At 37.2% G+C, this 72,089-nt stretch overlaps 1 protein-coding gene across 1 annotated transcript; it reads left to right on the top strand.

Annotated features, from left to right (window-relative positions):
• Window positions 1-53,808: 53,808 nt before the first annotated feature.
• LOC149146197 (uncharacterized) lies at window positions 53,809-61,812 on the top strand. Its single transcript, XM_089452970.1, has 2 exons — window positions 53,809-54,586; window positions 61,619-61,812. The coding sequence occupies exon 1, from the start codon at window positions 53,919-53,921 to the stop codon at window positions 54,579-54,581; it is 663 nt and encodes a 220-aa protein (XP_089309096.1). The 5' UTR covers window positions 53,809-53,918; the 3' UTR covers window positions 54,582-54,586; window positions 61,619-61,812.
• The last annotated feature ends 10,277 nt before the right edge of the window (window positions 61,813-72,089 follow it).

The raw sequence follows: 72,089 nt of genomic DNA, 5'->3' as shown, positions 1-72,089 counted from the left end.
CTGCTGCACCAAAAAATTTGTAGGATGGAGAAGAAAGTTGCTAGATGATTTGTTATGGACAGAGAGTAATTTGGATAATTTACCTACATGGGATTTCGATATCTTAACTGTATTCATTCTAAAAGTGGAAATTTGGTGACTAGGGAGGGTGCGCAATGCATGATGATTACAATGTTAGTTCCAACATCTTGTTGATTGATTTGACCTATCCTACCTTCTCGCTCATTTATTTGTTGATATCATTGTTCAGGGTGACAAATCTTTCACTCGTTACAAGTCACAACTCATTGTCACTTCCTTTTGTAGTTGACACATGTGGTCAAGGGCCCAAATTTTCTAATATAAGGTTGTGAAGTTCTTATTACGATATTTTTAATCATTCTTGACCTTGTAATATACATAAAAAATTTCATATGCGAACCTATAAAGAATAAATGCTCAACATACCATACATGTGAGTGGTTAGACATTATTGTACTATTAGAGAAGCGTCTGAGTTGTTTTGATAAAATGCTACTGTATCTTTTTTGTTGTTGTAGGGGATCTTAGAAAAGATCATCAATCTTGAATATGATTGTTGTTGAAGTTCTTTATGAATAAAATGACCATGCTTGTGGTTGAAGAAACTATGGAAGATGAAAAAAAACAATGTTATAGCTTTTTAGGAAACTTGTAGGTTTCCTAGAGTTATTTCAGGATTGCTTGTAGGAAACCTTATATGTGCAAAAGTATTTCTCTTTTTTTGTTTCTCCTTCATGCATTAAACTCCAAGTGTTGTATAGGGGTCGATTGAGGCACGAGGGAGAATGGAGGTGGAAAGTGACGAGGAGGATGGAAATGTAAACATGATGATGGAATATGTTGATTTTTTTTTTTAATATAGGATAAATGAAGTGAGAAATGAATATGGGAATGGTGGTGTTGGTAAGGGAAGGGAGTAGATGATGTAGATGGTCTACAACAAAAAGTTTAATTTTTTAGGGTCAATTAGTATGATTTTTTCTGGAGTTGATCTCTTCTAATATTTTTTTTGTCTATGCCTAGAGTTTAGCTTGATTTTTGGATTGGTATTTAGGTGTGTTACATTCTTCTATTGCAAGTTCTTTCTAGGGTACCTACATTCATCAACAACAACAACAAAAACTTTATAATAATATTTTTTTCTATTTTTTCTCCTTTTTTTCTTTTGTTTTTACAGGGTAATGGTAGCACTTTTAGTTTTTACCATTACCTTGCTCTACCATACCTATGAAGGTTTTTTTGTTAGATAAACTTATTAATGACCTACCTCAAAGGAGGTTTTCAACTAGAAGTTTGTCCCAAGTGCCTCAATGAGTTTTTCACCTAGGTATTTATTATATTTTTCCTTTTTTCCTTTTTTTCTCCTTTTTAATTTATTTTGAAATTTGGGAGGATTAAGAGCATCTTTTCTCTTAGTCACATCCAATTATTGTTTCTTAATTGTCTCTATAAACTCTTGCTTTGACAGAAACCTTTTGTACATTTTAACCCTAAAGCCATTTACCAAGAGAGGAACTTTTTCTTCTTCATATCACTTTCCCACAATGTATGGCTAAAGCCATGTGGTCATGAGTTTTCCTTTGAAATACTAGAACTTAGAATCATACAACAATTCCCAATCTCCTTTCTTAAAAAATCTAAGCTTTATGTGTTTATCATACCGACTTTTTCTTAGCAACTATATGGCTTCCATGTGGAATAGAGCTTGCATCCTGTCTTCATCCAATGCATTGAGTTGTTTCATTTTTTCTTCCTATGCATCTGTAAAATTTGAGTCCTACTAGGAGGTTATTCTTAAAGTAGAAAATTCAAATTCAATGGCCAATATGGCTTTCTTCCCATAGGCCAATTCTTAAGGAGTAAACCTTGTGGTGGTTTTCCAAGTCGTAGTTAATATGTTGGCCTAATCTCTCTTCCTTGAAATGATTATATTTGTGTTTGTTTTCCAACTCCCTATTGGTTACTTCTACATTTCCATTAGCCTTCTCCATTGGCCTATGGATGGTAAAGAGTGGATGTACCTTATTGGATTTTTTGCTAGTTCATGATCTACCATATGAGAGTTATAGTGAAATGTGTTACCTAATCAGTAACTATTTTCCTTGGGAATAAAATTTGTTGATTTTTTCTCTTAAGAAGTTGGAGGCTATCTACTTTGTAGTTGTCTTGACTTCATTGACTTCAACCCATTTGGTTAAATAATATTTCCACATAAAGATATACTTGTTTTTCCTAGAAGGAGGATCTATAGGACCTATGAAGTTCATTCCACATTTATCAAATGGTTGTAGTGTTACTTAGGGATGGAGTGGTATCTCACTTCTTACTATAGGCTTCCCCATCCTCTAACATTCATCACACTAAGAAGTGTATCTAAAGTCATCCTTATGGAGTGTTGGCCAAAAGTAGCTAGTCCTTAAAATCTTATGGGATGTCCTCTTTTTTTGCATAATGTCCACGTCATGGTCCATCATGTCATTCCTATAGAATGCCACAGACTTCATCCTCCCTCACACATCTCCTTAGAATCTGATCTAGTCCAAGCTTAAGTAAACATCCTATACTCCAAGTGTATGGTGCAATTTTCTTAACAAGTTTGCACCTTTCCTTATAAGAGAAATGTGAACGAACTCTTCCCATTGTCAAATAGTTGGGCATGTCAACAAACTAAGGGGTATGCATTAAGGTGCCAAAGAGATGTTCATCTAGAAATTTGTCATCTATCATTCTTTCATATTAAAAAAAAAAAAAAAAAAATATATATTACAAAAACATTTTGTTTTCCTAGTTTATCAAATATGGTTAAATAAAATTTCTTTTTCTTGGATTTTTTTAGCTATCTAGAGTATCACTTTCTAAATATTGTTCACATCGACATGATCCATGGACTATATAGACTCTCTTCAAAATATTTGGACCCTAATATTGAAGAAGAAGAGGGTTGCAACAATGAATTATCTATGTAATTGTGTGAAATATGTGTTTTATCTTGCATGAAAACTCATGGTACTAGACTTGAAGCAATACTCGCAACCATGTGCATAGATGGGGCACAAATTTCAATGAAGACTGGATCAAAGCTTGCCAACATGATGGGATAGTCACATGATGATTCTAGGTGAAATTTAAATGTTTTTGTAAGAAAATGTAAATATTTATATTAGGAAGTGAGTTTTTTTTTCGAATAAGTTGGAGGAAATATTTCCTAACGTAAATATAGTTTTAGTTTCCCTTATTTTTGTTGAAGGGGAAACAATCCGTCTTGTGACTCTTGGTTGTCCCATGTTAGCTTTCCTTTTAATGAGGAAGAGTGGTTGAGAAGAGCAGTGCAACGGACATAGAAGAGAACAAGGAGAAGAGACAAAGATCGAAAGAGGCATGGGCTGCATTGTATATCTGGCCAGTTTAATGTATGTATGAATTTGATTAATGAATAGCATATTGATATCCATCTGTGTATGTTTCTTTGTCTATATATTGTTAATGAAGTCTTGATTTATTAATGTTTGCACTTGTTGAGGTGATTTATATTAATACCCAGAATGTGTCGAGAAGTGTGGTGGTTGTATGCCTTTATGTCAAATTGATGCTTCATTCAAATGAAATTTGGCACTGAAATATTTACCCTTTTGCATATGAAGTTGCAACTTCGTATTGTTGCCATTGTTATTTTTTTATGGATTGTGGGTAATGGTGGGTTGATTCCTATGTATCTTTTATCTTTGAAAGTGTGTTCTTACTCCATTGAGTTATATTAATATTTTGCACTTTGAAGCCTCCATTGTTGTGTTGTGTCCCTTTGTTTCTTAACTCTTGTTGTGTCATCTTAAAGCTTGAGAAAGAAAGTGCCTATGTGTTCTTGAGATTAGTGAGTGTGTGGGTTTTGTGAGTGAAACCCATCAACAAAATAGAGCACCATTGTTCAGATGTAGTCATGCCCTTTTGACTGGAATGTGATATACTTTGGCTCCCATGAGGGTAGAAATAGTGTGCTAAAGAGTTGAGCAACCATGCCTGTAGCTTATACTTGTGCTAGCCTTGTTTGAGTCACTGTGGTCGTAGAATACCTGCATATGGAGAAAACAAAGCACCATGTTTTGTTGAATCTTTTCCAAACCTTTCAGATTTGTTCCTACTTGGTAAGTTTGAGTTAGAGTTGTAAATCCACATTAAGGAGGACATATGAAGTCATGTGTAATGTTAAGAATCAATTCTAGGTCATGTAGAGTCGATTGGTGGCAATGTTGAGTCATTTCACCTTCTAAGAATTCGAAAAGATGGTTTTTTGAAGCGCTGCAAAAATCAACTTGTAGTGCCTACAAGATTTCACAACAGCGCTACGAAATCAACTCATAACGCCGACAACCAATAGTTTTCAGGGTTGCATATAAGGTTTTGAAATCATGTTTTGGCGTGCTTGTTGTACCATTTGATAAGTTGAAGCCTATGGAGGTGAATGAGGTGAGGATTGGAATGTTAAATGGAGAATATCTCATGGTATTTTGAAGCGAAGTGAATTCATACTCCTATATTGATTGCATAGTGTAAATGTTTCATGAATTACCATCAAATTGGATACAAAGTTGTGGGTGTTTGTTGAGTTGTCCTAGGTTTTTGGAAGTTGGGGTAACTTGTCTCGATTTGTCATCAAGTGGTAGTAGAGCCATGGAAATATCTTTAGTTTGACAGCTCTTAGTGGAGGATACAAGATGCTTTGGAAGAAAAGAACAAAGAATGAAGGATGCTTGAAGACTAAAGCTACAACAAGGCTAGTTTTGCAATAAGATTTTTTATCACAGGGAAAGCATTGAAGATTGTGAGTGCAAAATATTGCAAACTAGACTTGTTGGAGAAGCAGAAAAATAGGAAGTGATGAATGCAGGGATAGGCAGATTTATAATTTTGTCATGAAAGAGACAACATTTGAAGAGTGTGCAGGCTATCAAGAAGTTAAAGATGTGCAAGGAGCAAGAAGCTCGCTTGAAGAGGCTTCAGTGGAAGAAGCACAAGGGACCTTGGAAGAAGTAATGCAGAATTACAGGATAGTAATGATAGAACTTGCAGCAGGAGATAATTGGGGAAAAACCCTAGAGGAAGTCTTGTATCAAGGTTTGAATTGTTTAAGATATAAATATTTGAATTTACAGCTTGAGGAAGTGCACTGTTGGATGAAAATTTTCAAGGAAGATGAACAAAGGCATAAAGGACAGGAGAAGGAAAGACACCAAGCAGAGAACTTGGTATTGAGGCAAGAAATAGGCTTGTCACAAAGAGTTAGGGAAGAAGAACCTTACAGCAAGAGGGGGACAAGTTGAATTCTTATCAGGACTGAATTGGTAGCAACTACCATAGCAAGTAATCTATGTCAAAGGAGAAAGAGTGGGAAAATATCTTGTATGAAGAAATGGTGATAGAACCCAACAACAAAGTAAATTTGTTGAAAACTAAGAAGAGTGAGCAGTCAAAAGATTTGAAAGTAGAGGAGCAAGAGTGCTCAAGAAGAGGTTATATTGCAAAGAACCTAGAAAAAAGAAGATATCATGAGGATGACTTGGTGTGGGTGACAAGTAGCAGACTTGTTACAGAGAAAAAAATGACTTGTTGCAATTCACTCGTAGACAAGGAGAGTTCACCAAAGGAAGAGATGAAGATGAATGTTATTAGTCATAGTAGGGGTTTAGAGGAAAGTCGCAAGCAGGAGAAGAAAAGTGCCAAAGCAGTTGGACTCAAAGGAATGAGTGATGAAGAATTTGAGGAGGATATGGTTGAGTTAGAGCATAACCCAATCATGTGAAACAATTGCTACAAGAAATTCAAGATGACCAAAGTTATGGTTGGATAATGAGCAGGAAGAATGGTGTTGATTTAAAGAACATGATGGTATGCAATAGCAAAGGGATGATAGTAGTAAGAATAATTATGCAGCAGTAGGTATGTGTTCAAGTGAATATTGAGCAAGGAGGTAATAGTATCTTTTTTTCAGTTAATTTTTGATTGATTGTTGATTACAAGTAGCAGTGATGAATGTTTGCAGTTGAGGATGATGGAAAGGAACCTTGTAGTAGAAATTGAGGAAGAACAAAAAGGTTCTCAAAGGAAGAAGGTGAGTAAATTGCATGTAGAATCTAGAAGAGTATAGAGTACTCAAATGAATATTCCAGAGAAAGGAGTCAACATAAATACCAGGAGAAGACTAGGCATGGAAGATCTTAGTATGGTATTTACAAACAAGTTGATGGAGTCCACTTGTTGCAATGGCTTGTGTGCAACTCACAGTGAGCAACGAGAAGCTCATGGAAGAAGGATATTTTTTACTACTGAGAGTCATAGAAAAGGTTCACAAAGAAACCATAGTAGATCAAGTCAGGGAAAAATTGATATCAAACTATAACTAGAGATGATGAGAGGAATTCTACAGAAAGATGAGGAAGAGTAGGGATGCAGATGAAGTCTCTAGAAGAAAGTGAAATGGAATTTGTTGCAAGTAAAGTTGAGAAAGAGATCAAATGCTCAGTTGGAGGAAAATCTCAAGGGAGTTGAGTTGCATCCATAGAAGAACAACCTAAGGGGGATGAACGAATGTCTGTGGATGTTAATGAGGATGTTGTTATAGTGGATGTAGCAGATGAAGATTTTATGAACAACCTGAAGATAGAAAATTTCAGCCAAGGACTGAATTAGAAGATGAAATTAACAAAAGGAAAGATGCAAGGTATAGTTGGTTGCATGAAGAGAAAACCTATGATGCTGAGGAAATTTTTTAGCAATGTATTGGCAAGTTTGAATAGTTTAGCACCAAGTAAAGGTCAAAGTTCACAGCGGAAGTAGTAGAAGAAGGTACAACTTGAGTAAAGATTTGGTAATATTTTTAAGTTTCACTGTGCAGATGATAGTAGAGGAAGGTGAGGATATTTGTAGCAACCTAGAACAAGGAGTACTCAAAGGGTTCCAAAGAAAAGAACCAGAAGATGCCAAAATCCCAAACTCAAGAGAAAGTTTGATGAGGTATCATGTAGCAAGGTGGAGATTTGTTACTACAGAGGTGTGTTGTAGCTCACGAGTTGAATTTATTCGAGGATACCAGATGCATATGACCAGGAGGTCATAAATTTTCGTACCTTGGGAGTCTGGTGCGGTTGCATGGCTGGGGCACAAAGTTTGATGAAGACTAGACCGAAGCTTGCCAACATGATGGGATGGTCACATGATGATGTTGGGATAAATTTAAATGTTTTTGTAAGAAATTGTAAATATTTATATTAGGAAATGAGTTTGTTCTTAGAATAAGTTGGAGGAAATATTTCCTAATGTAAATATAGTTTCAGTATCCCTTATTTTGTAGAGAAGGTAAAATGATCCATCTTGTGACTCTTGGTTGTCCCATGTTATCTTTCTTTTTAATGAGTAAGAGTGGTTGAGAAGGGTAGCGCAGTGGAGGAAGAAGAGAGTAAAAGAGAACAAGGAGAAGAGACAGAGATCAAAAGATGCCTGGTTTGCATTGTATATCTGGCCAGTTTAATGTATGTCTAAATTTGATTAAGGAACAACATATTTATATGCCTTTGTGTTTGTTTCTCTTTCTGTATACTTTTAATGAAGTCTCGCATTGATGTATGGAATTGTTGAGGTGATTTATTTTAAGACCTGGAATGTGTCGAGAAGTAAGGTGGTTGTATGCCTTTAAGTCAAATTGATGCTTTGTTTAAATGCAATTTGGAGCTAAGATATTTACCCCTGTGTGTATGAAGTCGTCATTTCATATTGTTGCCATTGATTTCTACTTATGGACTGTGGGTAATGGTGGGTTGATTCCTATGTATTTCTTATCTTTGAAAGTGTGTTCTTCACCCATTGAGTTATATTAAGATTTTGCGCTTTGAAGCCTCCATCGTTGTGTTGTGTCCCTTTGTGTCTTAACTCCTATTGTGTCATCTTAAAGCTTGAGAAAGAAAGTGCCTATGTGTTCTGGGGATTAGTGAGTTTGTGGGTTTCATAATTGAAAACCCATCAGAAAAATAGAGCACCATTGTTCAGATGCAGTCACGCCCTTTTGGCTAGAATGCGATATGATTTGGATCCCCTGAGGGTAAAAATAGTGTGCTCGAGAGTTGAGAAACCATGCATGTAGCTTATACTTGTGTTAGCCTTGTTTGAGTCGATTTGGTCATAGAGTGCCTTTGTATGGAGAAAACAAAGCACCCTGTTTTGTTGAATGTTGTCCAAACCTTTCAAATTTGTTCCTACTTGGTAAGTTTGAGTTAGAGTTGTAAATCCCCATGAAGGAGGGCGTATGAATTCATGTGTAATGTTAAGAAGAAATTCTAAGCCATGTAGAGTCGATTGGTAGCAATGTCGAGTCATTTCACCTTCTAAGAATTCGAAAAGAATTTTTTTTGGAGTGCTACAAAATCAACTCATAACGCCTACATAATTTTATAATAGTGCTACGAAATCAGATCGTATCGCCTAAAACCAACATTTTTCAAGGCTATGTATAGGGTTTTGAAAGCCTATTCTGACCTGTCTATTGTACCATTTGATAAGTTGAAGCCTATGGAGGTGAATGAGGTGAGGATTGGAAGGTTAGATGGAGAATATCTCACGGTATTTTGAAGCGAAGAGAATCCATACTCCTATATTAACTGCATAGTGTAAATGTTTCCTGAATTACTGTCAAATTGAGTACAGAGTTGTGCCAGGGTGTTTGTTGAGCTGTCTTGAGTTATTGGCAGATGGATGTGGTATCAGAGCTCGGATTGGAAAGTACCCGCTGAGGTCGAAAATTGAAATCGCTGGGTTTTTCATTTTTTTCAGTGATATGATTTATAATCGACATGAATAAGAGCAAGAAAGTTGTGGCGGCTTTGGGAATTAGTGGCGCAGGAAGATTTGTGATTGATATCTATTGGACCTGTTTGTGAAGCGATCATGGATATACATCTTCCAATGCTTTCATCTCTAGCTCCCAATTTTCAGAAAACTACAGTGGTACTTTCCCGTTCCTGTGTTTGGCATTTCGTTCACCATTAATATTCCTATTCTTTCTTTTCCTGTCAAAACCCACCAATTGGACCGTTCAAATCCGAGATGGGCACGTTGGATACTCGAAATTCAGATAATGACCAATGGGAGAAGAAGTCAGCACGGTTTTGAACATCAAATTAGAATACCCGTCGATATCAACAACATTCAAACGAAAAATACAGTAGCTACAATACAAAGTCCAGTGGAAATGGGTTGTTCCTTCTCTTTTTATAATAATTGATGCTCACATGGCCCGCTCCGCTTTCTAAACCCACCATTCTTGGCACTCGACCGGCGGCATGGGCTTTCGGTGGTGGTGGCATTGCCATCAGCTATCCTCTGGCGGAGGCGTTGAATAACATGGAGGATGCCTGTTTGCAGCGCTATTCTCAGTTGTTTGGCAGTGATGATAGACTCCATGCCTGTATTTCTGAGCTCGGGATTCCTCTTACTAGAGAAGCTGGATTTCATCAGTGGGATGTTCGAGGCAACGCATTTGGGCTTCTGGCAGCTCACCCAGTTGCTCCTTTTGTCTCTATGCATCATTTGAAAACTTCATCAAATTGAACAACAGTTCTGGAAGCACGCCTAATTCGCTCAAACATACCTGAAGATACTGAAACATCGACTTATGAAGCTGCATCGGTGCGTGAAGATTCAGGTAATTTTAATGCGGAGAATGATTTTACTTATCAAAAGTTGAAACAATTTTCTTTATAAATATTTATGTGCTTCATGAATGATACATGGTGGCCAAAGATTTTGGTTAAAACAAAACAAGATTAAAGGAAAACCTGCATAAGATTGAAGCACTTCCTTCAAGGTCTATGCGTAGTTATTCATAAACATTATACATGAAGCGATGCACAAGTTCTAATGGCATAAGAAAATATATTTTATTACTTTTCATTACAGTAATAAAATATTTTATAGTCCTTGGTGATATGTAAAAGAAACGCTTTGGAGGATTTAAATACATAAGTCACGTTGGGTAAGGAAAAGGTAAAGTTGTTTATTAAATTGTTTTTGGAGAGATAAGGAGTGGAATATGGTTGAGTGAAAGTTAAGCGGAGCTGAAATTGAAAAGTGTATTTTTTAATTATAGTGTTTTGGGGAGAAATAAGGTGAGCTTTATAAAAATATTTTTTAAAGCTTTGTAATGGAGTGATAAGGTGAGTTTTTTAAAAGTATTTTTTAAAGCTTTGTCATGGAGTAATAAGGGTGATGTTTTGAAAGCTTTGGAGTGATACATTTTTTCAGTGGAAGGCTCATTGGTGTAGGAGGTTGAGTCAGGTTTTTGAACGCATTTCCTTCCAAATTTGTGAGTGTCAAATTCTCATTGTTTGAGAAAGCTTTCATGGCAATGTTGTAAAAGATGAAAGGTTGATGATCTCAATACTCAATAAAGACATATTATTTGTGGTGATTGTGTCCTAGATCCGCCCGAAATTGAATAAGGGGATCTAAGGTACACTGTGTGTGTTTGATGGCGCATGTGTTTTATGGCTTCATGTTTTTGCTTTTTGATCTGTGTCTAGTTGTGACACAACAATAATTTCATCGCATACATAAAGCAAGAACAACACATAGCTGCAAGAACAACACTACAACAAATAATCAAAGTTTTCAACATCGCCATTCTACCTCAACAAACAATTTCACTCAATATAATCAAGTTCATGAATCTGCAAACTCCAGCATTTCAAAGCAAAGTCTACATCACTACAATCAAGTTAATGAATCTGTAAACTTCAACGTTTCAGCGCACAGTCTACATCAACATTGTTGAACTTGTAATCAAACTCAAATCACATTGAATTGTAAGGGTGCATTCTCGGTTGAAACCGACACCCACGTCTTGAATTGAGTCATTGTAGTGAATCATTGAAATCATTGTAAGCTTTTTGGGTGCATTTTCGACAGTGTTTGACACCCTTCCTTTAAAGCACAATCAAGTGAGTCCATGAGTTTTAACTCCTTGAAACAACCATCAGAGCAACCACAACAAGTTCAACTCTGACACCAATCAAGCAAGTTGAGATCAACAAATCAAGCGAGCATGCCAGTCAAGTCCCATAGCAAGCGAGCCTGTCATTCAAGTAACAAAATCAAGTGAAACAGTTCAAAGCACGACATCTACGACAAGAGAGCCTGACTTCAAGTGAGCAAGTTCAGATGGCACAACATATTCAGTTGTTAAACATTCTTCACAATTTGATCATCTCCAGTGATGAAGACATGGTGCATATCAGCAAAGAAACTCTTGCTGATCTTTCACGGCATCTACAACAAACACATGAAACCATTGAGTTTCTTCAACTTGAGTCCCAACTTCAAAGGAATGAATTGCAAGAAAAGAGTGATACTTTCAAGTCTTTGCACCATCCAGATGATAAGTCATTCATCCCAACAACTTCAAGTGTCGAAGTTGTTCATGAGAAAATTTCTTCCAAACCCATCATCAAGCCCTGGGAAGAGATTCAAAATAACAAGAATCGACGAGGCTTAGGATATGTCACTGATGACACCAACTTACAAATCCCAGATTATTCCAAGCCAGTTAAGTTTGTGAGTGCAGGATTTCTTGAACCACTCACCTCAGCAGGTTCTGAGAAAGTTGCCGACAATCAGAATTGCACGCAACCTGAAGTTGAAGTTCAACCAAAGTGTTCTCATTGTCAAAGAACTGGTCATATGGAAGATCAATGTTTTGATCTCCATCTGTGTTGCCATTGTGGCAAGCCCAATCATTCCTCAGAAAAATGTCACAACCCACACAAATCAGCCAGATTGAAGATACATTATGAATGGATTGATCCTTGGGAATGGTCATCCACAGTCAAACGGTTATCTCAGTTCTACAACCGACTACAATCACACATAGTGCAGCCAGCAGTGAACCGATGATGGTATTATCATGCAATTGAATGAGGGAGTACAACAGTGAAACTCTCCTACACTTGAAGGGGGGGAGTTCAGATATATTTTGGAGAAGATTGTCTCTCCTTTCAGCTGACAAAGGGGGGGAAATGTCAATGAAATTGACAAGTGGTTGTCAGACTGAAAGTCTCGACAACATCAGCGAAGCAGCCAGTGGGCATCTTCATCAGCCAGTGGGCATCTTCATCAGCCAGTGGGCATTTGTCATCAGCAGTGAGCATCAGCAAATTCGCCAGTGGGCGATTGACAACCAAAGCAGCAGTGAGCAGCTTTCATCATAGCAAAAGCAACATTGAGTTGTTTTTCGACATCTTCAGCGAGTGGGCGTTCATCAAATTGTGTCAGTGGACATCGGATGTTGTTTTCAAACAAAGGACAGTTGGATCCTTTTGCGGCTTGGCACGTGATGGAGTTGTCAAGCAACATTCAGAGATGAATCAGGCATGCAGCTGATTCATGTTCTCTTCAGATTTGAGTTTTTTCCAGCATCCAGTTTTGGCGGTTTTTTCAGGCAATGTTTTTGAGGATCAACATGAGAACTTGGAAGATGGTTCTCGTTCTTATTTTTGGATTTATCATTGAAAGGGGGAATGTTAGACTCTCTCATAAAACAATAATAAATCCAAAAATAAATTAATTAATTAAATATTCCAAGTTAGGAATTTGTGCCTAACTCTTGGGTTGTTCCTCTAAGTTAGGAGTTAGTTTAGGTAACTCCTATATTGGTGTGTGTCTGGTGAGAAATTATCTCAACCAAAGGAGAAATTATCTCAACCAAAGGTGTCTAAGATAGCACGCACTATCTTGAGAACACTGTCTCTCATCTATTTATTTGTAACACTATATTCAATTATTTTTGAAATGTGTAATGAGAGAGAAGCAGGAGGCTTCAACCTTTTTCCGCCAATATTGTGTGTCTGATTTTTATATGTGTTTTTATATATTTGTCTGAGTTAATATCTCTTTTTCATTACTTGCTTTCTCCTCTTAGTGCTCTTCCCCTCTCTGAGACTAATTCCAAAACAAAACTGACAAAAAGGCCCCAAATTAATGCTCTGCTATCTTTTTATTGTTGATTCCTCTCATTTTTTCAATTTTCTTCTACTTTCCTTCAATTTCCTCTTCACATGAAACCTTTGACTTTTCACCTCCCTTTTCTTCTAATTTCCTTTATTTTAATAAATAAATGCCAATAATGTCTTTTTTCCTTTTTGAAGTCTTTGTAAATGCCTTTGCTAATTTCCCCTAGCCATAATAAACAACAAGTGATGCCAACTAGGATACTTTGCCCAACAATCAGCTTGGAATATGTATCCCATGACCTTGGTCTTATTTTTCCTTTATTAACTTTATTACATGATCTTTTAACCTAGAGTTGTTACACCCCCCCCCCTCCAGGGGAACACCATCCTCGATATTCTATGACACCTATAACCAACAAAATTGCTGAAAACCAAAACATATTGCCCATGGAGCTTTATAACTTAGCTCGATGCAGTATTTACAATGAACAATGTGCTCAAAAGAAAAACCATCATGAAACACATGACAACATGACAACCATACCACTTATTGGAGCTTTATAACATAGCTCATTGTGGTATTTACAATAAAAACCATACATAAATATGTACATATACTAAACTCATTTGCCTCCATCGACAAATTATGAAGGATACATAGCCCACATCTAATCAACCATCTCCCATGTAGCTTCAATAGAACCAAAGTGCTTCCACTGCGCTTTAACTTGCTCAATTGCTCGGTTCAACAACATGAGCATCTTTCATTGCAATATGCACTAAGGTCCCGACTGTGATTAGGTGCTCAAAGTTTTGCTCAAAATTCAAAGTTGTCGAATCTGTGTGGAACCTAAACAAACTGTAGTGCTTGTCATCCTAAATTCAATGCAACTCATTTCGTGCAAAACGGACTCTATATGCTCCTAGAAACATGTCCTGTTCGTTTTCCTAAACAAGCGAATTTAAAAAAAATATGCAAGCAACCGACTCAGCAGTTTGTACTATTGACGTGGCGCTAACTAGGCATGCCTACTTGGCAGGGTGACTATGTATTGATTGTTTTCCTTCGACAAATTAGATGGTGCCAAGTGGCACAATTTCATTGGCACTGATTTGGGTGATTTTCATTAGTGGGTTGGTGGCCAACCACAGGCTGCCACGTGGCCCAATAGGAGGCAACCACGTGGAAGCATGGGGGCCACCAAAAACCTTGTTAAGGGTCGAATGGACCAAGTGGGAGTCGAACACCAGACCTCCATCCAACAAACCTTTCCATCTATCAATGTGCCACTATGGTTCTTATTATACATTGGCATATAAATGTTATTTAAACTTTAAATATGCGCCATTCGAAAAAGGGGCTAGCCCCTAGGCATGTGCAACCCAACAGAACTGTGGGCAAAGCGGAGTGGGGGCCCAGCCAGTGGGGGTAGGCCATTGGCCTTAGCCTTGGGCACATGGCCCCCCATGTGGCCCAAATTTTCGAAAATAAGATTGCATTGGGCATTTATTGCTCCAACAAATTCACCGGGAATTTGGCGGAATCAGCGCCCAGTTAGCGGAAATTGGGGAAAATTTGTAGGATGGTGGACAATTTTGGAGAAATTATAGAGCAAATAGTGGAATAGTTAGGGGAAGCCATAACTTCTTCAGTTTTTTACCAATTTGGGTGCAGGAAGAGGCTAGACATGCATTTTTGGGCATTATGGAGCCATTGGAGCAGGTTTCAGAGCTGTTTAAGCATTATAAACTGATGTATTCACACTTTTGAGCATAATAGATAGTGCCAAGCCATTGGAAGCTAGACCAAGGAAACGTAGCCTAAGAGGGGTGAACTCCTTCATCATGTGTTGTTGTGATACTCTTTTGGTGATGTTCTTGTCTATTGTATGTTGTTGTTTAGTCATTTGCTTATGTTAATTTGTACATGAAATTTACATAAAAACACTCAAAAACTCATGATAACACTTGAAATTAACCTCATGAATCTTTAAGCACTTTTACATATTCTGAAGAGGAATTTAGCACATCAAAACTAATTTTCCCATTTAGATAAAGTTTGGTATCAAATCTCTTGGTTTTCTTTGTGCAAGGAAGATTTAACTGTTTGCAAGTGAATGTGATGCTTACAAGGTTGAAGCTCAAGAGAGGAGAAGGAAAGTTGGTTGAAGGTCTTGAAGTTGGGACAAAGATAAGGAGAGCAATATTGCCACAATCTACACCACCAGTTCTACCTCAAATTACAATTGAAGCTTCAAAAATCATGTCACATGAGGAGAGCCTATAAATATGTCAAAGGATGAGAAGGTTTTTAGGAAGTCTTTCTTTGACATGACATAGATGGTGAAAGTCCTCTATGAAGAGAGGAATACAATACTGCAAGGTGAAAGCTCCAAGCCTCCAAAAGGGGAAGGTTCTTCAGGAGGAGGAGGTAATGCAAATGGAGGTAAACCTCCACCATCTCCACCATCATCTTCATCTTCATCCTCACGGACATCTTCATCCTCTTCCACTAATACAACCCTTACTCATACTCATCAACATACCTCAAAAGGAATTGGTAAAACACCCCTGTTAAAACTTGATGTTAAGTTCGAACTGCACATGTATAATGGTGGAGTGAATGCACAGAAGCTTGATATTTGGGTTCGTTAGTTGGAGGTCTATTACAGAATTCAAAACCTTCAAGATGATGACACAAAGATTCAACTAGATTCCTTGAGACTGGAGGGTACAACACTAATATGGTGGGAAGCCAAGACATAAGGAGATATAAAAAAACATGGTAAGATCTCAATTTCTTGGTCTGATTTCATTGTTGCAATTAAAATACATTTTTACCCTCTAGCATATATGCATTAATCCATCATGAATTGGCAGAACTTTAGGCAACTTAAAGGTCAAAATGTGTAAGATTACACCCAAGAATTTAGAAGGTCTTTAATGTTAGGTGTAGATTTGCAATCACAAGACACGTTGTTGAACTATATACAGGGTTTACATAGTTACCTTAGGCATATGATCCTTATGTTTAATCTCGATAGTCTAGATGAGGTTTGTGTGCAAGCCACTCATCTTGAGGCAAGAGGGAAAAATATTCCAAAAGAGGTTAAAAAGAAGTCATTTAAGGGTGGAGAGAAAGGAAAGGGTTTCAAAGGAAAGAAAAATGCATTCATTAAAAGGGAAGGAGAGAAAACAATATGTAAACATTTTTCCAGAATGGGTCACGATGAAGACCATTGTTGGAAGCTTCATCCGGAGATGAGGCCTAAGAAACTCAACAACAAAGGAAAGAAAAAGACAGTTGCAACCGTTCAACGGGATTTGGGACTTGATTTGGGTGATGAAACAAAAATCACAATGATGGGGATAAAAGGTAAGGACTCCATTGCTAGCACTAGTACTTCAAATTTACACAATGAAACTCCAAATGAAAAGAAGAGGATAGAACTTTTCCACATAAGGGTAATCTCAAAACATAGCAAAATTGATACTCTTTTTTATAATGGCTCTCAATCCAATCTCATCTCTGAAAACATTATCAAAAGTTTAAACTTGGAAGCCATTCCACATCATAAGCCATATCCATTAGGATGGGTGTGTGACAATGCACAATTGCAAGTAACTAGAAAGTGTAGACTGAAATTCGTCATTACTGCAAATGTCATAGATGAAGTGGAACTTGATGTTGTTTCATTAGACATATGTGTTATAGTTTTGGGCAGCCCATATCTCTATGAACAAAAAGCTATCTTCCATAGACATGAAAACAAATACCATTTATTCAAAGATGGAGTAGAATACATTGTAAGAGCCCATAACAAGAAACTAAATATTTCACTTGTAAATGCGGGGCAGATGAAAAGACTAGTAAATTCTAACAAGAATTTTGTGCTTCTAATGATCAAACCCAAGAATGATATTGATAATGAAGCTTTTAAAGGTTGTGACTCAAGATTTAAATCTGAATTGTTTGATGTTGTTAACCAATATGATGAGATGTTTCAAGAACCAGAAGGATTCTCTCCCAAGAGAGGAATCTAACATGAAATACAGTTGTAGCAAGATTTTCCTCTTCCTAACATTGGCTTGTACATGATGTCAGTGAAGGAAAGTGCAAAAACTAAAAAGAAAATTCAAGAGTTGTTGGATAAAGGGATCATCATGCCAAGCTATTCTCCATGTGGGTCACCTATTGTTTTGGTGCCCAAGAAGAATGGAAAGCATGTCATTAAGTGGAACTTAAGGAGTGGCTATCATCAAAGTAGAATTGTTGAAGGAGACACATGGAAGACGACATTCAAAACAAAGCAAGGTTTGTTTGAATGGCTAGTTATGCTTTTTGGTCTTAGCCATGCTCCTACTACTTTCGTGCATATGATGAATGATGTATTGGAGCCATTTCTAGATGAGATAGTCTATTTAGATGACATCTTAGTTTTCAGAAAATCTCTTGATGAACATGTCATGCATGTGAGAAAAGTACTTGATGTCTTGAAGAAAGAACAATTGTTTTTGAAGATGTCAAAGTGTGAATTCGGTAAAACTTCTTTGGTGTGCTTGAGGCATATTGTTGGAGGAGGTGAGTTGAAGATAGACCCCTCCAAGGTCGATGTCATGATGAATTGGCCAACGCCCAAGACAGTCACTGGAGTAGGAAGTTTTTTGGGAGCAACCCAATATTGGAGAAAGTTTATTGCTAACTTTTCTTCTATTGTAGCTCATTTGCATGCATTGACTAGTGTGGAAAAGGTCTTCCAATGGGGAGGCAAGCAACAAAAGGCATTTGATGCCTTGAAAGAAAATATCAGTTCAGCTCATGTACTTGCAAGAAACTATGCCATGGGCACAGTCCTCATGCAATATGGTAAGCCCATTTCATGTCATTCATAAATTTTCAATGGTGTAGTGACAAATTTGCAGCAATCAAGGCACTTTCAACGGATGGGATCCTTACAACAATTCCACTTGGTCAGCAGGTATAAGAAAGGTATATACAACAAGGTTGATGATATGCTTTCTAGGCCTATTGTTAGTGCAACTACTTTACTCAAGTATAATTTTGTTTTGCACGAAATTTATGTTCAACGATATGCATACTTTCAAAATGTACACTTAAGCTTGAGTCAAGAGAACCAAGTAGGGGAATTTGATTACGTCATAATTTGTTGTACCATCTTGGTAAGAAGGATGTTGTTATTGATGGTGACATGGACAAAGCCAAGAAGTTCATTGAATGATTCCAAATGGTACCTCAAACAGTTCAAAATTAGCTTGAAAAGAGCCAAGGCAAGTACAAAGGAAGGCACGATAAGCAACGGTTAGATCACAAGTTCCAAGTTGGTGATGAATTTTGGCTTCACATTAGCAAAGAGAGGCTCCAAGGAGAAGGTAAAAAGTTGAAACCAATTCGATATGGTCCATTCAGAATTTTGGAAAAGATTGGTGACAATGCCTTCAGGTTGGATTTGCCTTCATATATGCAAATTTATGTTGTTGTTAATGTGGAAAATTTAAGGTTGTATGAGCCTCCTTTGATTGAAGATCAAGGAGATAATGTTCAAATTCTATCCATTGAAGATTTCTATCCTAAACACCTTGATGAACTACAACAAGACGCCTTTCTTGACAGAAGAACAAGGTCTTCAAAATGAGGGAATGTGGATCACCTTTGTGTGGGGCTCAAAGGAACAAATCCAAGTAATGCCAAATGGATCGAGATTGGCAAGGTGAGGGAACTGTACGCTCATCTACTAAACAACTCAAGATGATATTTCGGGGTCCAAAAGCTTCCAGTGGGGAGGAATGACCAGGTGCTCAAAATTCAAAGTTGTCAGATCGATATGGAATATGAAAGATTGTGTAGTTCTCATCATCCTATATTTGGCGCAACTTGCTTCGCGCGAAACAGACTTCGTATGCTCCCAGAAACATGTTCAGTTCATTTCCCTAAACAACCAAATTTAAAAAAAAAAATGCGAGCAGCCAATTCAGCAGTTCGTACTGCTGACGTGGCACTCACTAGGCATGCCTACTTGGCAGGGTGACTATGCATTAATTGTTTTCCTCAGATGAATTAGGTGGCGCCAAGTGGCATGATTTCATTGGCGCTGATTTGGGCAATTTTCATTAGTGGGTTGGTGGCCAACCACAGGCTGCCACGTGGCCCAATCAGAGGCCGCCATGTGGTAGCATGGGGGCCACCAAAAATATTGTTAAGGGCCGAATGGACCAGGCGGGGATCGAACACCAAACCTTTGTCCAACAAACCTTTCCATCTACTGATACGCCACTATGGCTCTTATTATACATTGGCATATAAATGTTATTTAAACTTTAAATATGCGCCATTCGGAAAAGGGGCCAACCACGGGGCCCATCCCATGGGCACGTACGTGAAACCCAATGGAACTGCGGGAGGAGCGAAGTGGGGGCCTAACCAACAGGGGTGGTCCGTTGGCCTTAGCCCCGGGCACATGACCCCCCATGTGGCCTAAATTTTTCCGACAAATTTGCCCGGAATTTGGCAGAATCGACACCCAGTTAGTGGAAATTGGGGTAGATTTGTAGGATGGTGCCAAATTTGGGGGAACTTGTAGAGCGAATAGTGGAAGAGTTAGGGGAAGTCATAACTTCTTCAGTTTTTGACCAATCTGGGAGCAGGAAGAGGCTAGATAGACATTTTTGGGCATTCTAGAGCCATTGGAGTGGGTTTCAGAGTTGTTTGAGCATTATAAATAGATGTATTCACACTTTTGAGCATAATAGAGAGGGCCAAGCCATTATAAGATGGACCAAGGAGACGTAGCCCAGGAGGGGTGAACTCCTTCATCATGTGTTGTTATGATATTGTTTTGGTGATGTTATTTTTTGTTGTATGTTGTTGTTCAGTCATTTGTTTATGTTAATTTGTAAATGAAATTTAGATAAAAACACTCAAAAACTTATGATAATACTTGCAATTAACCTCATGAATCCTTAAACACTTTTACATATTCTGAAGAGGAATTTAGCACAACAAAACTAATTTTCCCATTCAGATCAGACTGGAATTCTCCTTCTGGTTCCACCTACAATACAGACCAATCAATAACATGATCAACATCTTTCATGTATCTTTTAAGCAATGAAACATAGAAAACATCATGGACTTTCACTGTTGGAGGAAGTGCAAGTTTGTAGGCCACTGGTCTAATCCTCTCAAGGATCTCAAAACACCTGTAATACCGAGGTGCCAGCTTGGCACATGATCCAATCCTCGAGGAGCTCTTCTTGGGCTTGATGCACAAGTAAACATGTTACCCAATCTAAAACTCCTTAAATGACCTATGTTGGTCTACATAACCCTTCTGCCTATCATGTGGTTGCTTTATATTCTTGTTTATAAACTACATTTCCTATTTCATTTCTGCTAACATGTCCGGTCCAATAAGTATCTTGTTCACTGGATCACTCCAGCTGATGGGAGTGCTACAACTTTGCCCGTAGAGTGCCTCAAATGGACTCATCCTTAGTGACTCCTGATAACCATTATTGTAAGCAAACTCCACCAATGGATATTCTCTTCTCACTTTTGTTTTTGTTGCATAACATACATTCTCAACATGTCCTTCAGAATTCTATTGACCCTCTATGTTTGTCCATTTGTCTGTAGATGATAAGTTATATTGAAGGCCAACATTGTACCCAAACCTGCAAACAACTCCTTCCAAAACTTGGAAGTGAACTTGGCATCTCTATCTAACTCAATCTTCTTTGGAACACCGTGCAACCACACTATCTCTTGATGAAGACTTGTGCTACCTCACTAGTTGAATAAGTAGTTTTCACCAGAATGAAGTGATCTACCTTGCTCAACCTATCAACCACAACCATGATGGAATCATGTTGTTTCGATGTCTTCAACAAAATTGTGATGAAATCCATGGAAATTATCTCCCATTTCCACCATGGAATTGGAATTGGCTGTAACAAACCAGCTAGGTGCTTATACTGAGCTTTTACTTGTTGATAATCCAAACATCTAGCCACAAACTATGCCACTTCCATCTTCAAATTTGGCCAATAGTAGAAATTATTCATAGTTGTCAACGTCTTCTGATATCATGGGTGACTCAAATATGGATTGACATGAAATTCCCTCAAGTTAAGATTCTTGAGTTCACTGTCATCCAATGGATAGATCTTATCCCTAAAGCTCACCAAGCCATTTGCCATGAGATGATAATCCACATCATGTTCAGCTATAGCCTGTTGTTGTAACTTATGCCTAAGCTCCCTATACATGTCATCCTGTTGTCATGTCTGTAAGATATGATCCTATAAATATGTCCCATAAGAAATCATAGTTGCTATATTATTTACATGTACTCTTCTTCTAATATATCTGCAACCCTATTCTCCTTTCCTTTAATGTATCTAATATCAAAGTCAAACTCACTAAGGGTATCCAACCATCTAGCTTGCCTGGCATTCAGATTCGGTTGGTCAAACAAGTACCTCAACCCAATGTGGTCGCTCATCAACACAAACCTCCTACCAAGAAGATAGTCCCTCCACATCTTCAAGGAATGAATGATCATTGCCAACTCAAGATCATGTGTCACATAATTTGCTCGTGCTTGTTCAATTTCCTTGACTCGTCGCATACCACCTATCCCTCCTGCATTAGGACTCCACCAAGTCCTCTCTTGCAAGCATTTGTACATACCACAAACATTTTGTCCAGATATGTAATCTTGAAAACTTGAGAATTTGTCAACAATTGCTTCAACTTCTCAAAACTTACTGCACATTCCTCTATCCATTCAAATTTGTTTCCTTTCCTCTACAATGATGTAATAAGATAATAAATCCATGATAATTTTCTGATGAACCTCCTATAGTAACCTGCTAACCCCATGAATGATCTAACTTCATCCACATTTTTAGGAGCTGCCCATTCCATGATGGCTCTTATCTTTTCTAGATCCATTGTTATGCCTTCCTTGGAAACAACATGCCCCAAGTAATGTGCCTTTTCTGAAAGAAACTTCATTTACTAAGCTCAACATACAACTGATGCTCTCTTAGCAATCTCAACATTGTTGTTAAGTGTTCTACATGATCTTCCTCATTCTTAAAATATATCAATTATCATCAATAAATACAATCATAATCTTGTACAGATAAGGACGCAACACGCTGTTCATAAAACACATGAAATTAGTTGGAGCATTAGTCAAATCGAAAGGAACTACAACAAAATCATAATGCCCATATCTGGTCCAAAAAGCAGTCTTGTAGATGTCCTCTTCTTTAATGCGTACCTGATGATATCTTGATCTCAAATTAATCTTTGAGAACATTGTTTCTCCCTTCAACTGGTCAAAAAAATCATCAATCCTCGACAACGAATACCTATTCTTAATCATCACCTTGTTCAGCTGCATGTAATAAATGCAAAATCTGAGCGTACCACCCTTCTTCTTCACGAACAACATTGGTGCACCCCAATGAAATACACTTGGCCTAATCTATCCCTTATCAAGAATTTCCTTCAACTGCAACTTCAATTCCACTAACTTTAGATTTCTCATCTTGTAAGGTTCCTTTGATGTTAGTGTCACTCTTAGTATCAACTCAATAAAAAATTCCACTACCCTGTGAGGCGGAAACTCTAAAATATCTACTGGGAACACATCCTGAAATTGTTGCAAGATAAGGTACCTCTTGAGGACTTCAACATCCTCAACATCCTTACCCTTGTCACTGGAAATATGAATTGCAAACATTACACACCCTTTCTTGCAACTATTCTTAGCCTACATAATTATGACCATCCTCACCATTGTAGGCTTCTTCTTTCCCTGAAAGATTCTCTTTTCCCCATTATCGTCTAGGCACTCAATAGTCTTGTCATAAAAATCTACTTTGGTTCTGTGGAGGTACAACAAATCCATGCCCAAAATCATACTATACGACCCAATTGGAAGCACATTTAAATGCACCAAAGTAGGCATACCATTCAACTCAAATGCATAAGCTCTTATCCAATGATGAACCCTGCTCTTAGTACTTGTAGCCAACTGCACCAACCAAGATTCTGCATGCACTTCTTTTCTCAAACCACACTTATCCACCAGGTTGGGATTAACATACCTATAGTTAGATCCAGGGTCAATCAAAATAGAAACAACTTGACCATAGAGCCTAAATTTCCATCTCAATATGGACACCTGGTGATCTACCTACTTATTGTCCACAACTGCATAAATCCGAGGGATGTTATGGCCCATGTCCCCAACCTTTTGCACCTCCTGAACACTGTAGATCTGAGGCTTTCCATCATGGTACAATGGAAAATCTTTTTTGTGATGATCTTTGCCACATATCCAACACTGCAATGGTCCCCTACCATCACCTATATTCTGCTACTCTCCAGGTTGCGACCCATGTCCCTTCTCAACTGCATTGAACTTCTTGTAAGGAGCAACATTTTCTTTCTCACCTGCATCCTGAGGTCTTCCCTGCTTCGGTGGCCACTTCCCTTTAACTTTCTCATTTCCCTTCAAATCACGCTTAGGCTCAACTTTATGCTTTGACTACTCATAACAATGCTTCAGTTTCCTGATGGCTTCCTCCAACAACTGAGGCTCATCAAACTCAATCTGGTCTCTATATGTTGTTGGAAACCCACTGATGAACCTTTGAATCTTTTCTTTCTCATCCTTGAGGTAAGGCACATACCTCAACAACTCTAGGAACCTGCTAGTGTACTCATCATCTGTCATAGAACCCATCTGTAGCTCATAAAACTCCTTAGCTATGTTATCGTAATATCTCTCAAATAGATACTTCTTCTTAAAGAGTTTCTCGAACTCATCCCAAATCAACTCTTCTTCTCAAATTCCCTTGACATTCTTCACATCTTCCCACCAAATGTCTTCTTTCCCTTTAAGACCAAAGGTAGCTATTTTGGCTTTCATGGTCTCTAAGTAGTTATGCAATGTGAAGAATTTCTTCATCCTAAGCAACCATTCCTCTGCATCTTCTAACATCTTCATCTCTCCATCTAATGTAGGAGGCTTGACTTTATTGAACTCAGGAAATTACTCACTCCTCTTATAAGGATGATGGTGGTGATGATGTCTCTTGGATGAGGAACTAGAATGATATCCATACATACCAGTGCTCCTATTAGGTGTATCCAATGATCTACCACCTCTGATTGTGTCCCCTCTATCCAACATGTATCCTGACCGAGACTTGCTACAAATGCTCCATTAGTATTCTCGTCATGTTCTTGACTAATCCTCAGCTGCCCCTATTTCTACAAGTCTGAAAAACTTTGAAGGATGACTGCATTGACCTCTGCCTGCCTTTCCTTAGCCTTTGCAAGTATTTCCTGAGCCTCAATCAACCTGTCATTGTCTACCTTGAAACTTCTGATATCTACCCTCAAACTACTTAATATATCTGATATACTAGGAAAATACTCATCTCCTTATTGCCCAACTGATCTACAAGCAGAGTCACGTGAACTATAATCTACCATTTTGCTCGTCATCTTTGATTCTCTTCTTCATGCAAGCATGCCATGTCAGATAAACCAAATAGATACCATAACCAAAATCATACCTCAATGACATTTAGGGGAGGCTTATCTCATCTGAAAAATCAATCCACATTATCATGATACATGTATAATCATAATCATATCAATATACCAACATCATGCATGACAATATCGACTGCATACCATGACCTCATGCATGAAAACCATAACCACATAAATGCATGCATAACAACATACCTTTATCCACATGGGCCGAATGGACTAACCATAAGCATACCAACCAAAACCGCTCTGGTACCATTTTGTAATGCCACCTCCCACATTTACCCACTTTCACTGCCCTGCGGGGGTAAACATGAGCGAAGGGCTACTATGACATGACTCAACCTCCTAAATCCCTTAAGGAAATGTTTACAAACCAAGACCTTACTTACTTACTTCCCTCAGGTTCTACAAGACCCCCAAGAGCTAAACCACCCTTCCAGGTGCCAAACCCTGAGTTAACTTGCCTCTTTTACTGATCTAGACTCCTAGATGTTCGCATAACATTGCCTAAATTCGACTGTAACCCTCTAGTCGCATGAGCCTGTAAGGGAGTGACTGGAATATTTTTCACCCAGTTCTGTGACAATGAATGTGAGATCTAAGCCACTTTTTTAGGGCCAGGAGCCAGACTTCTGCCCAGAACTTAATGAAAGATTTCAAAATTATGAATGACACACATACAAAGCCTTTAACGCAAAACTTAGACAAGGACTTGACCTAACCTGGTTTAACCATGATAGTCATTCCATCAAACACATGGTGAATATGAAATCTATAGGTCATGAATGCATATCTGAACATAGAGATCTGAAACTTATATGAGGTTTACCAAGAAGGACTAATGCCCTCTCACAATAGCTACAATAACATCTATTAGGTCATGCATTCAATAACCATTCATTTACAAGTGAAAACATGTTAAGAGCCACAACATAAATCTTTCATACAAACATGCTTATAACCAACATATAACTAGATAAATAACATGGATAGAAAAGTCATTAAAACCACATACTAACAAGTATAATTACTTATGAATTACAAGAGAAACTTAGCTCTTATTAACCATATGCAAAACCAACCAAGTTAGGGACTTCCCCATACCACCCGACCATAGATTAGGTTGAACCAAATCTTTCTTTCAGCCTATCAACCCTGTGCCATATTCCAAGCATGAATGTGGGATCTCATGGGATAAACCAATACATAAACAACCAAGGGAATCCAGAGGTTAAACCACCTCCACCCTCACACTACCATGATCTCACCTAAATTGGTCTCGAGATCACAAAAATAAACCAAGCTTGGATGCCTCAGAATTCCTTCACCATCCCTTGAGGAATTTTCTTGTCTCCACCCACTTGTTGGGGGCTTCCTGGATAAAATCATCTCCACCTCCAACCCTTGGGATTTTCCTGAGACCACCTCACCTGGATCCAAAACCTTATGACAATCCAAAGTTCAACCAAGAATGAATCGCATTACACCATGGCTATCTAAAAATGGCAAGGCAAGGCTTAAACCACTGTCATACCAGGCAAAACCCATGCTAATGACAACAAATGAACCAAATACATACATGCATATACCATGCATGCCAAAACTAGCTAGGAAATCATGCATGCAACCTGTTACCTGCAAGTATTCCTGTTAAAGCCGCTGGATCCATTTTTTCTTTGCTTGATCCTTACTTCCTTTGCTTTCCATGCTTTCTCCTTTTGGTGCTCTTCTCCTCTCTTATACTAATTACGTGTGTTAGCAAGCATGAATGGTTACCAACAACTTGAGTCAAGGCTCCCCAGGCTCCCTAACTCCAAAACAAAGCTGATAAAAAGGTCCCAAACTGGTGCTCTAATGTCTTTTTATTATTTATGCCTCTAATTTCTTCACTTTTCCTCTATTTCTCCTCACATGCAAACTATGAATTTTCACCTCTTATTTCTCCTAATTTCCTTTATTTTCATAATCCCAATAATGCCTTTTTTCCTTTTCAAAGCCTTTGCCAATGCCTTTGTCAATTTCCCCTAGCCATAATAAACAACAAGTAATGCCCTCTAGGATACTTTGCCCAACATTCATCTTGGAATACGTGTCCAATGACCTTGGTCTTATTTTTCCTTTATTAATTTTGTTACATGAGATTTTAACCCAAGGTTGTTACAGGTAGTCCACTTTTAGTGTCGCCTTAGGGACAAAGTCTATAGTATTATTTTTTACTCTTGCAAAGTGCTATTTATATGAGGGCATGCCATTTGTGGTTCCTAGATATATTTAAAGTAGTGATATCTCGTGAATGTCTACAAATACTTGTAAGATATTTGAATGAATGAAATTATTTTAGAGTTTTGTGATAATCTAGACCATTTCTTCACTTTTTGTCTATTGTTTTCCTTCAAATATATCTCCTTATAAATGTATAAATGGATTGGTACCATGAAATGAATCATTCATTCAACATTTATTTCTATTATTTGATGAACTGTCCATTTTCACTTTGCATTCATTTTGTAGAGTCATAACTGGTTGTGGACTTACATTATTTTGGAAAGAAGGGGAAAATATTTATTGAAATCATACCCAATAGATGAAAATTCTACATGAAAATTAGTACAAAGAAGAAATTATGCATCTTCTTTGTACTAATGTACTAATTATGCATCTCATGAAGAAAATATGCTATATGAGAGCCTTATTGGAAGATTTGTTGGGGTTTGTTATTTACCACTCACCCATTGCATTCATCAAAAGACATGGAATAATCTTCCATATATTGAAAAAGGATCACCACCTCTATAAAAACCTAGAGGGAATATGAAAACAGGCATAGGAGGTTGACTCTTTTACCTAATAGGAAAATACATGAATAATGACACACAACACAATTCATGGGCTTGCTCTAATACTCCAAGAGTCTAAGAGTTGATAAATATGTTCCAAATCTAGAAAGCATGTTTCACTCGGGCTTAAATTTGAAACTAAGTAACCATAATAAAATTTCTTTAACATTATTTTTCATTCTTAATTAATTTAGAGATAAGAGAATTCTCACTTTGAAAACTTGTTGCCATTAGAGGCACTTTCTACAAACTAGTACAAAGGAGATGCATAATTTCTTCTTTGTTCAATTTGAAGCAAACACACGTGCTTTCTATAACCTAGTATGAGGGAGTGTTGTGGCCAGCAACAACCCCCCTCTTATTTAGTTTTATTACTAATACTAAATAAGTGGGGACCCTTTATCCAAAAATTAAAAAAAAAAAATTAGTACTTGTATTCCTTTTTTAAATAAATCTTACTATCATAAACTTAGGAGAATACCCGAAAAATAAAAAAGGACTTAAGTTTTGTGATAAGTTCAAACAAAACCATTCTCTCAATAAAGAGCGTCGCATTGCAGAAAGGTAATGGATGCCATCCTACAAACGAAATCCTAAAATTGCGATGCGAAATCACGCACTTAAAACACTCATCGCATCGCATGCCTCAAATATCACTTAAGGTGAAATGCCTCAAATCGCCGATATGCGATGGCGCGTCTCGCAAATCGCATATCGCAGAAAACACATGGTAATGGATGATTGCCACACGCAATGGATTAGCGATATTGCGAAGCAAATCGCAAAATCGCCTTATCACAGATCTTCAGGGCTCGTTATTCGAAAAAGTTTTTCCATAAACCGATGCCCAGTTATGCGCGTTAATGATAATTAATGAGTTAGTTGGTAATCATTAATGAAATAAGGTTTTGATCTGATCGAAGGGCCATTTCACGTAGGGTGATATATTTTATAAGATTTCAACATTTAAAGCTTTCCTGTCACCTTTTTCTTATCATTACTCTTGCCTCATTTGTAAATTGCAGGAGCGAAAAGCAGAGAGGTATACATAGCAGTGTTCAGAATATTATGGGAAAGAAGGGTAAAGCTCTGAGTTCTGAAGATAAAGAAATGACGCCCTTATACACAAACACCACCTGCAACAGAAATGCTGGTGTTACTACTTGGGAAAGCATGCACAACCTACTCAAGGAAGAAAATCCCAGAGTAATGGAGGTTACAACGACTGCAGATTCACGCGGGTCGTCTGAGGTGTCGATTATAGAACTAGCATGTTCGTTCTTGCACCGGATAGCGGCGAGGCCCAAGATTCTTCCATACATGGACATGGTCAAATGGGTACTGGATAGTGCTGATATCACAAACAGACAATTTAAGACTCAGAGCCAAGAACTCATGGAGTCGTTCTTTCCACAAAATTTAAAGTTTATATCCTCTAACAAAAAGCACGCGAGAGGCAAAAAATAGCACCTGGGAAGCCCAGATCGAGAAACGGAGGCATTTTCTGGTGCGTGATTGAAAGCCTCAGATTACTCAGTCACCTGTAAACCCGAAAAAGTGTAGAAAAAAAATGCTAAAGGCTAAAGGCAAAACCCGAGCTCTAAAACCCATGGTATTTATCAGAGAAATTCTTAAGGTGGTATGTAAATATCAGAAACCACTCCAAGATATTTACCAAATGTACAGCATCTACAGACAAGCTGGAGGCAGAAGGCTCAAGAAAGAGTAGAGTCCATCAAAAGGTTAACCAAGTTGAATTGGGATTCTTACTAGACGTACTTGGTAAAACCACACAGCCAGTGCATGACTCTCAAATGTATCATTAACTCTGTCGAGAAGATGGTGCCAACACTTGCCGATTCTGTTTTCACATGACAGCTAAAGTCGAAGGTCGGCCAGCCAACTCTCCTCAAGCAAATGCTGAACGCTTGCGACTACAAGGAATAGATACATAGATAGTTAATTGCCAGTTTTTGTTTTAGATTCAATTTTAGTTTTAGTTTGCTTTATTTTTGCCTGAAATGAGGACGGTCATTTAAACCGCTTCCTACATTTTTGTAATAAACTATTTTTAGATTTAGCTAGTAGTATTTAAACCCTTCTCATGCATTTAGAGAAGGGTCCTAAAATTTGTCAAAAACTTGTCCTCAGAAGATGCACTTTTGCACCCTTCGAGGAGGTTTTGATGAATGAATGGAACAGGATTTATTGATATCTGCGTTTAATATCTACTACTGAAATTGCACTTTTGTACTCTTAGTGGATGTTAAATTAAGAAGAGATAGATCATTATTGTTGAAGCTTATGAGTAGAACTTGTTATAAATGGTACTTTTATCTCTTAACAATTTCTTCTTATGCGTTGAGGTGATATTCAAGTTCAGTTATTTATATATGAATGCTTGAATGCTTAAGTTATCATTTGGCACTTCTGTACGGTGATAGCTATTTATTTATGCTTAATATATGAGTAACTTATTATGTGATATGTTTTTCACAATTGTTTTGTCTAACTTTTTATACGAAATGATTTATCTTTATTGAATTCTTTTCTCATAGCAGTTGAATGATCTTTATTACCAATTGCCATTTGAAATTGTTTTAGATGCATAACTGAAAGATTAAATCCCGGGTTAGTTTTAGAATTAGATATTTCTATTATTTAGAATACAACTGCATGTTGATAAATTAGATTTAGAATAAAAGCATTTTACTTAGAAATTATTAGAAATGAAATATCAATTCTCAACACACACACATAAATTGGGAAACTAGTCCCATATCCCCAGTCGAACCCACTATACCAAACGGAAAAGGAGCTGCTAACCAAGGTCCGAACCAGGTGGGTATCCCCCTTGTTGTAGACCCGATTTTTGGGGCTTCAACATATTTGGCGCTAGAAGGAGGGCCCCAAACTGTGAATGGAAAGTAAATCTAAATCTAAATACCATTTTGAGAGTAAATCGCCCTCACCATCTCCCCTGACTTCTCCATCGCATTTAGAATCTTTAAATCTTGAGTAAGAAGTCGATAAAACAACAACCACTGCTACAAACCCAAACATTTCAGAGAAATTTACTATTGAACCTCCTGAAGTTGAGTCTTTGATTCATAAACTTCAGTGATTTTCTATATCACCGCAAAAATCTGAAAAATCTCAAGGTAGTGTGACTTCGCAATATAACCCTTCTCATCCTCTTACCAGATTGAAGAGTGAAAAGTTTGGTATTGAACCAACTGAGTTACCTCTACCTATAAGGAAGAGAGCAAGGAAATCACCTAAAGGGTCTGATAGCGAGACTCTTTTATCATCATCATCCATCTCAACCTCTCCAACGCGAAGTCAACCATCCACCCCTCCACTTCAGATTATTGTCCACCAGACCACTGGAACTTCGACATCTCCTTCTCAATCATTTGGAACCATAATATCCTCATCCTCCCAACTGCAAGGAACATCGTCTGCGCTTTCCTCTGTTAGTAGTTCAACGATGGCCTAAACTCCATGGAATAACCCAGGGGCAGTCTTAATGCCTGCGCCCTTGAGTCAAATACCGGCCCATCCTGAAAAATGGCTACCTAAGTTTAATCCTGAAACATGCATGCTAGCATAAGAACATATAAATAACTTTATATTATCTATAAATCTCAATGGGGTTACTAACGAAGACATTGTTGTCCGGCTCTTTCCTTACACTTTGCAAGGAGCAGCCGGATCATGGTATTTCTCATTACCATCCGGATCTATCACTAGCTGGGATATTTTCCCAGAACAATTCTTGACTAAGTTCGAGGATGGCAGGTCTACTGCGACACTTATCAACGACCTATCTAATCTTAAGGCTAGATCAAGGGAACCTATCAAAGATTTTAATTCACGTTTCAATAAACTATTGAACAAAATTCCTACCGCTTCCAAGCCCAGCGAAGAAGTTAGAAGTGAATGGTACATCTCTGCGCTACCATCAAACATAGTGATCTTCGTTGATAGGGCCAAAAAAACAACTTTAGTTAACAATATGAAGGAAGCAATAGTGGTAGAGAAACGTATCATAGCCTTAGAAAAGAAAAATGTTGTTGATGAACAAAAATACAAGAAGGTTACTTTTAAAGAAGATCCAAAGAAAAAACCATCGAAAGACCCATTTGATTTAGAAGGATTGCAGAAAGTTTTGAAAACCATGTCTAATGAAATGCTTGACATTAAGAAACAAGTAGTAGAGACCTCTTCTAAAAAGCCTTACAAGCCTTATAGAAGAAATCCTTTGACTGATTCAAAGCCTCCCAATGCTATCACAAATGTTGAATCAGAAGAGGAAGAAGACGAAGTTTCTAACGAAGAGCCTATTGATGAAGAAGAAGTTGTAGAAGCACAGGGTATGTGGGATTACATCCTCCCAGATGAAGAGGATCAAGAGGCATCACCGATCAGTACTAGAAGTAGAAATCAACTCGATCCTCCACAACCTACTTCGAAGCTGAAGAGCGCAAGCTCAATGTCTAAGGATAAAGTCACAGGTAAGAAAACGTCACCCAAAGCGACTCAAACAAGCCCAGTCCAAACAGATTCACTAACTCCATCTTAAACATTGATTGTTTCTGATGAGATGAAGTATAATATCATATAAGACATGAAGAAGACTAGGGTTAACATTACTTTTTATGAATTGAGCAAGTTAAAACATCAACAAAAGCTACTTTTGAAAGAGTTACATGCAATAGCTGTTGCACCTCTACCCGCTGCTGTAATCTCGCAAGCTTCTCACGAGATGGGAAGACCTCCAACTAATGTGATTAATAAAGTCGATCCAAATGATATTGCTCTAATCGAAGGAAGGTCAAGATCTCATGCTCCCCCATTTCTTCTTACTTATGAAGTTTTCAACAAAAATTTGCATAATTGTTTAGTAGATTCAGGAGCTTCATCTAATATCTTACCTAAATCGATATGTGCAAAGTTGAACGTCTAACCTCAAAAATATGTTGTACGCATAGTTCAGCTAGACCGGTCGTAGGTTGAAGTGATCGGCGAACTAAATCAGGTTACCATAAGGCTATCATCTAACCCAAAGGTATGTCAAGTTATCGATATTTTAGTTGCAAACATTCCAGAATTTTATGGCCTAATCCTTAGCAGAGATTGGTCTGAAAAGCTTCATGGATATTTTGCAACTGACTCGTCACATATGTGGCTCCCTTACAATGGTAAACGAAATCAGATAAAGGTTGAGCGAGAAAGACATCAAAAATACATAGTAACAGAATTGGAAGGAGAAAATGAACCTGTAGCATACAACAACAATATAATTGGCAACTATTCTGTTGACTCTTTCTTAGGAAATTTTAATGCTCATACTTTGCCTTACTTAGAACATTCTGTTTTGTCTCAAATAGAAATTTTTTCTCAAACAGATAGTTCTAAATGTGTTAATTTTATAGATAGTCCATTTTCGACGGTTCTAAGTCTAAAGAGGGAGTAGGAGCAGGATGTGTATTAGTCAGTCCAGAGGGAAACAAAACTATGCTAACTTGTAGACTTGAGTTCGATTGCACTAATAATACTACAGAATATGAAGCCTTAGTCCAAGGATTATACAAAGCAATCGGATTAGATATCAAGTATCTACAAGTCTTCGGAGATTCTAAAATTGTTATCAGACAGGTACGAAATACTATACATTGTCTATCAGGTCAGTTAAAGCATTATCAATCTTTAGTACAAGATCTAACTGAACATTTTATAGCATTCAATATTTCATCAATCCCCAAGCTCCAAAATGCCAGTGCTGACCTCTTGGAAAACATAGCTTCCAAGCTCATTCCCTCAGAAGACTATAGCCCAAATAGATTTTCAATTGAATTAATCTTTAGACCCTCGATTCCTGATAACATTACCAATTGGAGAATTTTCAACAATGATCCTGATATTGTAAGCTTACTCACATCAAAGGGATCTTACACCAATCAGATAATTGATGAAGACCAACATGATAAACAATTGCAACAAGATAGAACTAATAATGCTATGCCAAAATCAGTAGTCAAATTAGAAGACCTATATGATTTGAAAGATCGATTCAAAAGATCTACCAATTCAAAATTTCAAAGTTCAACTCTGAACTATGAATTAGTAAATCTAGGAACTGTTACCAAGCCGCAGAATATCAACCTAGGTCTTGGCCTAGCCCCTGAAGAAAGATTAGCGTACATTCGTCTCCTAAAACAATACAAAAGTGTCTTTGCCTGGAACTATGATGAACTTAAGACTTACGACACTTCTATCATTCAACATACTATCCCAATGATAAACGATGAAAAACCTATCTAGCAAAAGCTGAGAAAGATCCATCCTAATCTAGAGAACCAGATCAAATCTAAACTCAATAAATTATTGAAAGCCAAAATCATTTTTCCCATTCGACATTCTAAATGGGTTTCCAATATGGTTCCCGTTAGAAAGAAAAACGGAGACATTAGAATTTGCATTGACTTTCGAAATTTTAACAAAGCCTGCCAAAAGGATAATTTTCCTTTGCCTCCCATGGAGAAAATATTACAGGCAGTTATAGGATCAGAATTAATGTCCTTCTTGGATGGTTTCTCTGGCTACAACCAAGTTTTGGTCCATCCCGATGATCAATTAAAGACCACATTCAGAACCAAATGGGGTACTTATGCATATCAAAAGATGCCTTTCGATCTGATCAATGTTGGCGCCACATTTCAAAGGGCCATGGACATCGCATTTAAGGGATTAGTAAATAAATCAGTAGTAATCTACTTGGCTGATATAACTATATATTCCAAAAAACGAGGGAATCACCTTAAAGACTTAAAATAGATCTTCCAACGTTGCCAAAGGTATGGAATTTCACTTAATCCAAAAAAGTCTTTTTTTGCATTAAGTGAAGGAAAAATTCTTGGATTTATAGTGTCAAAATCTGGAATCCATATTGATCCCGACAGAATCAAGGAGATTTCCGAAATACCCTTGCCTCATAACAAGAAAGTTATGCAATCTTTCCTTGGCCAGATTAATTTTGTAAAGAGGTTTGTTCCCGAGTTTTCAAGAATCGTATCTCCCTTACAAGCAATGATTAAAAAGAATTCAATCTTCAAATGGGGCGAAGACGAATATGAAGCATTTAATCTGATTAAACAAGCAATTGTAAACGCTCCATCTTTAGCAACTCCAAATTTTTCCGATCCTTTCATTTTGTATACATTTGCCTCTGATAGATCATATGTTGCGATACTCACTCAAGCAAATCAAGACAAGGCAGAAGCCCCAATTACCTTTTTTAGTTCAAATCTACAAGGGGCTGAATTAAATTACTTAGACGTCAAGAAACAAGCTTATGTTGTTTTCAAAGCGATCAAACATTTCAGACCCTTTCTGCTTAAAACCCATACAAAAATCATAGTACCATTTCCAGCGGTAAGAAATATTTTAGTACAGAAAGACGTGGGTGACAAAAGAGCCAATTGGATTACTGCCTTACAAGAATACGACGCTGAAATTAAACCAGCAAATATTGTAAAAGGTCAAGGCTTTTGCAAAATGTTGGCTGGAGCATTGCTTATTTCTGAAACACCATCTGCAGAAGTACAAATGTATGAGGTAAGCCTAAACGATATTGAATCATTATACGCTGATATCATATTTTATCTAAAGAACAGATACGCTCCTTCAAATCTAGATTATACAAAGAAAAGAGCTCTAAGGTTGAAGGCTAAGCAATATCAGCTCGTAAACGATGTACTTTTTAGAATGAATTATGATTCTGTCCTCCTTAGATGTCTTGAGAAATCTGAAGCTGAAAAGGTGTTGCAGGAACTCCACGATGGACCAGCGGGTGGACATTATGCTGGAGATGCTACAGCACATAAAATCCTGCGCGCAGGCTATTATTGGCCTACACTATTCAAAGACACACATAGCTACATAAGGAAATGTCAAGTTTGTCAAACTGTTGCAGGAAGACAAAAGAAACCATCATTGCCTTTGCAACCAGTCAACATTGAGCAACCTTTTGATCAATGGGGATTGGATATAATAGGTGAGATCGTTCCTCACTCTTCTAAATAGCATAGGTATATCCTTACAACTACAGATTATTTCACTAAATGGGTAGAAGCAGTTCCCCTCAAGACAGCTAATGCTGAACACATTATTGATTTCATAGATCAGTTCATAATTACCAGGTTTGGTTTACACTCTGCTTTAATGTTTTATAATGCATCATATTTCTCTGGCAATGCTATGACTGAATTTGCACTCAAAAGAGGTTTTAAACTTAAATACTCTGCCAATTATTACCCACAGGGGAATGGATTAACTGAATCAACGAATAAAAACTTAATCAGAATCATTAAGCGAACCATCGATCAAAATCATAAGAATTGGCACAAATTTTTAATACATGCTCTATGGGCAGACTGAATAACGCAAAAAGCCTCCATTGGTACTTCTCCCTTTAATTTAGTTTATGGGAAAGAAGTAGTCCTTCCAACTCATCTAGCGATTCCCTCTTTGGCCTTAGTTCAATTTATTGACGAAACACCAACTTCTTCCTTACAACTAAGGTAGCTGCAAATCCTTAAGCTAGAAGTGTTGAAAATAATACTGAGAGGGGGGTGAATCAGTATTATCAAGTTCTTTTAATAAATCTTCCTTATTTATACTTTGAATTATTTTTGCATGTCAGTACCATAAAATAATGAGCATGAACAAAGAAAACAGATAGTCACACCAAAGAACACCAGATGTAAGGTGGAAACCCAAAGTGGGTGAAAACCACCTGCTGCAATATGTCTCTATCTTCTTTCAAATTAGAAACTTCTTTTACAATGGTTTTGTACTGGTGCAGTCCTTTACCAGTACGCAGGCTGCAACCTGCAAAGAGCTACAACTCTCTCTCGTCTTCCAGTCTCTCCTGGAAGGGAGCTACAACCCCCTACTTCTTTTCTTTCAAGGACCACTTTTCATAAATTTTCAAACTGGATCCATAAACATCAAGAGATCATCAAGTACAAGTAAATCACCCAGTCAACTGCAGTAACCAAATCAACAATAACAGTAAACAAAACCCAGAACACCTTATCAACAGAGAAAGGTCAGCCAACAAAAGATCTTAAGACAGATACGCAGTTTTTCTTTCTCTGGTCTGCGTGGCTCCGCACCTCACCTTCTGCTCCCCTGCGTATACACGCAAAGACACTTCTGCTGCACCGCGTACCCACGCACTGTTTCTTCAATCGCTCTGCGTACTGTTACTGTAGGCACGCACCCACAGATACTATCGCGCCGCATACTGCTACTATAGCCACACACCCACAGAGGTTATCGCACCGCGTACCTATGCACCTGCGGCTTCTGAAGCGCCACGTACTTTCCCTGTGCCTACGCACCTGATCCTCTGTCGCGCTGCGTACCCACGCACTGCGCCTTCTTCTGCTCTGCGTACCCACGCACTTGCACTGTTAATCACCTGCGTACCTTTGGTTAAGGCTGAAATTGGCAGTCCACCAGTGTGCTACAGATCGTCAGATGCTCAGATCTGTTCATGCGCTCGAGAGATCACCCTTCACAGATTCACTTTCAACTTCACTTTTATATAGATCAAGCTTTTAAGACAATAACCCAATATTTCAGATCTTAAGATATTCAATTTTCAAAAAGATACTTAGCCAAGTGATCTCCTTTGCTTTATATAGGCAAGATCTTCCTAAAATCATGGATCAAAACCATAGATCACCAATACAAGGGCCCTAAAACATGGGGCTCAATAATAATAATAATATAAAACAATACCACGGGCCAAAACCATAGAATCAAGAACGGCGGGCTAAATACCACGGGCCAAACATAGGAAACCCCACGTGAACGCGCTTCTCTGCCTTGAAGTAAGTGAACTAGGGGTACGCACCTTCTGAACGGGTGACCTGTGTGTCTGGTTGCAGTCCCTTCACGGCGTACCTGCGTGTACGCACCTTTTGAACTATTCTCCTGTGTACCTCTTAATTTTCAACATTTTGAGAGTCTGATCAGAGCATTGCCACTTGAGGGTGTTGCCATCAAGTACAACATCTGTAACATAGAGCCATACCAGAAACATAATGCCAACAATCTCCCCCTTTGGACTTGATGGCAACCTCCAAATCTTCAACGTCATTCTCCCTCTTTGACATCAAGGGCAAAGGGTTATGCTCCCCCGAAGAACATGCTCCCCCTGAATGTGAACCAGATCTTCAAAGAAGAACCATAATCCACCAAACACCATAAATGACCATGAAAGAGATAGAGACATATTGCAGCTATATTCAGACCAGCATCCATGATCTCCTGTTGTACGTCCTCCATAATGCCAACAATGCATTATATGCTCCCCCTGAACCTGTGCCATTCGATCTTCAACCAAACCGCAATTGCGTACAACCAACCATCAGAAGAGATTCAACAAGATGATGCATCAACAACCCCCAGTTTTTGCCTGAGGTATTCAAAGGTCTCCCTGGGCAATGGTTTGGTGAGTATATCAACAACTTGTTCCATAGAAGGAACATGCTCCAACTTGACCTTTTGTTCAAGTACTTGTTCCCGGAGAAAATGATACTTGATCGGTATATGCTTGGTCTTTGAATGCATGACTGGGTTTTTTGAAATGCTGATTGCACTTGTGTTATCACATAAGATGGAGATAGGTGGTGTACAAGTGATTTGAAAATCCTGCAAGGTCTGCATCATCCAAAGGAGTTGAGTGCAGCAAGATGCAGCAGCAACATATTCTGCTTCAGCTGTAGACAAGGCAATCGAACTCTGTTTCTTGCTGAACCAAGATACTAATCTGGAACCCATAAAGAACGCACCACCACTTGTGCTCTTCCTGTCATCCACGCTTCCTACCCAATCTGCATCTGTATAAGCATGAAGTGTGAGATCTGTATCTCTAGGATACCATAAGCCATAATTTTGAGTCCCTTGAAGATATTTAAAGATTCTCTTCACTGCCTGAAGATGAGCTTCCTTCGGATTCGCTTGAAATCTTCCAACTATTCCTACTGCATGCATGATGTCTGGTCGGGTACCTGTCAAATAAAGTAGACTTCCAATCATAGATCTGTAGGTTGGTTGATGCACTGCTGCTAATTCATCATTTGCACTGAGGCTACATCCTGTGACCATGGGTGTACATACTGGTTTTGCATCTTCCATGCCATATTTCTTCAAAATCTACTTGAGATACTTGGTTTGAGACAAAAAGATCCCTCCTTCTTTTTGTTGGATTTGCAAACCAAGGAAACATGTCAGTTCTCCCAGCAAGGACATTTCGAATTCTTTCTGCATCACCAAAGCAAAGCTTTGACTCATAGCTTCTTCATTGCTGCCAAAGATAATGTCATCTACATACACAACAAGTATTAGCAATTTGTCATTTTCAACTTTTATATAAAGATTGTTGTCTGCAGATCCTTTTGAAAAACCTTATTGATGAAGATATTTGTCCAAACGATAGTACCAAGCCCTTGGAGCTTGTTTGAGCCCATAGAGAGCCTTTTTCAATCTGCATACAAGATTTGGATCATTTCCAAGAATGAAACCATCTAGCTGCTCAATGTATACTTCTTCTTCCAAGTCTCCATTCAGAAAGGTTGATTTCACGTCCATTTGAAATACTTTGAAGTTTTGAAAGCTTGAGAGAGCAAGGAACATTCAGATGGCCTCAAGTCTTGCAACAGGATGGCCTCTATTCCTTCTTGCTGTGCATATCCTTTACAAACAAGTCTGGCCTTGTTTCTAATTACTTCTCCATTTTCATTCAATTTATTTTTGAAGACCCATTTTTTCCCTATAACATTCTTATCCTTTGGTCTAGGAACCAGCTCCCAAGTGTTGTTCTTTTCGATCTGCTCAAGTTCTTCATCCATTGCTTTCACCCAACATTCATCTTTGCATGCCTCTTTCACATTTTGTGGTTCAGTGGAAGAGAGTAATGCCAAATAGCTTGAAGCTTCTGCAACTGTTCTTCTTGTTTGTACACCTGCTTCTTTCTGCCCCAAAATCTGAGATTCTGGATGATTCTTCTGAACATATCTGGATGGAGTCTTCTCTTCTATCCTTATCTGCTCTTCTGGTTCTTCTTGAGGTTCTTCTTCTTCATCATTCTGTCTTTGAGGGTAGTCTTCATCTTCTTTGATATCTTCATGATTTACTTGCCTAGGAATGTATCCCTTCTCATCAACCACTACATCAATGCTGTCAACAATTATTCCAAGTCTTTTATTGTAGCACTTGTATGCTTTGCTGTGTGGAGAATAACCAAGAAGAATGCCTTCATCTGCTCTAGGTTCAAGTTTTCCAAGTTGCTCATCAGTATTCTTAATATAGCATTTGCTCCCAAAGATTTTGAAGTGCTTTACCGAAGGAGTCTCACCATACCAGAGCTCATGAGGAGTTTGAGTGTTGTTCACCCGGACATTTGTTTTGTTGAGAATAAAAACCGCAGCATATGCAGCTTCACCCCAGAAAGTTGTGGGAGTTCCTGACTCATCAAGCATAGCACGAGCCATTTGTTGGACTGTTTTGTTCATTCTTTCCACTACTCCATTTTGCTGAGGAGTTCTAGCTGTAGAGAATTCTCCTCTTATCCCATGTTCTTCACAGAAATCGAAAAATTCATTTGAGTTAAACTCCCCACCTCTGTCGGATCTGAGGCACTTAATTTTGTATCCTGATTCATTTTCAACCAAGGCTTTAAAGGATTTGAATTTTTCGAATGCTTCATCTTTGTGCTTCATAAGTCCTAACCAGACAAACATGGAGAAATCGTCAATGAATAATATCAAGTATTCTTCTCCTCGAGGTGTCCTTTTTCTGAATGGTCCACATACATCTGTATGTACAAGCTCAAGAGGCATCCTAGCTGATCCTTCCTTCTCTGGAAAGTTAGTTCTGGTTTGCTTTCCAAACTGACATGATTTGCATATGGTGTTGTCTGGAATTTTGATATCTGGAAGACCGCGAACTGCCTGATATTTGCATGCTTTCCTTATTTGTGAAAAGCTTAGATGCCCCAACCTCCGGTGCCATAACCAGTGTTCATCATCCTTGCTTAGATAGCATTGTTGTTGTCCTTCTTCAAATATGAATAGATTATTTGGAGTTCTTTTACCTTTGATCACCGTTTTACCTGTATCAAGATCATGAACAAGACACCCATTTGATCTAAATATCACCTCGGTTCCTTGATCACACATCTGGCTGACACTCAGAAGATTATGCTTCAATCCATCAACATACAAAACATTTCCAGCTTTGACCTTTTCTTTTAACTGAGCAGTGCCTTTTCCTTTTATAGTTGCAGGAGTATCATTTCCAAAAGAAACTTTCTTTCCCTTTTCTAAAGCAGAATATGGTTCAAGTTTTTCTTTATCACCTGTCATATGCTTCGAATATCCACTGTCAATGTACCATAGATTTTCCTGTCCCTCTACATAAAATGCTATCCCACATCTTTCTGTTTGTGTTTCCTTTATTCTCCATGTTTTGGTGCTTGAGGCTTGTTCCTTTGTCTGCTGAAACCTGCTCCTGCATTCAGAATCTTCATGACCAAAGTTATTGCAAATAGAACATTCAACTTCATTTTCAAGAACCGAAAAGTTGTTATAGGTCCTTTTTGTAATCCCGGTCATACTTCTTTGTTTTTGAGCTTCTCTAGTCATGATCATCTTATATGCAACACATTGAGCTGCTTTGTGACCAAAGTTATGGCAAGAAAAGAATTGTCCATTGAAGAAACTTTTGCGGTTATCAAATCTTCCGGCCAAATGATTGTAATTTCTATTGTCATTCATTCTTGAAGCAAATTGAGAAGATTTTACCTGTGGCTGGTTGTAGCTTTTGTTCATCCTTAAGACAGATTGCCCCTGGTTTGCTTGATAGTCTTTGTTTGTAATTGGTCCCTGCTTTACCTGGTGATCTCCATTGTGCTTTTGCTCATTCCTTCTTGCTGCATCAAGATAACTCTTTGAGGTGGATGCTTGAGAAGTTTCTCCAATATAGCCCAGACCTGTCTTGTTTAGAGGAGAACACTGTACATTGATGATCTCATCCAGAGTTTCAGATCCTTTGACAAACTTAAGATTAATAGCCTTTGTTTTCTCAATCTCTTTTCTAAGACCAACAATTTCACCTTCTAACTTTTCAAGATATTTTTCCTTTTCATCAATCTGAAATTGTAGAGTATCAATGATCATATTCTTTTCTTCTATACATGTCTTGAGTCTAGAAATTTCTTCATGAAAGCTATCCACATCTATAGCATCCATGTAATCATCATCTTCAAATGCCATTAAAAGTTTATAGTCATTACCTCGTTCATCTTCATCACTATTTGATAGACCATCACTATCTTCATGAGTGTAGTAGCTTTTCTTATTTGCATTCTGTTTCTTGCTCCATCTAGCAGGTTCCTTTCCTTTATCCTTATGAGGACATTTCGCAGCATAATGACCTACTCTTCCACAAGCAAAGCATTTAAAAGGCAACTTACCTCTGAACCTTCCAGAACCCCTTTGAAGATTTCTGACAAAATTTGATTCTTCTTCTTCTTCTTCTGGCACGTGACTTGCTTCATAATAGTCTCCTTTGCCTGAGGCCTTGAAAGCAGCTTCTCTTCTGTCTGATGGACCTCCCTTTCTCATTTCATAAGCAGTTAGAATTCCGTGTAGCTGAGACATAGTAAGAATTCGTAGATTTTCCTTTTCTTCTATTGTAGACACTTTAGATTCAAACTTGGGGGACAATGACCTTAGAACTTTTTCAACCACAATAGCCTCTTTTATTTCTTCACCCAAGTTTTTCATGCAATTAACAATCTCATCTACCCGAAGGAAATAGTTAGCCACACTTTCATCATTATACATTCTGAGATTCTCATACTGAATCCTGAGGGTTTGAAGTTTAGCACGCTTTACCTGTTCATCTCCTTCGTAGCTCAAGACAATCTTGTCCCATATTTCTTTTGCGGATTTATATTGCATAACCTTCACAAATTCTGTTTGAGATAAGCATCCTAGTAGAGTATTGACTGCTTTAGCATTTGTTTCATATTTCTTCTTCTTGGCTGAATCTGTAGGAGTAGCTGAAAGAAAAGTGTAGCCTGTATCTATGATATCCCAAACTTCTGTACCAAGAGATTGAAGATATGCAGTAACTCTTACCTTCCAATAATTGAAGTTTGTCCCATCAAAGATTGGTGGCCTGATTGAAGCTTCCCTCTCGTAGTTGCCCATGATGAATGATCTTCCTCCAAGCGATCAAGCTTCTCTGAAGGACCTTCTCTGATACCAATTGTTGAAAATAATACTGAGGGGGGGTGAATCAGTATTATCAAGTTCTTTTAATAAATCTTCCTTATTTATACTTTGAATTATTTTTGCATGTCAGTACCATAAAATAATGAGCATGAACAAAGAAAACAGATAGTCACACCAAAGAACACCAGATGTAAGGTGGAAACCCAATGTGAGTGAAAACCACCTGCTGCAATATGTCTCTATCTTCTTTCAAATTAGAAACTTCTTTTACAATGGTTTTGTACTGGTGCAGTCCTTTACCAGTACGTAGGCTGCAACCTGCAGAGAGCTACAACTCTCTCTCGTTTTCCAGTCTCTCCTGGAAGGGAGCTACAACCCCCTACTTCTTTTCTTTCAAGGACCACTTTTCATAAATTTTCAAACTGGATCCATAAACATCAAGAGATCATCAAGTACAAGTAAATCACCCAGTCAACTGCAGTAACCAGATCAACAATAACAGTAAACAGAACCCAGAACACCTTATCAACAGAGAAAGGTCAGCCAACAAAAGATCTTAAGACAGATACGCAATTTTTCTTTCTCTGGTCTGCGTGGCTCCGCACCTCACCTTCTGCTCCCCTGCGTATACACGCAGAGACACTTCTACTGCACCGCGTACCCACGCACTGTTTCTTCAATCGCTCTGCGTACTGTTACTGTAGGCACGCGCCCACATATACTATCACGCCACATACTGCTACTGTAGCCACGCACCCACAGATGCTATCGCGTCGCGTACCTACGCACCTGCGGCTTCTGAAGCGTCGCGTACTTTCCCTGTGCCTACGCACCTGATCCTCTGTCGCGCTGCGTACCCACGCACTGCGCCTTCTTCTGCTCTGTGTACCCACGCAGTGCGCCTTCTTCTGCTCTGCGTACCCACGCACTTGCACTGTTAATCACCTGCGTACCTCTGGTTAGGGCCGAAATTGGCAGTCCACCAGTGTGCTACAGATCGTCAGATGCTCAGATCTGTTCATGCGCTCGAGAGATCACCCTTCACAGATTCGCTTTCAACTTCACTTTTATATAGATCAAGCTTTTAAGACAATAACCCAATATTTCAGATCTTAAGATATTCAATTTTCAAAAAGATACTTAGCCAAGTGATCTCCTTTGCTTTATATAGGCAAGCTCTTCCTAAAATCATGGATCAAAACCATAGATCACAAATACAAGGGGCCCTAAAACATGGGGCTCAATAATAATAATAATATAAAACAATACCACGGGCCAAAACCATAGAATCAAGAACGGCGGGCTAAATACCACGGGCCAAACATAGGAAACCCCACGTGAACGCGCTTCTCTGCCTTGAAGTAAGTGAACTGGGGGTACGCACCTTCTGAACGGGTGACCTACGTGTCTGGTCGCAGTCCCTTCACAGCGTACCTGCGTGTACGCACCTTTTGAACTATTCTCCTGCGTACCTCTTAATTTTCAACATTTTGAGAGCTTGATCAGAGCATTCCCACTTGAGGGTGTTGCCATCAAGTACAACATCTGTAACATAGAGCCATACCAAAAACATAATGCCAACAAGAAGAGAAACGAGAACAGGCTAAAATAACTCATGCTCATCACCAAGCATTAGTAAAAGCTTCTTTTGATTCAAACATGATATCTAGAAAGGACTTTCAAATTGGAGATTTAGTCTTAAAATGGGATAAGGCTCATGAGGAAAAGGACAAATATACGAAATTCCAACGAATGTGGCTTGGCCCTTTCCAAATTGCAGAAATCATAGGTCCATCTACTTTTATGTTACAAGATTTAACAGGAAAAAGAGAATCTTTACCTGTTAATGGGCAGATCCTCAAAAAATACTTTCCATAGGAGATCATTCTTCTATTTTTTGTAAATTAGTCTTTCCTTTATTTTTTATAATAAAACCAGTTGTAAATAGTTGCATTTGGAATTCACGAAAAAGATAGCATTTCTTTTACATTTTGTTTTTCGCTTGTATAAATAGAACTGATTTGGAAAATTGGTCATTATTATTGAAAGGTACAGTCAAAGAGTATAAATCTGAAAATGATACTAGTTTCAACCTTGTAAATTTTGATAAAAAGCTACCTTTAGTGGGAATTTGTTTTATATCAGTCAAATGAAAGGTATCACAAACAAAACAAAGATTCTCTGTAGAAAAGCTCTTTCCAAAAACTCTACAATTTTTGTCCAAAGCTATTCTTAAGGAAACAATGACTTCCTCCCCACTTAGGGAATTACGAGCTTCAAGGAAAAATCCAACGATGCACTTTAACTTAAAGAATAAGAGGTCTCATCACGAGCCGACTTATCATGATCATAAGATATTATAGCTTGCTCACTTTGCCAAAATTTCATACCACAACAGGGCAATGACTCAAGATTGTTGCAATCAAAAGACAAGGGGTCTCATCACGAGCCAACTTGTTCAACAAAGTTATAAATCAAGTGAGTGGCATTGTCATAATTTGGCTACCAAACCAAGGCATTGTTCTTTAAGAATTAAAAATAAAATAAAAATAATAAGTTTGGATATGGATTTCCCTTTGAAAATCGTATACTTCTCCAAGTAGGATACAAGATCATTGCTGGGTAACAGGTAACCTTGTCGAGGCTATAAACGCCTGCTAGCAGTAGAGGCTCTACCTACGACAAATGAGCATATTTAAAACTGATTTACAGAGAGAACTTTGTTTTTATTTTTACAAACCAAGTAGGGGCTGATGTAAATACAATGACTAGCTCTAGGAAGTAAAAATAAAAATAAAAAATCAAAGTTAACATAGAAGAAACAAACTATCATTGACAGCTGAAAGCATGATGTACTTTATCTTTCTATAATAAAGTTTGATTTTCTCGAAAAGTTTTCTATTTTGGAAGTTTAGAAAATCAAAAGAAAAACAGAGATAACTGGTTCTTCCAAGTGAATCGCCAATTGTTGTGGCCAGCAACAACCCCCCTCTTATTTAGTTTTATTACTAATACTAAATAAGTGGGGACCCTTTATCCAAAAATTTTAAAAAATAAATTAGTACTTGTATTCATTTTTTAAATAAATCTTACTATCATAAACTTAGGAGAATACCCGAAAAATAAAAAAGGACTTAAGTTTTATGATAAGTTCAAACAAAACCATTCTCTCAATAAAGAGCGTCGCATCGCAGAAAGGTAATGGATGCCATCCTACAAACGGAATCCTAAAATTGTGAAATCGCGATGCGAAATCACGCACTTAAAACACTCATTGCATCGCATGCCTCAAATATCACTTAAGGTGAAATGCCTCAAATCGCCAATATGCGATGGCGCATCTCGCAAATCGCATATCGCAGAAAACACATGGTAATGGATGATTGCCACACGCAACGGATTAGCGATATTGCGAAGCAAATCGCAAAATCGCCTTATCGCAGATCTTCAGGGCTCGTTATTCGAATTTTTTTTTCCATAAATCGATGCCCAGTTATGCGAGTTAATGATAATTAATGAGTTAGTTGGTAATCATTAATGAAATAAGGTTTTGATCTTATCGAAGGGCCATTTCACGTAGGGTGATATATTTTATAAGATTTCAACATTTAAAGCTTTCCCGTCACCTTTTTCTTATCATTACTCTTGCCTCATTTGTAAATTACAGGAGCGAAAAGCAAAAAGGTATACATAGCAGTGTTCAGAATATTATGGGAAAGAAGGGTAAAGCTCCGAGTTCTGAAGACAAAGAAATGACGCCCTCATACATAGACACCACCTGCAACAAAAATGCCAGTGTTACTACTTGGGAAAGCATGCACAGCCTACTCGAGGAAGAAAATCCCAAAGTAATGGAGGTTACAGCGACTGCAGATTCACGCAGGTCGTCTGAGGCGTTGATTACAGAACTAGCATGTTCATTCTTTCATCGGATAGTGGCGAGGCCCAAGATTCTTACATACATGGACATGGTCAAATGGGTACTGGATAGTGCTGATATCACAGACAGACAATTTAAGACTCAGAGCCAAGAACTCATGGAGTCGTTCTTTTCACAACATTTAAAGTTTATATCCTCTAACAAAAAGCGCATGAGAGGCGAAAAATAGCACATGGGAAGCCCGGATCGAGAAACAGAGGCAGTTTCTGATGCGCGATTGAAAGCCTCAGATTACTCAGTCGCCTATAAACCCAGAAAAGTGTAGAAAAAAAATGTTAAAGGCTAAAGGCAAAAACCGAGCTCTAAAACTCGTGGTATTTATCAGAGAAATTCTTAAGGTTGTATGTAAATATCAGAAACCACTCCAGGATATTTACCAAATGTACAGCATCTACAGACAAGCTGGAGGCAGAAGGCTCAAGAAAGAGCAGAGTCCATCAAAAGGTTAACCAAGTTGAATTGAGATTCTTACAAGACGTAGTTGGTAAAACCACACAACCAATGCAGGACTCTCAATGTATCATTAACTCTACCGAGAAGAAGGCGCCAACACTTGCCGATTCCGTTTTCACATGATAGCTAAAGTCGGAGGTCGGCCAGCCAACTCTCCTCAAGCAAATGCTGAACGCCTATGACTACAAGGAACATATACATAGATAGTTAATTTCCATTTTTTGTTTTAGATTCGGTTTTAGTTTTAGTTTTCTTTCTTTTTGCCTGAAATGAGGACAGTCATTTAAATCACTTCCTACATTTTTGTAATAAACTATTTTTAGATTTAGCTAGTAGTATTTAAACGCTTCTCATGCAATTAGAGAAGGGTCCTGAAATTTGTCAAAAACTTGTCCTCAGAACATGCACTTTTGCACCCTCCGAGGAGGTTTTGATGAATGAATGGAACAAGATTTATTGATATCTGTGTTTAATATCTACTACTGAAATTGCACTTTTGTACTCTTAGTGGATGTTAAATTAAGAAGAGATAGATCATTATTGCTGAAGCTTATGAGTAGAACTTGTTATAAATGGTACTTTTATCTCTTAACAATTTCTGCTTATGCGTTGAGGTGATATTCAAGTTCAGTTATTTATATATGAATGCTTGAATGCTTAAGTTATCATTTGGCACTTCTGTATGGTGATAGCTATTCTATTTATGCTTAATATATGAGTAACTTATTATGCGATATATTTTTCACAATTGTTTCATCTAACTTTTTATACGAAATGGTTTATCTTTATTGAATTCTTTTCTCATAGCAGTTGAATGATTTTTATTACCAATTGCCATTTGAAATTGTTTTAGATCGCATAATCGAGTGATTAAATCCCGGGTTAGTTTTAGAATTAGATATTTCTATTCATTAGAATACAATTGCACGTTGATAAATTAGATTTAGAATAAAAGCATTTTACTTAGAAATTATTAGAAAGGAAATATCAAATCTCAACACACACACACATAAATTGGGAAACTGGTCCCATATCCCCAGTCGGACCCACTATACCAAACGGAAAAGGAGCTGCTAACCAAGGTCCGGATCGGGTGTGTATCCCCCTTGTTGTAGATATGATTTTCGGGGCTTCAACAGGGAGATGTGTAATTTTTCCTTTAAAAGTAATATATTACAATAATAGTAGTAGTAGTAGTAGTAGTAATAGTAATAATATATTTTTAGAGTCACAACTAAGCCAAACACAAAATTGGTGTATGAGATCCACTTGTTTATGGGACAAGAGACCTGCCTTCACTGAATACATAATATTAATCCTCTTATTAAGTAAAAAACCACACACACACACACAAAATAATCATCTATTTTTAAAGACACAACCAAGCTAGACACCAAATTTAGTGTATGAGACCCCCTTATTTGTGGAACAAGGAACCCACCTTCGTTATGTGTGTGTGTTGTGGGGGGGGAGGAGTTCTAACTAATAGTGAAAATTCATGTATATGGCACAATATAACTAATAGAGGAAAAATTTGGTGTATGATACCCCCTTATTTGTGGAACAAGGAACCTACCTTCGTTATGTGTGTGTGGGGGAGGGGAGGGGTTCTAACTAATAGTGAAAATTCATGCATATGGTACAATATAACTAATAAAGGAAATATATTTTTTTGGTTGAACTCTGGCAACACAATTTCCAACAAGATTGTGATTTCTTATTGTCTAAAATACATTTTTGAATTCATAAATAGATTCAAAACCCTAAAAAACACTAAGGCACTCAAATTTTGCAAATTAAACAACTTAACTTATGATTCTTAAAAAGTCCTAAAGTATTTTAGACAAAATAACGAGAAAAAATGCTTGGAAATGGGGCATTCCGCCTATTACCCCTTGGCGAATGTATGCTTGTTGATGGGGTATGTCAAAAGGCTAGACAATGATACAAAAGTGGACTGTTGAGAACGTGAGTGGGTAAGTGGTGGACTTAGGGTGGAGTGCCACATAAGGAGGGAAAGGGGCCCGATAACAGACAGTTAGATGAAACCAAAACTCAAAGTCTAGGAAGTCTGTGAACCTGTCATGGAAAAGCAACAACAATGTGAGGGGGTGTAGTATACCTAGGGGCATAAGGGAAAATGTTGAGTCTGCTAAGGAAGTTGGGAAAAGGAAATGACAACCTAGAGTGAAGGACCGAGTAAAGAATACAGAGCTTCAAGAGCAGACATGGAGGAATACAAAGCTTCAAGAACGAACTGGGAGGAATACATAGGGCGACTGGAAAAATGCAAGCCAGAGAGGTAACAATAAGAAATTTAATACCAGAAACAAAAGTAAAATGAAAGAAGAGTGTGAACCATAGATTGCCAAGGTGACTTTTATTGCAACAGTCCAGTACCCATAGGTGCTAGTTTCCAACATGTAGAAAAATCTTGCATCACGAGTCACCGCATGAGCACCCGCATACACACCAAATGAATTGTGAAAGGGAAACAACAAAACTTGGCTAATAATTCAGGAGTCCATATGGAAATCACCATTGGAATTCTAGATGAGGAGGGGATCTTGGTTATTTATGAGACCACCAAATATAACTCGAATTAAAGAAACATGGCCTGGCCTAAGCTCACATAAGTGGGCAGCCCAAAGCCCCTAGTTCTTACTAGCGAGAGTCGAAGTGAGAACTGCAAGCAAGGGGAACAGATACCCTGTCGCTTCAAATGAGAGAATTGACGCCGAGAGGAGGTTTGTGGCTATAATTGTATTGGATCTAGTTGCCACATAAGTGGAGATGTGATAGAACTAGTGAGACAATGACATTTCAATCCAACGATAATGTGCGGGGTTAGGATCGATGAGCCTATGTACAACTTGCCTTAGGTGAGATCACATGAACGTGTTTATCACAAAACTTATTTTGGAGTGTGCTACGTGAGACAATAACAACGTGCCCCCTCCCCTTTTTGCATTAAAAACACCCCATCCAAAACTTGATTTTATTATTTTAAATTAATAAAATTAGAAATTACAAATATTAATGTTACAATAATTATTATTATAATAATATTTTAGAGTTTAGAACTTTGTTATAAATTAAAAATAATAATGTTATCAATTTAAAAATTAAGATTTTTATAAAACTTTTATTAGAAATCAACCAATAATATAAATACAATTAGTTTGTATACTTATTTTTCATTTTTTTTAAATGAATCTTCTCAATTAATCACAACAATGATTTAGGGGTCAAAGTTTCTATCCTCCATTAAAGTTGATTTATTTTTTAATGTTAAATTTATTAAAAAAATAATTTTTATTTAAAATTGGTTAAAAAATAACAAATATAATAATAAGTTTTTTGACTTTTCTAATTAAAATAATATAATATTTAATAAAAATTTAAATCATTTTATAAAGTTATACTATTTGATAAAAATTTAAATCAGTTTATAAAATTATACTTATTAATTATTGAAATCATATATTCATTCTTGATATGACTTTTAGAAACATCAAGTTTAGTTATATATTTATAAATATAATTTAATAATGGAAAATTCTAATTTTATTAATTAAAAATAAAATCTCAATAATATTCATCAATTAAAAAATTAGAATATTTCAATTTGTTGGAGTATCTCTAATGAATTTACCAGAAAAACTGAGCAAATCCATAAACGTTTTATAACGTATAACCTCAAAATTAAAAACAATACACCCTATCTTATTCTCCTTATAACCTCAAAATTAAAAACAATACACCCTCTCTTATTCTCCTTATAGAAGTGGGTCTTTCCCCTATCGAGAGCCTAGCTATGACTAGGCTTCTATTGTACAAGCACAAATTCAATAACATAGGAGACCATAGACTTCCTAAGCTAGCTTTAAATTCCAGCCTTAACCACCTAAGGCTCAAATGAGGTTGGTATAAAGACACTAAGGCCTGGTTAAACCATTATTAAAAATATTGTTACTTCTAAGTTCAAAGAAAAAATGTGTTGTGAGAAAGATTTCACAGCTAAAAGAAAATTAAGATATTATAAGGAGGTCATTAACCCCACCCTAGAAGATCAAAAGTATCTCTCTATTTTAGCTAACTCAAAGAAGAAAATTAATATAACCACGATTAGAACGAACTCTCGTGAGCTCCATAGTGAAACACGTCATTGGGCAGTGCCTAAAACATCATGGATGGAAAGGACCTGCCATCTCTGTGAGAATATGAACATCCAGGATGAAAATCACTCCCTCTTAAGTGCCCTAGGTACAACCACATCAGATCTCAGTTTCATAATCGTTGTTGCAACACTGACCTTCCTAGCCTCTTACAATGTCAAAATTATAGTGAGCTTGGGAGGCTTCTCTCCAAGCTTTTTGAGCATATGAATAAAATCTTAAATCAAACTAAATAATTGGTTTCTTAGGTCCAAGTTTGGTCTCAGTGGACGTTAACCACCACCACCATCATCATCAAAAAGAAAGATTAAGGAGGGAAAGGGGCCCGGAGTTAAACAAGGTTGCCCCCTCTCCCCTACCCTATTTGGCATTTACATCGATAAGCTCGAAGGCCATTTAGAGGAAGCATGATGTGATGGCACGATCTTAGCTGGGATAGTCATCATCCTTCTTGTCTATGCTGACGGTGTTGTTCTTTTGGCAAGGTGCCCATCTGATCTTGATAAGCAACTCAGACTTCTTAAGGATTTCTGCTTTACCATGGGTATGACTGTTAACACTGACAAAACAAAAGTTATGATTATCAAATCCAAGAAGGACACTTACGCTAATTTTATGTATGACAATAATAACTTGGAGGAAGTGTATTCTTACAAGCACCTAGGAATTGATATTCATCACAAGTTCAACTGGAACCATAGCATTGAGAAAATGATTAATGGGGGGTGGAAAGCTTATTTTGGTCTTGAAAATAATTGTAAAACAACAAACCTTGTAATGTGGGATAAAAAGAAGTTCCTCTTTGAAACTTTAGTCACTCCTGTTATCTTATATGGCTGTAAGGTTTGGGGTTGCAGCATCTCCAGAGAATCATGGAGAAAGATTGAGCAAATCCTGAAGCGTTTTATAACTTATAACCTGAAAATTAAAAGTGATACACCCTATCCTATTCTCCTTATAGAAGCAAGTATTTCCCCTATTGAGAGCCTAGCTATGATTAAGTTTCTGCTATACAAGCACAAACTCAATAACATCGACGATCATAGACTTCCTAAGCTAGCTTTAAATTCCAGCCGAAACCACCTAAGGCTCAATCAGGGGTGGCATAAAGACACAAGGGCCTGGTTAAACTATTGGGAGATTAACGAGAATGATGCATTGCAAAACATAAATAACATTAAAGATATTGTTACTTCTAAGTTCAAAGAAAAAATGTGGTGTGAGAAAGATTTAGCGGCTAAAAGAAAATTAAGTTATTATAAGAAGGTCATCAACCCCACCCTAGAAGATCAAAAGTATCTCTCTATTTTAACTAGCTCAAAGAAGAAAATTAATATAACAAAGATTAGAACGAATTCTCATGAGCTCCATAGTGAAACAGGTCGTTGGGCAGTTCCTAAAACGCCATGGATGGAAAGGATCTGCCATATATGTGAGAATAAAAACATCGAGGATGAAAACCACTTCCTCTTAGAGTGCCCCGCGTACAACCACATTAGATCTTAGTTTCACAATCTTTGTTACAATACTAACCTTCCTAGCCTTTTACATTGTCAAAATTATAGTGAGCTCGGGAGGCTTCTCTCCAAGCTTTTTGAGCATAGGAATAAAATCTTAAATCAAAATAAATAATTTGTTTCTTTAGGTCTCATAGATCAATGTTTGGTCTCAGGGGACGTTAACCACCACCACCACCACCATCATCAATATAATTCAACCATAATTTATTTATTTTACCAATCAATTTTCTTTTCCAAAAAATTCATTTTTTTAATAAAAAAATTAAACTATCTTAAAAATAATTAAATAAATTTAAAAATACAATTTAATATTGAAAATTTCCAATTTTACCTATGTAAATTTTCTTTTCAATTATATTCACCCAAAACAGTTTAAAAATGAGAGTATTTAAACTTCTCTAGAAAAAAATCAGCCAGTCTCTTAAATTTGGTTGGTCTATTCATTTTTTTTTTAAATTTTGAAATTTATCCAGTAACAAAATTTCATAATAATAATTTTACTTTTCTAATTAATCTACAAAATTATAACTGACATTTAAATTAATTTATATATTTAAAATTCAATTTAATAATAAAAAAATTCTAATTTTACTAAATTTTAAAAATAATTGCAACAATATTAAAAAAAAAATTAAAATACTTTATTTTTCTTAAAAATTAATTTTATTTATATATTTAAAAATACAGTTCTAACGACCAAAAATTCCAATTTCATCCCTATAAACTTTTTTTTACCAATGTCAAAAAAGAATTTCAGTACCCTTCACCCACAAAAGTGTAAAAATCAGACTATTTAAACTTCTCTTTTGGAAAAAAAATTCAGTTATTTAGTGAGTGTTATCTCACCACCGCCCATGTGTTTCTTCTAATGAAATAAAGTGGACCCTGATCACATCAGAGTCAACAGGGTGTTGCCGGGTCGCAGACGGTGTTGCCGGGTCGCAGACGATACATAATGGCTTCGCCGACTCTTTCACTTCCTGCAAAACATAACACTCCAGACCATTTCCTCCCAAACGCGACAGATCGCATTGCTGTAGCAAGGGGCAGCAGAAGAACTTACAATGGAGACGGAAACACAAGCCCTCCAGGTTCACACATTGTCTTTCCAGGTTATACTTGCTCTGTTAGCCCTAGGTCTTATGTGGGCCTTGCAGGGCCTCCCGAGGGCTCTGATCTCCAAGCTCCGTGGGCGTAACCAGTCCCGGGAGCAGGCCCGCCGCCACTTCGTGCGGGGTGCGCAGCTGCTGGGTCGCTCAAGGGGGGCCAACGCGCAGAACAGCGGCCGCTCCCTCGCCCGCGAGGCCGCTGCGGAGGCCGATAAGGCCATCGCCCTGGATCCCTTGGACGCTGCCGCCCACGTCCTAAAGGGCCTCGCACTCGAGCGCCAAGGTCAGTTGACAGCCGCCATTGGTTGCCTGGACGCCGCCCTCGCGCCGCGCGTGAGCAAGAGCCTCTCCGCCCCTGAGAAGTCCGACGCACTTGTCAAGCGGGCGGAGCTGGAACTTGAAACCTCCGATTCCAAGCGCCGTGGCCTGGAGGCCGCCCTGGACGACCTGCAGGCCGCTGTTGGGTTCAATGCACGGAATTTCAAAGCTCTTTGTTTGTTGGGGACATGTTATGAGAAGAAAGGGATGCTCGTCGAGGCCCGCAAAGCGTTCCAGGATGGGCTGGAGGTAAATCCGGCGTCGCAGGAGGCCAAAGCGGGCATGGATCGCCTGTCTTGATTAAGGTATTTTTCGCTTTTCCGTTTCTAGGTTTTCTAGGGTTTAATTATGGTGTTTGAATTTGAAGAAACAAGATCAAAATTCCCCGCAAGGAATTGTCGCTACTTGAATTATATCCAATTCATACAAGTTGATTTGATAACCTACTATTCAATTTGTGTTTGTTTTTCATCTCCAGGATTTAGATTTTGAGATTCCTTTATGGGGTTTGGATAAATATATAAAAAATAAAGCTGATAAGATTTTAGTAAGAGTAATGTAATTATTGCTCTCTAATGGAATTCAATTATAGGGAGATGCCACTATAGTAATAATTGGTACATCACATAGATAACTACCATCTCATAGATAACAGCTACATGCCAGATAAGGCCCACAAGGTGTGATGACCAAATCCACTAGTTTTGTTAGTACTGGAGTAAGAGGAAACTGTATAGTAAGATAAGAATTGTTGCCTTGTGATTTGTATCCAATGCCTGCAAACTGATCTGATAAGCTTATTTAAATTTGTTTTGGGTCCAGGGTTTGGGCTTTAGTTATGGGCTTGGAATTAGAAAATTATCTGATCTGGTTTCCTAAAGAGAATTGTTGCTTTTTGAATTATGTTAGATGCCACAAGCTGATTTGATAAGCTTCCATTTCTAATTTGTAGCTGTCATCATTTTAGAGTCAGAACTGATTAGATTTTCACGAGGAGGATTATTGTCGCTTTGTGAATTATATCAAATATACCCACTAGCTGGTTTGATAGGATTTTGTTTCGCGTTTTTATTCTTTGTTTGCTAGGGTTTGGGGTGTATCCTTCAATTATGGTGTTTGAATGAATAGCAGAAAATGAAAGGTTTTATGTGGAGAGATTTGTTGCTGTGTGAATTATGTCAAATACCTACAAGCTAATTTGATAAGCTTGCGTTTCCAATTTTTTAACATTTTTTGTTTTTGTTTCTTGGATTTTAATTGTTATGGGGTTTTGAATTTGATAAAACTGATCAGATCTCCATATAGAGAAATAGCAAATACCCACAAGCTGATTTGGCAGGCTGCCATTTTTAGATTTGTTTTTGTTTCTTGTGTTTATGGTGGAGGCTTACCATTGTTTATTTTCATGGGTCCTCAAAACGTTTTTAGGAGGGCCATTTTGAAGGTGATGTAAGTTACTGCTTTTGCATCCGGCTCTGGTTGCTCACTTTTTGAGATGGCTTGGGAAATAAATGGGATCATATTGTGGCAAGTACTGGGGTTCAACACATGGCCATGTTCATTTCATCAGATTTATTCTAATTATTATTCTATTTTCAAAATGCTAATTTTATGGGTTTCCAAATGGTTTTAAAACATATATATTTTTTGTCAGTTTGTTACAATGTGGAATCTGCCAAACGATACAAGATAGTTTGAACGCTAGCATTTGTGGTCGCTGGAAAAAGAAAATTATATAGATATAGAAGAAAGGAGTGCAAAACTATCAAAGGGGGGTTCTTATATACTCACAGAAGGAACCTAAAAGAACATGTCGATACCACAACTAAACCTTTAATTCCAACATAGGCTGTCTGTATCTGCTAAAATGACAATTGAAGGAATAACCCAAGTAGTAAAATAGAACCTATGCATCCTCCTTAGGATTGCTTTGTTCTTCATTATTTGTTAAGAAGTCATAAACCTCTAAAAATATAGAGAAGGCCAAGTCCAAGACGGACAGAAAAACCTGGCTCAAGCTCCAAAATGAAGACTATTTTCCTAATGTTGTTGGACTTTATGGTTTTTCATTAAAGTAGACTCTCTCATGCTGAAGCTTGGGGTTTGAAAGGGGAGTCTTTATCGTCAAATCCTTTATTATCATCTTTTTAGAAAAACCTTTCCTCCACAAGTCTCATGTTTCATGGGGCTGCTTGTCTGCTTCCATGCAGGTCTGTCCTTTTGAGCTTCCTTCACTTTAATTATGTGCTGATCTTCATTAATTTACATTGAAGTGGGATAATCTATTGACGTCTATTTTGCTGGGTATTTTTTTCCCTTGGGTGTTTTTCTTTCTCCTCCGTGTTTCTTGAAAACCATTTTTGATTTGAATTTAAAGGAACCATGAACATTTTTTTCTTTCACCTTCATGGCATAAAGTCATATTTTCATGCTCTAGTGGTTGGATGTGCTAAATCCCTTAAAGCTATAGGATAACATTTTTTTAGCACACCCTTGCTTAAATTAAAATTATTCTAAATAAATCATGGCATAAATCTTGAAGCCACCAACCATCTTGCTATTGCCATAATGAATACATTTTCTGAGCCTTTGACTTGAAATCTCTGAAGTCTTGAGTTTTATTTGGATGACATTTGTGCCATAGGGAAGGCTTCAAGCTTTTTTACAAGGTAGTTTTCAAAGGGTGTAGATGGGAGTTAGCATTTGCATCAACCCCTTTTACTATGTCTATTAATGATGGAGATCTAGGCAAAGTTACTTGTAGAGGACTTGAATGACCTCCAGAGGAAAAACGAGCCACAATAGAAAATTCTTTAAAGGTTGATTTGCTTGGAGGAGGTGGGGTCAAAACAAACTAATCTTGCAGATTAAGAACATATGCCATTGAGAAGTTGAGGGGGAGTAACATATTAGGGAGTAGGGGGTGAATGTCCAATACAAACGGGATTTTATAAGCTTTCTCGCTTGCGGTTTGTTGGAGGGGAAAGTTAGGCTGCTTTTTAATGATAGCTTCTTCCGAGTTAGCCTCTTCAAAACATGTATTGGCAAAGAAAAATCACACGCAGAGCAACTAAGGCTGCAGGTTCAGAGTGTAGGATATAATCGCTAAATCCATCCTTGATCAAAGGTGCAATAGGGTAGTAGCAATACAAACTCTAGCTACATCTTGTTCTCACAAATAAAAATCATTCTTATAATGATAATTGACAAAGCAAATCATTCACCCGATAACACAACCATTAACAAATCTAACTTTTCTAGTAATTTATGCAAAGATAGTAGATGATTATTACAGCATGGATAGTAATAGCTACCTACAGCGCATTTTGGTAAATAAACAGAGTTTCTATATGTAAATAACCCATATTACAAGCTGCATCTTGTTTTCACAAATATGAAACATTCTTATAATGATATCCAATTCTACACTCAACACTGGCCTAAACCTTGTTCCAATTCTACATCAAGGTCCTTCACATAGTAGTTGATGCCCTTGCTCTATAAAGGCAAAGATTCAAATTTATCCCAATAGAGTTGTTTGCCCCATAGAATTTGGTTTCTCTCTGTCTCTCTGTTTGTAAGAAATATTGGCCCCTTCCTCGAATCCTCCGAAACAGATCAAGTTGTTGCAAGTAACTTTTACAACTCCTCACAATCATATCTATGACTTGCTCACCTTGCTTAATCATTTTTTCCCAATCTTTTTGATAGTTGTCACGCTGTGATAACATCATGTTAAAATTGATGGGGCTGGCTACCTCTATCTCTGATCTTCACCTTCTTACCCTCCAATGATATCGAAACCCTTTAATCATTTTGATCATTCAGTTGATTGTGATATGAACATCACTTACATGACCAGATGTCTCCCTCCCTATCAATATTGCATCCACCACCTTGGGAGCTTGGGTGCTTTTCTTGTGTGTGGACATTGCTTGGTCTCTCTTTCTTGGGTTTCTCATGCCATATATAGAGTTGGGTCTGGGTTTTGGGGTTTCTCTTGGTTCCATAGTTTTAAAACCTGGCCGGTCTGAACTGGAAACTGGTCAAACTGGCTGATCAGCAACTGTTGGTGGTCAAATTGGCCCATTGAACCGATTCGAGTACCGGTTGGTACCGGTTAGGGTACCTATACTATTTCACGCTATCATCTCTCAATCAAGTGAATTCATTTTTTTTTTAACCCAAGGGTACCTGTACTATTTCACACTACTTGTGGTGGCTGTCTCATGGCTATGATTAAATTATGTTGATGATGAAGTCATGGTATGCAAACATCACCTTGTGGTTTATCTTAAGTTACATTTCTGCAATTTCAAGCTCTCATTTGTATCATCTCTTTCAAGTGAATTAATTTATTTTTTACCCAAGGGCACCTATAATATTTCACACTACTTGTGGTGGCTGTTTCTTGGCTACGATTAAATTATCTTGATGAAGCCATGGTGTATGTGAACACCTTCTTGTGGTTTATCTTTTTTTTTTGAAATCCGAAGTTCTTGTAGTTTATCTTAAGTTACGTTTCTGCATTTTCTTCATGTTGGATTAGTTGTTAAAGAGTGCACTGTAGATCTACTATCTCTTAAAACAGTGCACTTCTTGCTAGAATTGTTATTAACTCTCTTTGGAATCATGCTCTATTGATCAAATCTCTCCCCTGTTTGATGGATTTCAAGTTCTTACTATTTTCATCAAAATAATGTAATTTAAGAGCCACTGAGCAAGGTTAAAATTCATGGCTATTAACCAGTGTACATTGTTTTTACAGTTTCAGAGAAACAAAATGGCCAGTTAATAATTTTTTTATATTATAAAATCTCTTTGGCTAAAGCTGCCATGCTATTATGGCCATATATGTATCATCAATGTCACGGGTTGCCCCTATTCTCATTGAAAGAATGTAATTTAAAAACCAACGAGCAAGGGTAAAATTCACAGTTATTAACAAGTGTACATTATTTTTACAATTTCAGAAAAGCAAAATGGTCATTTAATAATTTGTTTTAGTTAGATACTTATTATAGAACCTCTTTGGCTAAAGCTGCCATGCTATTATGGCCATAATTATACCATCAAAGTCACCCAAGGGTTGCCTCACGCAAAAGTTGCCCCTATTCTCATTAAAAGAATGTAATTTAAGAACCACCGAGCAACGGTAAAATTCACAGTTATTAACAAGTGTACATTATTTTTACAATTTCAGAAAAGCAAAATGGTCATTTAATAATTTGTTTTAGTTAAATACTTATTATAGAACCTCTTTGGCTAAAGCTACCATGCTATTATGGCCATAATTATACCATCAAAGTCACCCACGGGTTGCCCCTGGTCTCAGCCACACCCACTCGGGGGCTTTGAACCCTGGGCTCTGTGTCAATACAAGCCTAATCACCCTGGTGCTAGACCACACTCTATGGGCAATTAAGAGAATTTTGGTTACAAAGGTACATTTTTAACAAACATTAAAGAAAATATTATTGTTTTCGAAAATTTCACTTGAGTACGTGCTCAAGTATGGTGCGGGTCTTCGTTTATGTGTGTATATATGGACAGGATTAAAGTGCAAGTTATTTTATGTGAAATAAGTTGGTCAGTGTTTTTGTTGCCTTGAGGCTTTAGCTATTGGAGTTATACATTGGCAATATTTTCTTCTTGAACACATTCTACATGTGCATGCCTTCACATCTCCATTTTTATCTCAAATTAGTAATGTTTGACTATTGCACTAAGTACAGCCTAGCAACCATATTTTAATCCCTGCACCTGCATTATGAAATAACCATCTGCAAACGACTCTGCTTAAATTCTGTAGCAAATGGCCTATGCCCGTTATACATCTTTTTTTAAGATTAAACATGGGTAATTGGACATAGCACATGGCTTTAATGTATAACATAAAGCCTATTCCAAGATATACCATCTTGTTTTTAGATTAAACATCGATAATTGGACATAGCAGGCGGCTTTACTGTATAACATAAAGTCTATTACAAGATATGCATCCCATTGTATTGCACAAGTACTTTAAAATCCAATTTTTTTCTTTTGGCTGTTCAATCTGTCCATCTTATCTGTATTACTTTCACTAGCACATCAAGTGGTCTAAGCACCATAAATATCATGACATCTCTGTTGCAAAGTGGTTGTGTCCAGTGGTGGCTGGGGCAGACCTCCCAAGCCACGTCAAAATAAGGATAGAGTAATGCTTGAGCCCCTAATTTTGCTAGCTCAAAATCAAAAGTCGAAATTAATTTTGGTGGGCCTCGCAAAAGCAACCACCCCAACCACCTTTTTTGACACTTGGAATCTCTAATTGAAATTACCCAAAGGTACTTTGAAAAACATAGGTACGCACCACCCTCCATGAATATTTGAGGTGAACTGAGGAATCTATATTATATTCTGTCTGAACATACACAGCTTGGTCAGTGTTACTTGATAGCAACTACCAATCACTGTTTATATTTCAAACCACTTTGTGTAGCCCCCCCCAAGAATATGTACCATCCCGATTGATTCTATGTTGGCTGGAGACATTGGGCCCTTATTAATTCAAAAAGTTTGTGTACGCACCACCCTCCATGAATATTTAAGGTGAACTGAGGAATCTATATTATGTTCTGTCTGAACATACACAGCTTGGTCAGTGTTACTTGATAGCAACTGCCGATCACTGTTTATATTTCAAACCACTTTGTGTAGCTCCGACCCCTCCCCCCAGCAAAGTACCATTCCTATTGATTCTATGTTGGCTGCAGACATTGGGCCCTTACTAATTCAAAAAGTTTGTGCTTATAGAAAAATCCTGCTTTTGTTGAAGGCATGGAGTTTTTATTGTGCGGATTCTTGGATTGTCAAACCAAAGCCTTTTTAAAAAGGTCTGTTTGTCCGTACTAACGCAGTTTTTTGAAAAAACTGCATTTCCTTTAGTTTCATGAGGCTTCTTGATTGGGACATTTTAATTTCTGTACATGGCAATTGTCAAACTTGTTCCTACAAGTGTTTTACTTCTATTGAAGTTTTGCAAGGCTGCTCCAATTTATTGGCCTGTATAAAAGTTATTAGCAAACTTGGATGTGGCTTCTACTCAATTTTATGACAAGGAAACCCCCCTTCTTTCGTTTTGTGTATATTTCCGGATTAAATGCAAAGGGTCCATAGATGCGTTGGTGAACTTAAAAGCAATAATTTGCTACTGTCTACGATGGAAGTCAACGTGTCTAGGATTTGGATAGGTTACAATAATTATTTTCTTAATGCAACAAAGCATGGATGATTTATAAAATTTTTGAATTTTATATGAAATTACTAAGCTATATCATGATTTACATTTACAGAGATCTAGCAGCATCTGTGAGATTGTATGCCTGCGTCAAAAAAGAGGATGCCAGTTGTCTCCCAGTTGGGACAAACAAACGTCTTTTTGAAGATTGCGGAGGAAAATGTCCTATTTGTTGTAAAATGTGACAACATTAGCTAATAGTTTATTACTTGTAAGCTCCGAGTCCCAGTAGCAAATGCGAGATATAAATTGCAATGGTGCACAAAAATGTGTTGGGCATTACTGGATCTTTTTCTGCTGTATTTGATTGTGTATGAGATGCCTTGGACTAAGAATAACCTCATGAGTATAGCGGAGGGATTTTTGTTTTTAAAAATAATTCGCAATGTAGCAGGGTACTGCTGGTAGGAAACAACACAAGGCGTTGCATTGTGACCAATTTATATTGCAAATAGCTATTAGCAAGTAAATTGTTCGAAATAAAGTTTTGCTGTAAAATCTGAATATTGAATGCTATGATAGACAGTTAAGTAATTTGGCACATGCCTTGCTTCGTGAAGAATTCAAGAGATGCTCGTGGCACTGCCTTTGTCCTAGTATTGCACCAAAAACACATTTGATAGAGCATTGCTGTTCAATATTGCAAAGCGAGTGAATAGTAGTTCCTTCACGTTAGATTCGAAATGGGACTGTAAATTGGTTGCCTTTATTCGGGTCTCAGTGTTTGCATAAATTGAAGAGACATTTATGCCATGTACGGTCCTGCATATTTACACTTTTCATACACTCAATAAATAACCTCTTGCATAAAATTTAGAGTGATATAGGTTATGTGCAAGCCTGCAAATTTAGAGTCATTTAGGTTATGTGCAAGCCTGCAAATTTGCATTTTTTATCTACATGTGTGGATGCATTAAGACGTTATTGACAAGCATGCCGGGACTTCAATGAAATAATTTTTAATTAATAAGTAGGTATGATATTATATTGATGACTTCATTTAATATAGGTAGGGGTCCTACTAGATTCAACATGAAATATAACTTATATCTCCCTTCTAACTCCCGATATCCCTAAAAATATCATAGCCTTCAAATTTGATCAAAATTTTAATGTCTCATCTAGTAAAGATTAATTTAAATGTCAGTGTCTCATCCAATAAGTCAATTTAAATGTCAATGTCTCATCCAATAAGTCAAGTATAGTTTGTCATCATATGAAAATAAAAATAAAAATTGGTACTGTGATACCTCAGGGTGCATATCTAAGTATGAAATCTCCTCCTTAACTTATCCCTTTATCTTCTGGGTACCTACTTTTCAGTGAGTAGAGATAAACTGGGAGGCTCTATGGTTTTAACCAAAAGTTGTTTTCCCTTTTTGTTATCAATTGGCAGTTTTAGAGAGGAAGACTTGGTCTCAATGTGTTGATTTTGAGCTAAGTAGTTGGTAGAGGTAGCAGCAGGGGCAACAATTGGCATAGGTGACCTTTTATATTTATTTTAGAGTTGGTCTTGTTTGGGTTTTCTCCCCATCCATCATTCATAGGATTTGGTTGAGGTTACCAAAGAATTTCGGCTATGCTTGGATGAGGTTGTAAAGGGCATTACTAGGGGCAAGAGGCAATGGTAAAGCTTGTTATCCATTAGGAAGAGAAGTCTAGTTTGTGCCTATGATAAATCTGGTCCTCTTGTTTTTCCTTTAACGCCAGATAACAATAGACCTTCTACCCTATCCTCTTTAGGATCCTTTGGAACCTTTGTTGAAAAAACTCATCTAAAGTCATATACAAACAATGTTGATTAAAGATTATCTATTGTCGCGCCCCTGATGATGGACTCACTTGGCAGTCCGAAACGTTGGGTTCACAAAACTCTTCAACAGGTTATTCCTCCTCTATCGAAAATGTTATTCGTTATCCCACTAACATCCCAACATATAACAACTACGAATTGCATGCAAATAAAAGAAAAATATTACTAACTAGATGCTTGTTAATATAGTTTAATGATGAATAGTAGGCAAGATTTACAAGTTATGGCTTTTTGTTACAAGCATTTCTTTCTCTTTAGCAATTATGAATCGTTAGAGGTTACCCAACTTGCTATATTTGTAGGACCGTTGCATGCAAATAAAAGAATGGTCATAGATCTATAAAAAAAGGATAAGAATACATGGAAGTACCCAAATCAAATGGGGTTTTTTACTAAGTAATGTCATAGTTTAAGTGTATGCATTTTGAACCCATAAATTTCAATAGTATACCTAAAAGAAATATTCATTGCATAAACATGATAATGACATGGAAATAGAGTTCAGAGAAGGATGGATGTTGTGAAGACTAAAAAAAAAGAGAAGGATGGTTGGGAAGAGAAAAAAAATTGAAACCTATTACAAAGCACCTTTATATGCATATGTATGTTCAAAATACCTTTGCCATTCATGTCGATTTTTATTTAAACATGGTTCCTGAGGCAAATGATGTTATGTGTAGGGGTAAGATCATTACTAATGTACAAACATGATGCTCTGCATGCAAGCTTTTATCGGTTTTTAGAGGAAAGAAAAATGCAAAAACTAAATCCTTTGCTTTCTTTTCCTTTTACCATATATTTATTGATATAAGAAAGTATAAATGTGAAACCCAAACGAATACTCATTGCATGCGAATTACCAACAAGACGTGGATATGAAACAACAATGTGAAACACATAATGAATTGAACTTGAGAATTAGATTGGGTGACAATTTTACTAAAACCCAGTGTGCCTTGTAGTTATAAAAGTCAAGAACGTAATACGGAAGCACAATAAAAGGTTCGAGGCAAAGAAAAGAGTTGTAACCCTATTCCTCTCTAGTGATCACATAAATGTAAAATGGGTTCAAATATTGAGTTAACAGGTGGATGACAAGGGGAGGTATGGAATAATTGGAACTGAAACATAGCCATTAAAAACCATTTAGTAATCAACGAGTAGTTACAAAGGGCTACATACCTTTAGTGTAAACGTTGATACTTCTTTCTTGGCTGCATTTTAGTCCTTTCCTTGGCTTGATTCTTTAAAATATCTTCAAGATCAATTGTAATTACAAGTATGCACCAAACAACACCAAAATTCTAGGTTGAGAACGAACGCAACTCCCAGATCCACTATCAACAATTGAATGCCAAATCCACTATATACAATACTCATTAAACATCTGCACACCCTAACACATCCCAAAAATTTGCCATCAACTTAAATGCTCTCTATGAACACATAAATGTTACCAAACCTCGAAATTCTCATATGAGCCATTTCATTCTCGTTGACATACGGTAGTAGGTCAACACACGGTAGTAGGTCTAATTCCTTAGCTTCCAATTTTTAACACAAATGTGCCAAATGTTGTAGCATAGTGCTAGACTTTGGATCATAGTGCACTATTAGCATAAATCCCATACAAACCTATACAATGCAATTATAAGCCTTAACCATAATAAATATATAAACTTTAACAATGTTTCAACTATTAACACCATATATACAACATGTCTTAAAACATGGAATATTAACAACCATCTCCATTAATACAAATGTAAATATTGAGTTAATTTTTCCCTCACCTCTTTCTTTAATTACTCCTGTATGCTTAATATCATGACATATCCTTGTAACTCTTGGTAAATATTGAGTTAATTTTTCCCTCACCTCTTTCTTTAATTACTCCTGTATGCTTAATATCATGACATATCCTTGTAACTCTTGGTAAAAACTCGTGCAGTTATGGAAGGTTTTTCCTCGTAGCACAATTTAATCAAATGAGTATTAGATGACTTATAGCAATGCAATCAATGCATGGTGCAAGTCATGGATGATATAAAATGCATATGCCTTCCAACACAACTTCTCCTAATGCTAGACTTTGGATCATAGTACATTGTTAGCATAAATCCCATACAAACCTATACAATACAATTATAAGCCTTACTATAATAAATATCTAAACTTTAATGATGTTTCAATTATTAACACCATATATACCACATGTCTTAATACATGGAATACTAACAACCATCCCCATTAATACAATGTAAGTATTGAGTTAATTATTCCCTCGTCCCTTTTTTTTGATTACGCATGTATGCTTAATATCATGACATATCCTTGTAACTCTTGTCAAAACTCATGAAGTTATGGAAGGTTACGGAAGGTTTTTCCTCATAGCAAGGTTATGGAAGGTTTTTCCTCATAGCACAATTTAATAGAGTATTAGACGACTTTTAGCAATGCAATCAATGCTTGGAGTCTTGGATGATAAAAAATGCATATGCCTTCCAACACAACTTCTCCTTAAAGTGAGAGATATTGTTTAGTTTAGAGACTTGCAATTGTTTATGGGCTTTGAAATCAATTGGACCAAATTGGGTTAACATGTAACTAGTAAGAAGAACAAAGTAGATGATGGTGTTACTTGAATTAAATTTGAGCCTGTGCTATTACCCCAAACACAATTAGTGTTGGGTCCTTTTTGCAGAGCTGAAGAACATAGATGACAAGCTGGAAGGCTGATGATATTTTGCAGAGATCGCTGTTGGGAAGTCGTAAGGGAGGCAACCACCAAGAAGGAAGGAACTTGCAGAGAACTATATGTTGAAGAAAAGGGTAACTAGGTTCGGTATTTGTCAATGTAATCTTGATCTTTGTACCTGTCAAGAAAAATAATTATTATTTTTATAATTAATATGAATGAGTTTCTTGCTCATTCCATAGGTCTTGGAAAGTCAAAGAGTCAAGATTATATTGAAGACCTCTTCTTGAGCATTTACGTAATGTACTTGTGTCAACCTAGTGTCAATAAGCCCTCCAAGACAAGCACCATTCTTCATCAAAGAAGACTACAAGCAAAACGATGAAGAGAACATCATGTCCGCCTGCAAAAATGAATTAAAATGACTAAAAGATGACATGTCGGCTCATATAAATGACACAACGCTTGCCTCGTTCAAGTCGATTCAATTATGAAGGACGAACTACTATAAATACCCAGCTAGGGTATCCGCAAAACACAGAGCATAATTTCAGACATCTCTGAAATTTCGCATAGGGTGTAGGATTTTAATTTCGGATGAGTATAGTGGTGCAGGAAGAACAAAACTCACATTTTTTTGAGATGATTCAAACATTGTAATCCACATTACAGGAAGGATGGGATCCTTGGAGTTAGGATGACAAACAATGAATAAATTACAGATGTATACCACAAAAGCATAAGTCCTAGCATGGGTGAAAGGAAGAAGGTCTCGAATCTTTGTTTCAGAATACAATCATAATCTCGACATACCTTATGAACTACTCTCACAAAGATGTACACTATCTCAGCATACAAATTGTCTCGATGTAATACTCTATCAACATGTTTTACATAGTCATGATCATAAACCCTCCAAAGATAAGGTCATAATGAAGAATACATAGTCATGATCATAAACCCTCCAACGATAAGGTCATAATGAAGAACGATATGATGACCTTGTAGATACAATGAAGATCTCTATGGAAATGCAACAGTGATGTTCTAATGCCTCAGTGATGTTCTCAGTGTGCAGTAGTGATCTAGATGAAGGAGCACTTATGGTGCAAAAGTGATCTAGATGAAGCAGCAATTTTGATATAACTATGATGATAATCTCAGCAATTGGAGTGTCATAGTATGTCAAAGGTCAAGGTCTTGGTATTCGTCAATTGGAATCTCCATAAGAAGACTTTTGTGCGGGTTTTCCTCTCTAAGAGGGAGAGTTTTTGGCCATCGTAGAAAGCCAAACATTTTGTGTTCTTGTCTCTTTGTTTTGGTAGCAGTTTGATGAAGGAAACACACACACTAATAATAAGAAGAAGATCAAGCTAAGAAAAATTGTAAAAGCACTTCACAAATTGTTATCAAGTCTAGAAGAATCCTACTAATACTAAATGCCCTAGATTCTTCAACATGGTATCAAAGCTAAGGTGTTGAAGACTAAGGAAGGGTAGTAAAAAGAGACATCAAAGCAATGTTTAATGGTTGAAGGATCAAGTCTACAACAAGCAGCATACAAAAACAAATACTTTTTTCCTACTCAGCTTTCAACAGTGTATACTACTCACAGTCTCGGTACTATACTATTGAGATCTCGAGGCTACAATAGGATTAAGCTACCTCAGTCAAAGAATGAAGTTTTGATCACAAGTACTTAAAACTCGAGTTCGTGACAACAATTTTCGATGCCTTCCACAATCTTATTCTATACCACAATAATTTTAATATAGAATGAAGGTGTTCGTGAGGGGTCTCTGTCATAAAATGATCCATGGCAAGCAACATCAAGACCCTACGGTTCTACACAATACTGCAAGACTCCATAATCCACTTATGTGGTAGCAAGACAATGCCATCTCAAGTTCATCAACAGTTTGCTAATCATAAGAATCAGATGTAGAAGACGAAGAAATCTGAAGACAAGAAGGCAAGCTTCATACGATTTCATCAAGGATCTCATCCAAAGGAAGCATCAATGCATCTGCTTCAACTATCATTGAAGTAATCAAGGTGAAGATTTTATCTTCACATGACTAGTATCTTTTCAATTTATATATCTGGTTAAATGACTTCATGATTGCAAGGACATCTATAGGTTGGATGGGTCAACAAGATTCCTTACATGAGGAAAGAGGATAGACATAATACTCTAAGTAGATGAAGTCATTAAACATATCAATAGGTCTCCTAGCATTTATGGAAAGGGATGCTCATGAAAGATCCTCTCACAGAGAAATATTGGAGATATCAAAGTGATGTAGGTGATAAACTCATTCTCTAAAGATATAATGAAGAAGGTCACATGGAATCTATTCTTCATAAAAGTAAAATGGGATGTAGGATATCTTCATAAGATCCCATCTACAAGATCTAGGAAGGAAGATAATCATCATCGTTCTAATTGATAGGCAAGGTAACAAATGTCCATGAACAAGAAGGTTATGTCATTTAACATCTTGTGGTGTCTATAGAGAGATAAGTTGATGACAAAAATATTGAAGGTTAAAAGAACTCAACCATGTGTAGAAAGGAAAGGCAAGGTTGGTCCTCAAACGAGATAGAATAAGTATAGCTAAGATTCAATGCTATAAAAATATTTTGGAAGCTCATATCACTGAAAGATGGAGGAAGCTGAAGAAAAGGACCAAGGAAAGAGGGAGTAACAAATCTCTTCTATGAGTAAGATAGTATCCCTCACAAAAGGGTCCTATCATAAGCTCCTAAATCTTGTGTTATAAGATATGTCAATGATAATAAGATGCATCATGGCATCATGGAAGCATTAGAAAGAAGAGCTCGTAACATCTCCATAGGGATCATGAAAGACAAAAATCCATGGCGGACAACATGTAGGACATATATCTCTTGGGAAGCTAGTGGACATTAAAGGAAAGAAATGAGTCATCTTAGGCTTTTCTTTTTGGTCTTGAGTTAGCTGGAAGTTTAAAAGTTCAAAACTTGAGTGTATTTTCTGATTTTGAGCTTATAGTGAACTAGGTTAGAAATTTGTGTCAGACTAAACACCCAAGGCTTAGGTCATACAGAAATGAAGCTTGGGACACAATTGAAAATTTCTTCCAAGGTTTTAACATAACTGCTATTCCCAGAGATGAAAACATGCATGCTGATTCACTAGCTATCTCAGCAAGCTCTTTCAAAATCCCTGAGCTAGTATCATTAGAATACCAAATCCAAGTCAAGTATCAGCCATCAATTCCTGATAACTTTAAACATTGACAGATTTTCGAATATGATGAACAATTGAAATATTTCCTTCAAGTTATTGATGAATTCTCAAATATGCAAATTGAAGGAGATCAAAATGATATTCTAGAAATAAATCAGCGAAATCCAAAAACTTCATTCAGTGCTAAAATTATTGATCATGATATTATCGAATTATCTAATAATTTTATTCATAAAGGATTAGTCCCATTGGAAAAATTATTTGATAATAATGATGTCTCTAAAAATACCTTGTTTCACTCGCCTGAAGAAGAAACCATAGAATGCAATAATTGGGATTGTGGATGATGTGAGAAATATCAAATTGTCATCAACCTTACCTTAGGATGTAAAAACCAAATACTTGAATATTCTTAAAAACTACAAAGATGTTTTTACCTAGTCTTATAATGAATTGAAAACTTATGACACATCTTTGATTGAGCATAAGATTCCTTTGAAACCAGAAGGCAAATTTTTTTCAGCAAAAGCTAAGAAGAATCAATCCCATACTACTACCAACTATTGAGAAAGAACTTAAAAGGTTGCTTGATGCTCATATCATTGTGCCCTTAAGGTATTCTAATTGGGTAGCCAACCTAGTTCCTGTCAGAAAGAAAAATGGTGAGATTAGGCTATGTGTAGATTTCTGAAATTTGAACAAATCATCTTTAAAGGATAACTATCCATTGCCTAAAATGGACCATCTACTCCAGAAAGTTTCAGGGGCTAATAGGATTTCTATGCTAGATGGATTTTCTGGTTATAACCAGATTATGGTAAGTGAAGCTGACCAAGATAAAACTGCCTTCACCACTCCTTGGGGTACATTTATGTATGCCAGAATGCCATTCGGGTTAACCAATGCTGGAGCCACTTTCCAGAGAGCCATGGATCTCGCATTTGTAGGTAAAACATCTAAATTTACTGTCATTTATTTAGATGATTTAACTGTTTTCTTTGATTCTGATGAAAGTCATTTAAAACACTCGAGCAAGGTTTTTGACAGGGGCAGGAAATTTGGCATATCCATCAATATGAAGAAATATTTGTTTGCTGTGAAGGACAGGAAATTACTAGGGAATATAATCTCGAAGGAGGGAGTTATAATTGACCCAAAGAGAGTTTCAACTATTCAGATCCTGTCTCTTCCAAGGAATAAGAAAGAGATACAAACCTTCCTTGGAAAGATCAATTTTCTTAGAAGGTTCATCCCAAATTATGCTGAGATAGTTAAAGATATAACATATATGCTTAAGAAAAATAATGAAGTGAAACGGACAGTTCCTGCTAGATATGCTTTTGATTAGATCAAAAATGCCATATCTGAGGCCCCTACATTAGCTAGCCCTGAATATTCTTCACCTTTTAGCATATTTTCATTTGCATCTGAGACAACCTTAGACGCTGTACTTTTATAGAAAAATACAAACAGTGATGACCAGGCTATAGCCTTCTTTTCCAAAGTTATGAGGGATGTTGAACTTAGGTATGATATCATTGAAAAACAAGCTTATGCCTTAATTCAATCCCTCAAAGCCTTTAGAACCTATATCCTGCATTCACACATTACAGCTTATGTCCCTAACCATGCTATCAAAACTGTTTTGACTCAGCGTGATACTGATGGAAGAAGAGGGAGATGGATTGCTAAAATCCTTGAATTTGACCTTGAAACTAAAACCACAAAGTTAGTAAAAGGCCAAGGCCTGACCAAATTGTTAGTTGAATCCAACTGTAAAGTATTGGGGATTAATCTGGTTTCTAAAATGTCATTAGGGGAGAATCCACAAGAACCTCCCTTAATGCCAGGGGAGGATCCACAAGAACCTTCCTTGATATCAGAGGAGAATCCACAAGAACCTCTTATTGTTAGAGAAGGGGAGAATCCACAAGAACCTCTTTCTTCAGATCAAGCCATTCTTGTTCACATAGATAAGAAATATCTACTTTCTGATTGGTATTCTGATATTGTGCAGTTTCTTAGAGATTTTCAATGTCCGACTGATCTTAATTTGAAACAATGCAAAGATTTGAAGCTTAAAGCAGTGAAATACTGCATTATTAATGCTAATCTATACTGGAAATACCCTCTTAATATCATTCTTCTGTGCTTAACTGAAAATGAAACAAAGGGAATTATAGATCAGTTCCATGCAGGGTTTTGTGGTGGACACTATGCCTAGAGAGCAACAACCTACAAAATTTTAAAAGCAGGTTTCTATTGGCCCACACTTTTTAAAGAAGTTGGAGCAAGAGTAAGAAGTTGCAAACCATGCCAATTATTTGCAGGAAAACATAAACTATCAGCACTTCCTTTGGTCGCTGTATCTGTCCATGCTCCTTTTCTGCAATGGGGATTGGACATTATAGGGGAAATTCATCCACATTCCAGTAATCAACACAGATGGATTTTAATTGCTACAGACTATTTCACCAAGTGGGTAGAAGCCATACTAGTTAAAAATGCAACTGATACTGTTGTAATTAAATTTCTTGAAGAAAACATCCTATCAAGATTTGGATGTCCTCAATAGATTGTTACAGATAATGCAACAACTTTCAACAATTTTAAAATGATTGAATTCTGTCAAAAGTATTCAATCCTTTTACACCATTCTACACCATACTATCCATGGGGTAATGGGCTAGCAGAGTCTTCCAACAAGAGCTTAGTTAAGGTCATTAAGAAGACTCTTGAAGACCATAAAAAGAGTTGGGACAACCATCTTATTCATGCCATTT

Source organism: Pinus tabuliformis, chromosome X (genome assembly GCF_031772625.1).
Source record: "Pinus tabuliformis cultivar Carrire ecotype Pingquan chromosome X, CPIR1, whole genome shotgun sequence".
Lineage (NCBI taxonomy): Eukaryota > Viridiplantae > Streptophyta > Pinopsida > Pinales > Pinaceae > Pinus > Pinus tabuliformis.
The sequence above is the reverse complement of the archived record's forward strand: the minus strand, read 5'-3'. Positions and strand labels throughout refer to the sequence as shown.

Bases quoted from the DNA above. Each gene is read 5' to 3' on its own strand.
- LOC149146197 (XM_089452970.1), top strand. From the start codon at position 53,919: ATGGAGACGGAAACACAAGCCCTCCAGGTTCACACATTGTCTTTCCAG.